Source organism: Dama dama, chromosome X, assembly GCF_033118175.1.
Source record: "Dama dama isolate Ldn47 chromosome X, ASM3311817v1, whole genome shotgun sequence".
NCBI classification, from domain to species: Eukaryota; Metazoa; Chordata; class Mammalia; order Artiodactyla; family Cervidae; genus Dama; species Dama dama.
In genome coordinates, this window is record NC_083714.1 from 92,958,711 (window position 1) to 93,029,821 (window position 71,111).

Here is a 71,111-nt window from a genome sequence, read left to right on the forward strand (position 1 = left end):
TGGATAACAACTAGCTATGGTTATACTTACTACATTCATTTTTTAACTTTTAAACTAGAGTTGTAAGAGAATTATTCACTACCATTACCAAATTACAGGATCTAACTTGGGATGTCCTATTCAAATAGAACTTGATAATAATCATCATTTTTAAGGTGAAAATTTAATGCTTTAATTTTAGGCCTTATAAAAACATCTGTGTCAAATCCATCCCATTAAAACAGTCAGAACAAAATATTCCTGGTGTCCAAATGAATTCATATAAGCAATCAGGTCAAGATGTTGTGTGTGTGTGTGTGTGTGTGTCTGAGTCTCTGAATGAGTATATGAGTGTCACTGGCTACATGTTCTTTTTGTGAACATTGGGCCAGTCCAGGCACCTGTAGGCTGGGGGCCTTGTTCAGTGTATGCAGTGTGTGTCCATGTGAAGAAAGGTGCCCATTGCTATTGCCTACAGCAATAGCCCATTAGAGTGTTTCCACACTTTACCAGGGTGTGGAACTGAGGTTAATCCATGGAAAGATGAGCTACTATTTGTACCTCCATCCTCACTGTTCAGCTAGCCTTCCCAAAATAATCCCTCTAGTGGGAGATCATAAAATGTTTCATAAAAGAGAAGGAAGCCTGGGGCCAGTTGTATTCATACTACAGATTCCATTAGGGAGAAATGGATTTGAGGACTGTGGGTGTTGTGGGAACCCAGTCTTTCAAGATTTTAAGATGGAGAGAAGCCAGAAACCCAACCTCCTCAACTGTCAGCACACTGGCATCCTAGGCAGTCTGGAGGAACTGAGGCTGGAAAGGTGGAGTAGGACTGGTCAGGGAGAGTACAGGCAGACTTGAAGTGGGCCTGGCTGACCATGAGGGCTCAGTCCTGGGCTGTGGGCAAGCTTCAGGGTGCATGGACTGGGCCCAATTCAAAGACGAGGCTGGCTCTGATGTCATGAACCATCCCTGCTGTACCTTTGCTATGAGTGGGACTCTTAATTCTCCTGCCTTCATGATTACAGCAATCTCCCCTGATCTCCCTGCAGCTCTTCTTGCCCTCTCATGTCCACAACCCACACAATCATCCAGAGTGAGCCTTCCAAAAAACAGGCCCAATCTTGTCACTCGCAACCTAAAACCCTCTGCTTGTTCCCTTGAGTCTATGGCAGCAGTCCCCAAATTATGTGGCTTGGGATGATCCTTGGAATCTGGAGACAAAAAGGGTTTCAAGGGCAAATATGTTAGGAAAATGCTTCATTCTTTATTATAGAGCAGATCAGTATCTGTACTATGCTAATATGTATGTCATCTATCCCGTATTTCTCATAGGACATAGCACTCAGCAGAATCCAGTTTGAGAAACACTGGCTCTGAATGCCATTTACAATCTGGTGCTTGCTTACACCTCCAGTTCCCTTGTCTTTACTCATGCTGTCCCCTCAACTGGAATGCCTTCCTTGGCCTTCCCATTGTCACCTAACTCATACTCACCTTTGAAGACATTTAGACTGTGCCTCCTCTATGAAACCTACTCTGGCTTTCCCCACCCACTCTTCATCCTTTACTCTCCAGGCTGTGCCTATGTCTGACTTGTGAGTTATTGCCATGTATTGAACAATTTCCATATTTGCCTCCTGCATGGGATTTTGAACTCCTTGTAGGCAGTCTGGGCTTTATTCAACTCTGGGCCCAGAGCCGTCTTGATGAATGCTAGATGGAGAGATGGGACAGAAAGAGCAATAGAGAAAGGAGAAAGAGAGCTTAAGAGGAGTAGAGAGAGGGAATGAGAGAGCAAAAGCAAGTATATGAAAGCTTTGGTCAGGAAGCCCTTGTAGTGCCCCAGTTTCTATGTGCCAAGCTAATGGATTTGAAATAGAAGAACAGAACATTATATAAGATGCTCTATGCAGCTTTTCTAGAAATGGTCGATGGCTCTTGGCTTATTGGCATCCAATAAGGCTGCAGCCCACACATGTTTCCACTCAAGCCAGCCCTCATGTGCCCTCCAGCACACCTGCTGCCCACGTAAGCCCTAAACCCAGCCCTGCTCTTGCCCGTGGTCTGCTCTGGCTTTTGGGCCCTCTTTGGCACCCCTTCCCTGGTTTTTTTCAGGACTTTGCCCTAGTGGCTATGAGTAGGTTTCTGTCCTTCTGGGGATGGGAGCAAGATGGAGGGGAGATAAGAAAAGGCTCAGTGAATGTTGGGAAAGGCAGTCTCCTGCAGCTGTCCACCCCCTACCCGCACTTGGTCTTGTGCCTGGAATGCTGTTCTCAGCTTACGGCCTTGTGAGGGACTCTCTCTCCATTCCAGGCTTTATGTACTTTCCTTTGTTCTGCTTAATCCCTGACATCAGTGACCGTCAAGTATGCCCCCAACTTTCTATATTTCAGCCCCTGGAGGCGGGGAGGGGAAGAATGGGGTTCTTCTGCTGCTCCATGAAGTGTAGCACCTGTAGTCATGCTTCAGAACAGATCCTCCAGCCCTGGGGGACCCACACTCTGCAAGGGACTGAATCTTGAGAACTCTCTCTCCTCTCTTGCTATAAGTAAAACCTGGCGTGCCTGTCCCCTGTTGTCAGCAACCTGGAATCATGCACTGGTCTCTTACCCTGGTGGCACTTATTTGCTTTTTAACCTTGGCTGCACAGCCTGAGCATCCCATGAACAATGACACGGAGAGACATCTCCATACATTGGTTGCTGGTTTTCACCCCCTGTGTGTAGGCAAACCAGGATAGCACAAGGCTGAGGTCTTGGCAAAAACCCCACTTGGAAAGAGACATCATCTCAGATGTTTACAAACTTCTTGGCCATGTTGTCAGGGCAACTCTGTGACACTTTCCTGGAGGCTGTCTAGGAGGAGGGCTGCAGTCCAAGAAAGGCTGACTGGAGGCCATGCTTCTGACTATACCCCACCTGAGAGCTGGGCTTCCTGCCTCAGCAACAGCCACCTGCTGCACCCCCTTGCTGAGGTTCACTTCCTTGCAGAAGTCTGGATAGCAGTAAGCTCACCCAGCTGCTTCTGAAACCATCCTGGGGCTAAGATCCTTGCTTTCTGTAAGTTCTTGATCCTATCCATTCTTCTCTTCACATTTGCTTGAGCCAGGAAACAAAGAGTCTGGACTGTGTGCACACATGAGTATGTGTGTGCAACACACATGTCCATAGACACATGTGTATATGCATAGGCCTATCCATACCCAGGAGAGGGCCAGGGGCTTCTTCTCAGGGAACAGGAGCCCAGAAGGCCCCACATCTACCCTCTGATGGCGAGTGTGAGGGCATACCCTGGTTCAGCCTCCTAGATCCTATGGGCTTAGAAAAAGAGCTGGTTGTGGAGGTCTTGCTCAGGGTCACATAGTTGAGAAGCAAAAGAGTTGAGTCGAGACCCCCCACAACTTCATGGCTCCTGACTCATGGAGTAGGGTTTTTTCTACTACCCCAGAGCAGACAGAAGCACCTTCATCCTGTCTATCGCTGAAGCACTGATGAGAACCACAGAAGCCAGTGAACAGAGCAATGCTGCTGCTGCTGCTAAGTCACTTCAGTCATGTCCGACTCTGTGCGACCCCACAGACGGCAGTCCACCAGGCTCCCCTGTCCCTGGGATTCTCCAGGCAAGAACACTGGAGGGGATTGCCATTTCCTTCTCCAATGCATGAAAGTGAAAAGTGAAAGTGAAGTCGCTCAGCTGTGTCCGACTCTTAGCGACCCCATGGACTACAGCCTACCAGGCTCCTCCGTCCATGGGATTTTCCAGGCAAGAGTATTGGAGTGGGGTGCCATTGCCTTCTCCAAGAGCAATGCATAGTTGGATGTAAAGGATTGTGTGGCTGTGAGAGATGACTCTTAGGTACTGTCCCTCCCTGGGTGTCTGGTGGAGAGTTGAGCTCCTAGAGGGCACCCAATCTTGTCTATTTGCTTGCCACTGCCAAGGCACCAGCTTGACAATTCTTTCCTTACATCCTGCTACTTCTCTCTGCACCCAGCTGCCCAAGCTGCAGTGGCTGTGCGGGCTGCTCCTTCAGAGCTCCGAGAGCAGGGCTATGTGGTACTGTCAGTTCCCTGTAGCCCTTCTTTTCTTCCCCCTTTACCTTCTCATTCTTGATCTCCAGACTTTGGTCTTGGCCAGTTAACCCCAATCACAGCCGGAAGGCTTTGGGTTAGACCAGGGGTTCTTAGCCCTGGCACTATAGATGTTTGGGGGTGGGGAAATTCTTTGTTATGGAGCCTGTCCTGTGTTCTAAGCAGCAGCATCCCTGGCCTCTCTGCCATTCCGTGTGCCACTAGCACATGCCCCTCCCTCCTGCCCCCTAGTTGTGACAATCAAAAGCATTTCCAGATATTGTCAAATGTCCCCTGGGAGGCAAGATTGCCTTCCATCGAGAAGAACTGGGTTAGACTGAAGGCAGCTACTGTGGTTCTGCTTCCCTTTCCTGGAAAGGCTGCCATGTGGTGGGCTAGTGCAGCTCCAAAGCTCTCTGATGGCTTTTCTCTACCACGTTCCTTTCCTGTTTCCACTAAAACCCGTAACTCCAGGGCTAACACTTGTTGGCTAGGCCTGGACACTCCCATCCACACAAGACCTCAGGACTCAGGTGGCCTGGGGTGAGAGCTGGTGGGAGGGAAGGGGACAGAGGCTGGCAGAGGACACTGGGACTCACCAGTATATCAGTAGTAAAACTGTAGATTTTCAATGCCAAGTCCTAGACCAATGCATCACTTACATTTTGTAGCCCAGCTGCATCTTTTTAAGACTTTGCCTGTCTTGCTAGGTGTTCACACCATGGCTGAGCCCTAAGCTCCTGGCTTTCTCCTCTCAAAATTTCTAAAGAATTAAATGAAAAATCTCCCTCTGGGCATGTAGGGGCAAGCCTCTGCTCCAGATCCATCCCTACATGCGTGCTATGTTGTTTCAGTCATGTCTGACTCTGTGCAACCCTATGGACTACAGTCTGCTAGGCCCCTGTGTCCATGGGATTATCCAGGCAAGAATAGTGGAGTGGGTTGCCGTGCCCTCCTCTGGGGGATTTTCCCAACCCAGGGATCAAACCCGGGTTTCCCTCATTGCAGGCAGATTCTCTACCATCTGAGCCACCAGAGGTTTTGTGAGTATCTAATGAGAAAATACATAGGCAAACTGTGTCAACTACACTGAAGAGGGGCTGGGTTTCATTTCTGTGACTCCCCCTCCTTGCCCTGGGCCCTGGGCCCTGTCTCCCTTCTCAGCACCCTGCTCCTTCATCCCCCATCTTTGTCTCCCCTCAACTCTGCTTCCCCTCCTCATAAAGCTGTCACAGGCCAGGACATGGCCATTTCCTCTGACTACACAATCAGTGCTTGTTTATGCTGATGTTTTTCTGTGACCTGGACAACATGTCCCACTCCAGGGACAAGCTGGAGCCACTGGTTCAGCTGAACTCCACCCCCTGGGGGAGCTTGTTGGAAGGAGGCCAGTCTTAGGCCAGGCTCAGTTCTTCCCCGGCCCCTCAGAGGAGAAGCTGGGAGCTGGGGGCCCTGCCTTCCATTCAGGAGCTTGGGGCCATAAATCACTGTCATCTGACAGCAAGGAGTTTGTCTAAGGTCGTAGAAACCAGTTAGAGGCCCTGATAGGAACTTGCTTGCCTCTCTGGACTAGGAAGTATAGCTGGGGCAGAGCTGGGAAATGATAAGGGGTGTCTACATTCTTGTTCAATGCGCCCAAAGGGAAATGTAGAAATGGACACCCAGCTGTGCAGGCCTCAGGACCTCTCTCCCCCTGAGCAGAGGTGTTTTTACTCATTTATAGCTTCTGTGTTACCCTCTGCCAGGTCCAGCTTATTATTAGTTTTGTAGGCCTAGCATCTAGGGCCCAAGAAAAAGATTTAACTTTATTTTATTATCAGAAGAGAAAAATGAATATAATGCCAATGGATATATTTATAATGATTAGTCCAGCCCAGACAATATTTATATCAATGCAATTTTAAAATATTGCTTAGGAAGGAAGGGCCTATGAAGACAAAAGTAGGCAGGGCCTTGAAAGTCCATATGCTGCCCCAGTCTCTGCTCAATCCCAGGCCTTTTCCATTAGCTTGAGATAACATCCACCTGTCTAGAGGCTGCAGCAGCCCAAGGCCACCCTATGGCCCTTCTCGGGCAGGGCAGGAATCCTAGGGGCAGGCAGACCAACCCCCAGCAGCCTGTGGAGGTGGCCTGGGGCAGAGGAAAGTAACTTCCAGGACTAGTGTGCAATCCCTGCAGCACTACCCCTCTGCCCTCCATTCTGGTTTCAGCTTTCCTCAAATGCTTTTCCCCCCTTGTTCAATAGCTCTCATGCTTGTGACCACTCCCGGGTCCCTCTCCACCATTCTAGCAGACACACTGACACTACCAGCAAGAGGTGGGAGCATCCTCTCACTTCACTCTCAGTGGGTAGTGGGAAGAAGACAACCTTGGGAGTCTGGACGGAAGTCCCAGCTGAGCCACTTGCTTGCTGTGCACTCCAGGGTAAGTCTCCTTGCCTCTCAGACTCTCAGATCTCCATCCAGGAAAATGGGATGATAACAATGCACAAGGGACTTTTGAAGTTAAAGGATATCCTGTGTGGGCCTGGTATAGAGTCAGCAATCAGTATCCATGTGCTTCCTCCTGGGTAGAGGAAGTTTGTTGCCATCCTTACTCAACCTTCCCCAGGTTCCTTCAAGCTCCAGGGCCCCTTCCCATTCCCACAACCCCAATTTCATGTTCTTTCATGTCTCCCTGCTCCTACACACAAACATTCAATTGCATTCAGCACACACTCGCTAAGCTCCCTGACGCTGGCTCTTCTAGACCAGACCCAGCGCTGGCCACTGGAACTACAGAGACACCTCTCACTTAGCCCCTGTCCTGGATGTCATAACCTAGATGAAGAGATGAGTTTGTACATTTGAGGTCAGTTTTATGTGATAAAACTTCACTCAAAAAATACTTCATGAGCTCAGAGGCAGGCTGGTTGGGGGAGGCTAGCTGAGCCTGGAAGGGTGTAAACAGAGAGGATAGAAGAGGGCAAACCAAGTTGCGGGGGATGGGACTTGGACAGCAAGGCCTTGGAGTAAAGGAGCCTACACAGAAAACACAGGGAAGTGGTCCCTTTCTGCCTAGGACTATACTGGGCACTGTACTGGATACGTGGGTTCCCTGCAACACCCTAGAGAGGTAGGCATTCTTGAACCCATTTTACAGATGAGGCTCAGACAGTCAAGTTCACACTGCTAACAAGTGGCAGAACCAGGACTTGATCCCACTTCTGTGTCTCCAGATGCCTTCCCTGGACCTCCCAGCTTCCTCAAGCTGGGCACTATGAAGGACTCAGAGATGAATCTCACCAGGATCTGGATCCCAGGTGCTCACAATCTAATGGGGATACTGGCAATGTGACTGGTGCCCAAAGAATCCTAAGATGAGGCATCAGCAAGATGGAGGTCTTAGATGCAAAGGGCAATGACAACTCAGAGGAGGGACAGAACAAACCTTGCTGAAGTTCTGGGAATGACTTTATTGTAGAGACATATTGGGCCTGAGTGTTGCCAGACTGGTGAGGTTGGAGGGTGAGAATACCTTGCAATAATCAACCTACCTTGCGAAGTAATTCACACATCTTTCTGAACCTCATTTTAGTTATGTATAGGGAAACTAGGGCCCTGAAAGATTAAATAATTTGTCCACAGCCCCCAGCTAAGAACTGGCAGAGATGAGACTTGAACCTGGGTCTACTGAGTCCAAGATAGTCCTACGTAAAGGAACTAAAGGAGCTTGTCCAGGACATGGCTGGAGAACAGAAGTGAAGGGGGAAGAAACTTGGTGGACAGATCAAGGCTGCATTGTGGGGTCCTGAATGCCATAGTTTAGTAGTCAACTGGAGAGGGAGGGAAAGTGGAAGCATTGACAGTTTTTGAGTCAGAAAGACACTCGACTTTAGAAAGATTAACCTGGTACTGGGTATAGGTAGAAAAGGGTGCAAGAGGAGAGACAGAGGTAAGGACCTCTGCTGAATATCCAGGTAGAAAGAAATGCACAGTGAACTGGGTTGTTGCAGACACTGGGGCAGGGGCTGGAAGGGGGAATGCCATGCAGCAAAACTCAACCAGATGTGGCTACTTCCTCATTAGGCCCACGTGACCTGGCCCTACGTCTTTGATCCCACCTTCACCCATTTTCCCCCACTCCCTGCACCCCTGCCACCCTGACCTGGAAATGTCAACTCTGTCTCCACCCTAAAGTCATGGTACTTGCTCAGTATTTCTTCTGCCCATAACTCTTTACCCTAAATCTTTGCATGGCCCATTCCTTCTCCTCAGGTCTTGGCTTCCATATCACCTGCTCAAAAAGGCCCTCTGTGACCACCCTATTGGAGTAAGTGCTCAGTCACTACTACCTCAGCAGGTTTTAATGCCTTCATCACCATTATCATAGCTGAAGTTAGCTTGTCCACCTCCCTCCACCCATCCATCTACTACAATGTGCACTAAAGGCAAGTGAGAATCTTATCAGTCTTGCTAACTGATGTATTCTGTGTGCTTCAGCAGAGTCTGGCAAAAAACTGACATTCCACAACTACATGTCGAATAGCAGAATGGATGAGAATTTGAATGGATGGATGGATGCATTGGTTGAGAAAGAAGGAGGGATCATGGCTGATGTGGGGATCCGAGCTGGGCAGCCAGAAAGAGACAGCACCACAAGTTGAGACACAGCAGGAAGCAGGGAACAGACTGTGTGTGGAAAGATGGTGAGTTTGGCTTGAGCCTGTTATGTTTCATGTGCAGGTGGGGCCTCCAGGTGGGAAGGTCCATTTATACAGTGGGAAATACTGGCCAGAGCCAAAAGAAGTGATGGAGCTCTCAGTCATGATGGTAGGGGCATCTGCACAGAGGTGTAAACTGAAACAATGGATGTTAGCGAGGTCCCTAATGAACAAGGTGATACAGAGAGAACAGGATAAGAAAGGAGGGCATGGAAGGATAAGCAAGAAGATCAGCCCATGGGGCCAAATTCTTCAGGAGGAAGTAGGGTGAAAACCAATCAGTGGTTAGGATACAAAGAGATCACCAGGATATTTAGAGCCTGGTGAAGAGATGGGTGTGCCCAGAATGGTGAAAGCCGAGGTTGTGGGGGTCTGAGAGTCAAAAGGGTAGGTGGGGTATTGGTGAAAGTCAGGAAATCATATGCATATGTAACCCACCCCCACCCAGCCACACACCCAGGCCCAAGCTCTCCACAGAGGCTGACTGGCAGGGAGGAGGCGGGGCAGGGGAGACTATGATTTATTTGTGTCTGCCATGTCCTAGGCACTGTGTAGCCATATTCACATTCATTGGTTTACTTAACTATGACAACAACCTTACAAGACACAAACAATCATTAGCCTTGTCTTCTGTGAGGAAAACAAAATCAGAAAGGTTTCATATGCCACTTAAAGTCACAGAACCTGGTGATGATAGATCTTGTCTGGGTTTGTCTACCATGTACCCTCAGCCACTCTGGCAACAGGGCACTGGAGACTATAGAAAATAACAAATTGATGCTCACAGATTGATTGTCTAGTTCCCATGTGGGATTCACCCACAGTCTGGTTTCATTGAAGTAGTGGGTCCGGGGAAGTATATGGGTTGGAAATTTGAAGATGAAAATTCTCTGACACCAGGGAAAGGCTAACTCAAGGTGGATCAAGATACAAGACTGAGGGTTACAAATGGCCATGGGTGGTGCCTGCCATGTGTGGGAGCAGCCTGGGTGACCCTCATCACCATGACATCTACTCCCATGTCTATAAGCTATGACAGTCCATTCACAGACTGCATGGTGGGCCAGGCAGAGATGCAGGGATGGAGGAATGAAAGCCTCTGCTTTACACAGGGGAATAACACTAAGGCCCAGAGAAGCTCCCCTGCTTGGTACTACCTCTCTCAGAAAGACAAACATGGAGGAGCCACACCAGGCAACTGGTCCAGGGCCTCAGAATCCAGAGCTGAAAGACTAGGAGAATTCTGTGGCCCTTCTAAGAGCCTCCTTTGTAACTCTTTTCTGTCTCCTAGTGGCCATCACCTGGGAGGTCAATTTCATGCCACCCATGAACAGCATGCTCAACCTCATTCTCTGTTACCATCACCATGGCCTCCTTCCATGACCAAGTGGGGCAGCACTGTGCCAGAAGGTCCCCTAGCTAGGGGAAAAGTACAGGTCCAGGGGACCTGCCTGGAAAAGTACTGGCTTGGGCTTCACACCAGTATTGCCTAACACCAGAGCTGCTTGAGTGATCTCCTATCCTACCATCATACATGGGTTGCCTTCATTGTTTTCCCAAAGTCAAGGGGCTAACAGGCCCTCTGCTCCACTCTCTTCCAGGTCTAGCCAAGACCCCCAGGCAGCAGCAGTGACGAAAGGCCAATGAAATGTATGTATGGCTGAACCCAGAAGAGACTGGAAGAAGGTGACAGAGAAAGGAACTTGACAAGTACCCTGATCTGTTCAAGCTGGGTAAAGGTACAGACTGGGATGGGCCATGTTGAACATTTACCAAGTCAGACTTGTGACGAGGTGATCACTGGCCTGTTTGGCCCAAGAGGAAGCCAAGGTTCTGAGAGAGAGAGAGAGAGAGAGAGAGAGAGGGAGAGAGGGACTTGTTTTCTCCAGGCTGCTCAACAGTATTCAAAGGGTGCAAATAGACTGGTTGGAAAGCCTATACTCTCTCCAGCTGCCCCTCAGAGCCTGGGAATTTTATGGCTACAGCAATGTGACCAAAAAAGTACTTCCTACAGTAAGTCAATATGAGGAGGCATCTCTTTGCAGGTCACTGGAGCCAAATCAGGGGCTGCCCTGAGGCACTGAGACATGTCTTGCGGGTAGAACAGGGTCCCCAAGCTTCCTGAGACTGGGTCATAACTCTTTATCCATCAGCTTGAGCTGTGCGCAACAGAGGAAGAAAGGACAACATAGCCAAAGGCATCCCTCCATAGGGCTATCATTAGCATGCATGAGGTCATGCTTGGGAGCTGCTCAGATAGGGGACCTGGTCAAGTCAGGGGATAGGGTTTGTGGCTTCTACTGAAGCCCTGGCTTCTTGGAATCCTACCTCCCCCCAGCCCAAATCAACTCCCAATGAGAAAGACTGAGGCCTTTCCCCATTTCTCCTGTGGCCTCCCCTGGTGTCCTCTGTTAATGTTCACAACATCTGAACCTGAGGTTGAACTGAACCTGCATCGTAACTTGTCCCTTGTCACTGGCCAATCATCTCTGCAAAGACAACCACACAGATAGAGTGCATCTCTAGGAATGCTTTATTGTTGCACTGGGGAGTATCACATGGACTATGCTCTCCACCTCCCCTGTCTCATCTTAAGTGCCCTGCCCCCCGAGGCTTTCTAGACCTCTGCCCCCACCCACAAATTATGGTACACTCATGATAGAATATGTGTGTGCGTGTATATATATAGATAGATGTGTCTGTATAATATATATATATTTAACTATATGTACATAAACACATTTTTAATATTGATAAAATACTGACTGTACAGTATTTATAGGTACAAATAAAATAGATAGGTTTAAACATTACAACTGGTTGGCTGGAACCCATCCCACTCCAGTTTATTCAGCCAAAGATAACAAAGCACCAGTTGGCGTTTGGCATTTGACTTTGCACGTGAACCAACACGACTGGTAGGTAGGATAGGTCAGGTTTGGATCAAGTCCCAGTGGACTGAGATGACACTAAGCCCTTCCATCTGACAGGCTGGCTGCTTGAACCAGGGGCCAGATCTCTGCTGCAGGAAGGGGCTGTCATATCAGCCTGCTACCACAGGCAAGAAGAGCAGGAAAAGTGATGCAAATGCAGAAAGTGTCTCCTCACCACCATCTGCTTTTATTCAGCCTGTGAGGTGTCTGTTTACTCGCTAGACATGGCATTGCATAGCCAGTGGCTATATGGGACCCTAGGGAGTTGCAGATAAACTATGGGGCCCAAGTCAGGGGAGACTGGTTCATTGGTCTCTTCAGATCTGAGAAAGGAAGGTTCTCCCTACTCTCACATCCCAAGCTATCCTAAATCGTCATGTCACCTACTGGGACCCATTGTTGCCCCCTCCTTAAATCAGCCTCATAAAAATCAGCATCTTATTTATACAAATCAAACAGTTCATGGTGGGTGGGACTGCACTTTGCTCTGCCCCTGTGCCTGTCTACTCCAGTCCAATTTCTCTGCAAAAGCCAGTTCAGGATCAATGCTGGGCCCAAAGGCAAGACCAGAACCTCCTGTCCAACCTCAAAGGGACCCTAGCAGCAAACAGGATGACTTAACCTCTCGGAATAGCAGAGAGCTGGGAGCACACACTGCTCTCTGTCTCCTCAACCCACAGGCAAGAAAGCTGGGAAGACTTTAGACTGACTGGTCGCTCCATGGACCCAGAGGGCAGTAGCTGTCTTCCTGCTCTGAAAATGACTCCTTTCTCTCAGAAGAGAACACAGGTTCAGGGGTGGAGATGGAATGGAGACTGGACACTGAAATTCTATTTTCCTCCCTTGTACATATGGAGGAACTTCAGGAAGTAAGGGGGACTGCATGGCCTTGCCTCTACCCTTAGGAGCAGCATCCATCTGGGGGTTCTCTGCTCTCATCCCCCCTCACTGCCTTTGTGCCAGGTGGCCTGGGCAGTGGCATTCTGGGATCAGGCTGAGGCTCACAACTTTGTCTCAGGGCCAGCTGTCTGCAGGGTTGGGAAGGAATCCCGGATCTTTGCCACCTCCATGGCGCACAGGTGTCCAAAGACTTTGTTGTACCAGTCAGGAGAACGGCCCCTGAGGAGGTAGAAGCAGGAAGGCATGAGTTGTGGGTTCTTCCCTTGAGCCCCTGCCAGGGACAAGGAAGATAGGACTTGCCTCCTAGGATCAGGAGCATGGGGCGGGGCGGTGGGGGGTACCAGGGCTGAGGGGGCTTTGTACCTGAGGTCAGCACGGCAGATGTGAGTGAGCCGGGAGCGGCCCAGGCCACAGGGTTCCATGAGGTACTGGGACGTGAGCATCAGAGCCCGCACCCCCGACTCCGGCACAGGTTGCTCAGGATCCAGGGACTGAGACACGAGGAGGCAACCTCCACGGGGCAGGTCAGAGCGCCACATCCTGTGGGGAAGGGATGCACACATTTAGCTTCCTGGCATCGGTTTCCTCCCAACCTCCCCAGTCCCCCAAGCACAGAAGGGTGACAGTTCAAGCCCCTCACCGGAGCACCACAAAGTCGCGGCAGGGATGAGGTGCCATGCTGTCAGTGACGTAGTGGTACAGCTCCACACCCGGCATCAGGGCTTCCAACACCTGGGCCCGCAGAAGATCCTCATCCCAGAGGGCCCTCTCCCGCAGGACACGGTGTAGCACCACAGCTGGAGGGGCCGCCACTTCTGTGGATGCCTTCCACACACGCAGTGGGTGCCCGTCTGGTGCCTGTGAGCCACAAGAGTGGGGACGGGGCAGCTGTCAGGGCTGGAGAACTCCCACTCCACCCCTGGGCACCAGCCTGCCCTCACTCCAGCCCCCAACAAGGGAAGGCTGCAGGGCTACTCTGCTAACCCCAGCCAGATCCAGACAGACCGGCCCTGTGTTTCCTGTCCTCTTTCTCCTTTCCAGATTACTGCTCCTCTGCCTGCTCAAGAGCACAAAAAGATGACAGGACTCATATTCTCCAAGGCCTACTAGGCTCTACCAAGCAATTGGGCACAGTGCTTGGAATTTCTGGAACCGAAGATGGTGGTCATCCTCAATGAACTCCCCCACCTAGCGTGGAAAGTGGAGCACGTGCAAAGCAACAAAAGCTGCCACTCTTGGTGCCTTTTGCATGTACCAGGCCCTGTACAAGCCTCTTACCCTGATCCTGTGAGGGGGTTTTTACTATGACCATGGCAAACCTCGGACTTGTGGCCTTACTTATAATCAGAATTGGAGAAAGAACATGGCTCATGTAAAGAAGGACAGAGAGAAGTCACCTCCAGCCTGGGGCATGACTGGAGCCTTTGAGTGGAGGAGGGGGCATATCAAATTGGGGCTGAAAAAGGCTGGGGAAATATAATGCTTGGGGCAGGTCCATCCTGGCAGAAGAACAGCAGCGGCAAGAAGCACAAAGGTGGAAATGTAAGGAGCTTGGCATGACTGCGGTGCAGGGAGGGATGGGAGTGAGGCTCTAAAAGTATACCTGTCTGAAGCAGGCCTTCGGGAAGGTAATGCCAGCAGGTGCTCCCCAAGACAGAGCCCTGGTCTCGTTTGATTCTCACTTCCTTACGGTGCTTGCTCTGCTGCCTGCCATTCTCCATTCTCCATGCAGAAGCACAGTGAGAGGCGGGGCAGCTCCTTCCTTGGGGATCCTTGCACACAGCCTGTGCTCTGCCCCCTCCTGGTCCCATGGCCAGCCTGGGCAGCAAGGTCCTCACCTTCTTGCAAGCCAGCTCTGTGTGCTGGGGCCCCGGCATGCTCATCCAGCCCTTGAAGCGCTCAGCAGCATTGTGCAGCAGCTCCTGGATGCTCTCTTCCATATAGAGGCTCAGGCTTACACCAGCAGCCCGGGCCTGCCGCAGTTCAGCCAGGGCTGGGCCCGGAGGGCTGAGTTCAGCTGCACTGTAGGAGCCACACAGTTGCAGCACCATGTCTTGGGGCACCTGGGAGGGCATACACAGGCTGGGTTGGGGGCCATGGAGAGTGGCAGAGGGTCAGGGACTCCCAGTCCTAGAGCCTGTGGGGTCTGCCAGGTTCATTTTAAGGGAGCAGAGGTCTGGCTGCTGCAGGGTGGTAGATGAAAAACTACAGGGGAAGAGCTGAAAGTAGGAGATTGAGGCATAGGTGGTCAAGATTGTCCCTATCCTTGATTTAGGGTGCAAAGGTCAGGTATGTTGGTTCTACTGGGTCTGGGAAGTAGGCACCATGGCCTAGAGTGACTCACCTGGAAAAGTTTCTTGCAGTCACTGATCATGTGTGATAGGCCCTGGGTGGCAGCCATGTTCTCATTCAAGTCCCTAGGGCCTGGCCGGCCAACTAGGCTGCGTTTGCTCTTGATCCTGGAGGGAAGGGCCACGAAGAGAGGATGGCACAAGGGCACAAGGCAAGCTCCCCAGAAGCCTGCTTGCCAGTCCTGAACACAAAACAATCTGTTGCCCTTTTCAAGCCCCTGCTTCACAGCATCCAACCAGCCTCAGGCCCCTGAAGAGTCAGACTGACCCCTTGTGGTGGTGCCTGGGAACTACAGTGCCAGCCAACCAGGGCCAAAAAGCCAATGAGCCCCAAACCCTCCCTGCCATGCCTTGCCCTGTTTCACCTGGGTGAGGGGTTATCCTTCTTGGAGACATTGAGGTGAAAGATAGAAGGTGCCAGGCACACTGCCAAGTTACCGGCTGTCATCTGGTTCTCCTCAGCAGAGGCAATGTCACTTAGGAAATAGAGCAGGGTCTGTAGTACCTCTCGGTTCTCATCGGGGAGCAGCAAGGTGGCGGCTTGTGTGGCTGCCAACCATTGATCCTTGGGGAGGACTGTGAGGAAGGCATGACAGATGGACTTCCTTACTCCCCAAGAGCCTCTGCATTCCAGGAATGTAGAAGGCACAGCAGTCCCAAAGTGAAATTGCTAAGGGGGAAGGTGGACTCTGGGGGGGGGGTGGGCCTCTGGGTGCTAGATCAAGCCCGGGTCTAATATGAAATGTACCCTTGTGGAAGTCCCTGCCTTTCTTCAGGGCCTCAGTCTATCCTTCCATATAATGGGTTTGGGGAATAGAATGTGGTCTTTAACAACCTTACAACTTGGCATTGAAAATCTTTCACTGAGCTCATGGGCATGGCTATACTTGCCTGCACAAGGTTTATCTTAGACAAACTCTAGGATTCAGGAAGGCTGAGAACCTGGCAAGTTACTGGGGATAGGTGGGTGACTCACGCTGGTAGATCTGCAGGAAAGTGGTAGTAAGCTTGCTGGTGAAGATGGGCTCGGGCAGGTCCCGGAAATACTGTTTCAGTAAGTCAGCCACATCATAGGCAGACTGGCCCTCATAGCAGACATTGTCAGGGGAGGTCTCATTCATTTGACGCAGGTTCTGGATCCTGGACTTCACCCCAGACTTGCGGAAGATGCCCACCTGGCCCATGCAGGGGAGGGAAGGAGACTGTGAGGCCAGCCATAGACTGGGTGTCAGGAGTGTAGGCCACCCCAGAGACCCCCAAGCCTGGCAAGCTTCCTGCTAGGCAGGGTAGGAGAGAAGTGGAAAAATCGGAGAGATAGGTTTTTATAGCTTTGGGTTCAAGGAGAGAGATGGCCTTAGGGGAGATGAGTAGGAAAACAAGGTCCTAGGCTAAGGCAGGCTCCTGGTAGATGGGGGCTACTGTACTCGGGTGAGAAAAAAAGCTGGCCCAAAGCCAGGTGAAAGGGAGCTTGAGTCCATCCTTCTTTGGCCTTCATGAGTATAGGAAAAGTCTCCGCTGGGCCAGCCCGACCCAGGGGAAAGGCCAGAGTGGCTCCCCTCCCCAGTCCCTCAGCCTTGGACTTCTTTCCCATTGCCATCTCTTCTCATGATCCCTGGAAGGCCTCACCTGGTCCAGGCACTGGCTACGCAGGTAGCGCATGGCTTGCTGAATGCTCTGGGGCAGTGGCTGGCCTGTGCGCTGCACGTGAATGAGGGGCGGCACCCCAAATACCTGCTGGCCCCGGTAGTCTGGTGTCTTGTTCCTCTTCATGAACTTGGGGACTGACCTATTTAAGGGAGAGATAAAAGATCAGGAATGGGGACAGGGTAGGCCCAGACACAGCTTGGAGACTATCTCCAGTCTTGGGGACTCAGGTTGGGTAAGAAACATGCCATCTGTCCAGAGTCAACATTCATCGAGCACCCACCCTAGGCCCAGTCCTAGGGAGTCCCAGAGGAACATGGGGAGCTCTCAGTCTGGTCAAGGAGATGACTGCATTGGCAGGCAGTGACAATACACATTACACATGGCCAGAAGTGAGCCAAGAACTTAAGGAAGACCCACAAGGGAGGGGAACTGTACCTAGCAGGTCAGGGAAGGCTTCAAAGGGAAGGCAGAAATTCAGCCAGTTCTTGAGGTATAGGTAATCATTGTCCCAGAGGAGAAATGGGGAAAAGAAGACATTCCAGGCAGAGAGAAGAGCATGGCCAAAGGTAAAGAGGCAGGAACCAGACTCTACATTCAGAGAAGGGTGACTGGTCTGCTGGCCTGAATGGTGGTGTTGTTTGGGTGTGGTAGGGTAAAGACCCTGACAGATGAGGCAGGGTTGAAACGTGAAACGATCATGATGGGAAAGAAACTGGACCTTATTCTTTGACAATAGAGAGCCACAGCAGGGTTTTGTCAGGAAAATGACCACCAAAGCTGCATTTCAGGACATTCTCCTTGGTGGCAGCATGGAAATTGGGATAGAAGAGGTACCCCCTTCACCCCCTCCTCATTCATGGCACACACTCATGTAAATCCCACGTGCATCTCCCACAGACATACATAAGGCACCCGGAGTCATGCTGGCCTCTCCAGTTTCCCAGCACATCCCACCCGTCCACTGACATAGGGGCTCTGCCTGCCTGACCCACCATCTGAGGGTGACCCTCACAGGACCATGGAGTGGGGCAGGGAGGGATCTAAGACCTGGATAAGCAGCTCAGTGCCCACTCTGGCCCAGGAGGACTCACCAGACCCAGCCCTGTTTATGGGGGATGGTGTACTTCTCCATGAAAGTGGTGAGCCGCAGCAGTGAGCCCTTGTGCAGGAGGTGTATCTGGCTGGCAAACTGCCGGTTGATCTCCAGTGACTCCGAGTTGAGGCTGGGCCGGTGAGAGTTCTGAAAGCTATGCCAACGGAGCTTCCTAGTGAGGGGCGAGGGGGTAGAGAAGGCTGGAGGAGCAGGTTTCAGCAAACCTTAGGAAAAGTTGTATTCTTCTGGTCCTTTTCCTCCCCCCGCCAAAGAAAAAATATACAAAGAGATGGGACCACTGTCAGCACTGCTGCAGGGCTCCAGGGTGGAGGAAGTTTAGTCTTGATTTCCAGGGCTGCCCAGAGGCCAAGATGTTGTCAGGGAGGTGGTACAGAGATCAGGCCCATCTAGTGCCAGCAAGCAGTATGAGCCCCTCTTCCATTCAAGACTGCAGGGGAGGGGCTGCTCTGAGAAACCCAGAATAGTGAAGCTGGGGATCAGTGACCATCTCCTGCAATGCCCTTGATTTACACATGGGCTAACTAAAACCCAAAAGGAGCTATAGTTTGCACAGGCTATAGCAGAGGCAGGTCCTAAAGCTTACATTTTAGATTCCTGAGTCCCGTACTCTTTCTCTTTTTCTTCTGGGACTGGCTGCTGGCAGGCAATCACTCAGCCCCTAAGAACTTTCCCCTGCGCCTTGTGACTAAAAAATTGGCAGCAGGAAGGGGGGATATGGAAGGGGGACAAGGAAGGGAGGGGAGAACAGGGGTAAGGGAAGAGATGAGAGGAGGGGGAGGGAAAGGGAGAAGGGAGAAAGAGAGAGACAACAGAAGCCCTGCCCCACCCTTACCCTGAACTCCCACCTGCAGGGTCTGGTAAGTGAGGCCCCGACACCTGAATCTCGTCGCTCACGGGGTACTGATGTCTGGAGTCCAGTCGGGGACCCTGTAGCCTCAGCCTCGTTCATGGAGTTCCCGCTACTATCCAGCTCACTGGAGGAGGCCACAGTGTCGGAAACGTGTCCTTCTTCCACAGACAGGCTGGAGGAAGAGGTTGGTTCCCCCCCTGAATGTGTTTCCTCTTCATGATCCTGGGCAAAGCCTGGGGTCCCAGCCTCTACCTGTGCCAGGAACTCAGCCTTGGCGGGGGTCTGAGGCTGAGCCAGGACTCCAAGTTGCACATCCATGTGGCCCAGGGCTAGGGACTCCCTGAGGGCTGGAGCCTCTCCCTGGGTCCGAGCCTCACTGGTCTGGCCTTCCACTCCATCGGTGGCTATTTCTACTGTTGAAGTGGCCTCCTCCTCTATTTCCTCCTCCTCTTCTTCTTCCTTATCTCCAGGCTCCAGGTCTGGGCACATGGCCTGAGACCAGAGCTCTACCCGCTGCTGCAACCCCCACACGTGCTGAAGGATGTCATCCAGGCGAGTGTAGCTGTCCCCACCTTCCTCCTCCTCCTCTTCAGCCTCAGCCCCAGCCAGTACAGGCTCAGCTGGATACAGCTCCGGCATGTTGTCATAGATGCTGGTGTGGCTGCCTGTGGAGCCACAGGAGCCCCGGCGCCCTTCATAGCCCCAGTGCCTACCTGGCTGCCAATCTGCCAGGCGGTGTCCATCCTCAGGGCACAGGCTCTCAATGGACAAGGAGCGAGGGAATGTGCCTGGTTTGTGGTCTCTGGGCACATGCACCAGGCAATCACCCCATTGTGCCCGTTGAGGATGCTGGAACATGGCCACAGGCCAGGCCTTCTTCCAGGCCCTCTGAGTCTCAGCGTCACTGCCACTGGCTGAGGTGGCCGCCCGGTTCTTGGCCCGATAGAGGAAGCCATGGAGACTTCGGAAAGAGGAGGCTTTGGCAACCTTCTCTGAGGTCACTGAGCTGTGCTCCAGATCTGCTTGCCGGCCTCCACCCTTTTCTTTCCGCCTCAGAGACTCAAGGTGCTTGAGGAAGCGCTGGGAACGGTGCTTCTTGGTTTTGTCCTGGGGGCCCTCCTGGCCCCGAGTGGGGCTGAGGAAGGGCCAATGACTTGGGCCGGAAGAACAGCCTAGCAAGGGCAGATCTGCTGGCTCAGGTGGTAGGCTCGCAGTGACGGCAGGCAGGGAGGTGGCACTAAGTTCAGTGAGGACGCCCTCACAGCCAGAGGTCACTGGCAGGCCAGGGCTTGGTGGGGCCGACAAGTCAGAGGAACCCACGCGAGACCACTGCTTACTTTCTCGCTCAAAGGTCCAGTGGTTGCTGATGGTACAGTGCTCTTCCTCCTCTGCGTCTTCATTCTGAGAAGGGCATCACAGGGTAGGGTCACAGGTGGCCAGTCCACAAGCCCTTTCTTGGGCTCCATTCTCTGCCTCCAAACTCTTTGGGGACTTGGGGGCAAAGGGCCCTGCTCTCTGACTGAGAACACATCCTCGGAGTGGGAGGCACTCCTCGGCACTCTGGGAGTGCCGGAAGAAGCCAGGAGTCATGGAGAAAGCCTGGATGCAGGGCAGTGGTCATCTGATCAATCAAATCCCTACACATTTTACAGACAAGGAAACCTAAACAAATGAGAAGCTGCTTGCCCAAGGTCATACAATGTCACAGGAAGATCCTCTAGAGAAGGGCGTGGCAACCCACTCCAGTATTCTTGCCTGGAGAATCCCATGGACAGAGGAGCCTGGAGGGCTATAGTCCATGGGGTTGCGAAGAGTCAGACATAACTGAGGGACTAACAATTTCACTTTCAAGTGAGTGACACAGCAGGGCTGGAATCCAAGCATCCTGACATCCTGTCCTCAGCAGCCTCCCAGCGAGTCTTGAGGCTATAGTCTTATATAAGAATCCCAGAATGCCAGAGCTAAAAAGGCTATTTTACATTTTCTAGTTTTCTGCTTTGCAAAGTGGGGAAGCTGAAGACCAGAGAGGGGAGGAGGCTTGTCTAAAGTCACTGAAAAGTCAGTGCAGAGCTAGGGCTAGGAGCCCAGGGTCTCCCGTTTCCCTGGCAACTTGTTGACGGCAGGACTTTGGTGGAAAAAGCTCCAGAGAAAACCCATAAAGTCTGACCTCAGGGAAGGAAAGATTCATTTCCCCACCTTCCAGGGCTACATGCAGACCCAGAGCCATCTTAGTTTCTGCAATCCCAGACTAGCAGAGTCAGAAAGGTTTTTGGAGGGTATTAATGCTGCCCTCAATTCATTGTAGAGCTGGAGAAAATGAGGCTTAGTGTGGTAAGACTTCAAGAAGTGAGATTGGACATCCTGACTTCTACGATCTTCTAAGATCATATGGGCCATGATTTTCCATCACATTATTCTGTCTCTGCCCCCTAGTCAAGGAATTTTTGCCATCACAGAGAAGGCATGTAGGCAGATAGACCTCCCTGAGGGATGGCCATCACTAGGTCAAGTTATTAGAAAATCCAGGAGGGAGTGGTGGGCTGATAAGGCTGAGTGATGCTATGGGTCAGGGTACTTTTTCTCATACCCCAACTTTGAAATCAGGCTAGCTGAAACCCAGCAGCTTCATAAAGCCCCCTACATTCTACTCCCAGGCTGGAGCAAGGCACCGCACCAGACAGCCCAGACTCCTAGGACACTGGAACTAGTTTCAAAAGTGGTTTGTGTATGTTGTGGGTTCCCCATGGTGCCACAAGACCACAGACCCTATCCTTGCCCTAACTCACCTGCTTGCATTGAAAATGAACCTCCAGTTTCATCGAGGCACAACTGTTCAAGGTCATCAGCCTCCTGCAAGTAATACAAAGCAGGGTTCACCCAAGGGTCACAAGCCACTGAGCCTGCAGGGACTAGCCTAGACACTAGGAAGATGCCGTCTACTGCTTCACATATTCAAGACATCAAAACATCTCCCAAGTCCCTGTGTTCATGAAGGTTTCAGTGCTAGACATGATGCTGTAGAGATTATGGGCTCTTGTCTTCTAGGAACTTATAGATATGAGACAAAAAAAAAAAAAAAACAACCGCTACAGAGATGGGACACATTCAAGAACAGAATAGACAGAAGGCATAGAGGGCACACAGAGGGTGGGATGAGCAACTTCCATGAAGCAGGGGGGTGCAGTCAGAGATAAGTCTTGCTGGAGAACAGAAATGGGATTTGGATCGAGAGAGAGATAGAGACTCCTATCCCAGTCATCAACCAAAGCCTGTGACAAGGTAGAGAGGGAAATGGTCAGTAAACAGACCAGTGCATGTGTGAGGGGAGGACTGAGGCTGATAAGGTTGGTCAGAACCATGTTGCAAAAGGCCTCAGGTGTCATACTAAAAATCTTTAGACTTCTTTCTGCAGACAGTGACATATTTCAAGCAGAGGAGCACTCACTGGGAAGCTGACTCTGGTGGCTCTTGTGGGATTGGATCAGAGCAAGGAGGGGAACGCAGAGATGGAAGACAGGAAGGCCAGTTAGAAGGATGGATCCAAGAAGTCGTGGTTTGGCCTCAAAAAGTAGAGGGGGACAAATTAGAAGAATGTTTGGAGGCTCTAACTGAAGGGAAAAAAGGCCAAAGACCTTGGCTTTCTAGTGCCTGGGGGTGGGCGGTGAGGATATCACAGGCACAGAGACAGAGTGAAGAGTGAAGAGCATGAGAGCAGCAGATGAGCTTTGTTAATAGGCAGGTTACTTTGTCAGGGGGGACAAGGATGGCTTTTTTCCCATGAGGAAGCCCCAAGCCAGGCCCATGACCTCCCAGGCCTAGCCCTTAGCACCCCTACCTGCACAGGGCCCCCAAAGAGTCCTCGTCCAGAAAACCGTGGTCCTTCTTCACAGAGCCAATATCCACGGGAAACAAACCTTCTGTATGGCAGAGAAAAGCAGAGATGAGTCGAGGGAAGCAGGTTAGAAACTCAGTGCCAGGGACCCTTCAGTGAGAAGAAGGGGGCCCAGGCAGCAGGGAGGCAGGCAGGCGAGAGCTGAGGAGGAAGAGAAAGGCTGCAGTGAAGGAGGGACCCAGGGAGCTCATGGTTGGCCACAGGGGGAAGATCAAGGAGAAGACAGAAAGGTCGAGCTGGACAAGAGGACCCATCAGTCAGTGAGGCAGGTCCATGCGGGAAGCTGCTCAAGACAGGGAACCTCCTCCCTGGCCCAAGGTGAACCAGGGGGACCAGAGAAAGAAGAAGGACACTGTGCAGTCAAACAATAGCTCCCTTTCCCTTCTGCTCAGAGCAAGAGCACCTGCTCCCTAGGGTTTGAGAAGGGAAAGGGAGAGAGGAAGGAGTGAAGGAAGAGGAGAGAATACCTGCAAAATCTCACAGTTCTCTGCCTACTAGTAAAACAAGCCCATGAACTCATTTACAAATGTTAATTGAGCACTAACTTTCTGCTAGGCACTGGACACAACAGCGAATGAGACAAAAATGATCCAAGCTTTCATGGAGTTTACGCTCTCACAGGGGCAACAGATGAACAGTATGTGAGAGAAACAAACTATGCTGTTGCAAATGCTAGCAAAGACATGAGCCAGGGTGACAGGGTAAAGAGAGGCCTTACTAAGGCAGTAACTTCTGAGCTGAGCCCTGAAGAGCAAGAAGGGGCCAACTGGGCAAAGAGTCTGGGAGAAAGTCTCCAGCAGGACCAAAACTAAGGCTCCAAGGAGGGCGAGAGTCTGGTGTGAGCAAGTGGTAGAAACAAGCCCAGAGAGTAGTGAGCAAAGTGGAGAGAAGCATGTGGAAACTGGGTGATGCAGTTTTGTTGGCTGGAACAAAGCACTGCCTCTCAGTTCATTTTGGGTGTGCCATGAAGCCCACAGAGGAGTGAGTAACAGAGTGGAGTGGGGTATACTGTGGTCAGGCCTGCACTCCCTGGGTCACTCTAGCTGCTGAACATCAGAGTAGAGGACGGAGTGTAGAAAGGAGGCTGTAGCACTAGGCTGGGCGAGGTCACACTAATGTGATAGTTAAGGTGGTATGAAGTGGACTGATTCAAGATATAGTCTGGAGGGAGCAGGGTCCTGCTAACGGGTTAGATACAGGCACAAAGGAAAAGAGAACCAGAGGATGATGCTGGGATGTGGGGCTTAAGTGGTGGTGGAGCCATCAGGTGGTAACATCTGAGCTGTCAGACAGCTGAGTGAAGATACTGAATTGAGAGTTGAAGAGATAAATATGGAGTTTGGGCCTAAGGTCTGGACAGAGAGAAACTGGGGAGTCATCAGAATATACATGGTGCTCAGAAAAGGATCTCCTCATAGATAAATGTCCAGAGAGAAGAAGGGCTAGGACAGAGCCCTGGGACACTCTAACAATGAGGAGCAGTTAGAGGAAGCTGAGCCAGCGAAGGAGACTGAGAGTGGCTGCCAGAAAGCTGGGAGAAGAGGGCAGTCCAGGAGCTGGAGTGGCCATCTGCACTGAACGCTATTGAGAGATTAAGTCAGGTTTGAGAAGTGACCACTGAATTTGACCACATGTAGGTCCCTGGTGAACGTGACAAGGACTGTTTTGTTAGCGAGGTGGGAATGAAGCCAAGGTACAGGTAGGGATGTGGGAAGAATGGAAACAGCAAGTATGAACAACTCTAGAGAAAAACAGAAAAACGAAGGAAAGCAGAGAAATAAGGCCATTGGGAGGGAAGGTGAAAGCAGGGTTGCTAGAGTGCACCCTCCATGTTACGTCTACATAAGTACCGTACTTGGGAACTGTGCAGTGCAGCGGCCCTGCTTGAGACAAGGCACTTTAACATGTTGGAGACCCCAGAACTTGTGAGAGCTGATGAGCAGGCAGGAGAAAAGACAGGACAGAGGCTGTAACTATGGGAGCAGGCCAGGATAAACAGCTTCTTGTGTGGTGGGAGAAAAAAATTCTTATGGGCCCCATGTTCCAACTGAAAAATGAGGGATAAGGCAACTCTGGGGTGGGGCAAGGGGAACCACTGAGTGACCTTACCTTCAAAAAGCTGAGCATACTTAGGGAATCCTGTTGCTCGGAGCCACCTGCATGCTTTTTTGGCCTCAGCTTCTAAAACAGATGAGAGGAAGAGAGATAAGCAGAGGAAGAAGGTTAGCAGGTGCTGGCGGCAAGCCACCCTGGGTATGCACCCTTGAACCTCCAGCAGGGAGGCACCTATAGCTCTAGTGACCTGGAAATGACAACAGAAGCACGAAGGGGCTAGCACATTCACTCCATGTCACAGCTAGAATTTCCCCTCTGCTCCCCAAACCCTACTCCCTGGATGTGATGGGACACCTCTCTCATACCGTATTCTCTGCCCAAGAAAAGGACCACCACCAGCAACAACCCCAAGGGACATCTGGGGTCAAGGAATACTGCCAGGGGAAGAAAACACCATTGTGTCTTCATCCCCTCCTTCCCCCACCACCAGGGAGGCACCCGCTTCCACAGCCCAGGTCCAGCTAGGGATACAAAATGTTCAACAGCATTATTCTGTTTTCCATCATCATACCTAATATTCCCCAGCATTCTGATAACAAATCTCATTAAACACACACCATAAGCTGTATGTTAATATGCTCATTGTACATATATCCAAACAAGTTCAGAAAGGAAGGGCTCATCTACAAGTCTCACACAATAAGGCAGTAGTGCAGAGGCCAGAGTCCAAGCTCAGTGTGACTCCTGCTCAAGGTTCTGACCCCTTCTAACAAGGCAGCTCTTCCTCTCCCATCACCAAGGTCCAGGTGGGGATGCCTCCATCCCCATGGGGCTTCCCTGGACTGCTCCAGCCCTCCCCCATGGCTTGGCCTCTTTGTGGCACAACACAATGCTGACTGTCCAGCTGACAGTGCTGGCTTATGGGAGTCTTGGAGGGCAATGGTTGGGTTAGCCTCCCAACTCTGCCCTGGGAGTGCCTGGCACAGGGTGGGGTACCCCTGCTAGCCTCAGTGGAGACTTGCAGGTGGACTAAAGCCACAGTGGAGGGCCTCCTGGCCATGGCAGGCTGAGTACCTACAGCAGAACCCTGGGACTGCCCAGTTCCCCACCCATGGTACCAGGCTGGGACCATGGGAGCTGTCATTGATGTTGGGGCCACAGAGAGGCTGCTGCCTCTGCAGAGCTGTTTGGCCCATGGAGTCCTGCCCCCACATTTCTTCCACTTCCTTAGAAACTATAACCAGGAGCCTCCAAGGAGACTGGTGGGGATTTTCCAAGACAGGAAGAGCTCTCTCACCAGTGCTCTCCCACAGGGAAATCCAAGATGAGATTCTGGCAGCCAGGAATCATAAGGTAAAGGACACAAACATATTTCAGAGATGCTAGGTGGGTAGACAAGGGAAGGAAGAATGTGGGAAGGTGGAAGTTGGTTGAAAAAAGATAGGCTCCCCAAGGGTCACTAATGAGGAGTTGTTGCAGAGAAGAAAAGGCTCTGTGGCTTCTGGAGCCCCTGAGGGCTTAATGGGCCAACAGGGAAGGGGTGGGGATGAACACTCTGCGTTTCTGAAAGCGTGTGCATTGGCTGCTGCCATCCCAGTATCTGTCTCCGCAAGTAACCGTAGCCACGTTTGCTCATGTCCGTGATCCACACAGATCAGTGTGGGACCATGCACCTGGATACACTCCCCCTCAGGCGCCTCAGTCTGTACCCACACCTGCGTCTGTGTGCACACGTGTTTTACATCACCATAACCTTCTAACCTACGACAGAGATCTAAGAATCATGAGGACCTCTAAGAGGTACTGGAAAGTGTTTGCTCCCACAGAGCCCAGATAGCAGTACCTCAGCCCCTCTGGCAGGGGGCAATGCAAGACCAGAAAAGGATCTGGATGTCTAGGTCAGTGGTGATCTGGGCACACAGTGAGAACAGCCCTAAGGAACTTCACTCCAGCCCAGGCTGCATTTGACGGACACGGTTTTGCTGGTAGGACAGCTGAGTCAGTTGCCACAGCCACTTCCCTGTCTCTTACTCCTACCAGTCCCTGGGGAAAAGGACACCCCAGGCAGGGGGACCACCCTTCAGGATCAGGTCTGCATGTCAGGAACACACACTCGAAGACCACTGTAGCCCCTGGTCACTCATGGCTAGAGGCAGAACAAGGAGGAGGTGGCAGAGGAAGATGCATCAGGATGCCCTTTCTGAGCTTGGAGGAGGTGGAAGACGGCAGGAATGAAGTCCTGATCTTACACATCTGCACCTTTCACCTGAGTCACAAGGGCCCATGGGAGAGGGGAAGGCTGACCACTCCCCTAATGCTTGGCAGTAGCCCTGGCCAGGGTTGGTGGGAAGGGAACCAGCTCACTCAGGTGGGTGCCAAGACTCTTCATTCGTATGTAGAGCCCTCTGTGCTGTGCTGTGCTTAGTCGCTCAGTCTCATCCGACTCTTTGCGATCCCATGAACTGTAGTCCGCCAGGCTCCTCTGTACATGGGGATTCTCCAGGCAAGAATACTGGAGTGGGTTGCCATCCTCCTGGGGATCTTCCCAACCCTGGGATTGAACCCAGGTCTCCCGCATTGGGAAGCCCAAGAATACTGGAGTGGGTAGCCTAGCCCTTCTCCAGAGGATCTTCCTGACTCAGGAATCAAACCAGGGTCTCCTGCATTGCAGGCAGATTCTTTACCAGCTGAGCTACCAAGGAAGCCCTTAGAACCCTCTAGCTTCCTGCTATTCAAAGTGTGATCATTGGACTAGCAGCATTGGCTTCACCTTGGAACTTGTTAGAAAGGCAGAATCCCAGACTTTCTGAAACAGAATCTACATTTAAGTCTGTCCTTGGGTGATCTGCATGCACATTAGAGTTTGGGAAGCACTGGCACAAATCACCTAGCTCAGGGATTTTCACCCTTGGATGCACATTAGAATCAACTAGGAAGCTTTGTAAAAATACCAATCCCTGGGAGCCCCACCCCCAGAGGCCAATTTAATTGATCTGTGGTTCAGTTCAGTTCAGTTGCTCAGTCGTGTCTGACTCTTTGTGACTCCATGAATCGCAGCACGCCAGGCCTCCCTGTCCATCACAAACTCCCAGAGTTTACTCAAACTCATGCCCATCAAGTCGGTGATGCCATCCAGCCATCTCATCCTCTGTCGTCCCCTTCTCCTCCTGCCCCTAATCCCTCCCAGCATCAGGGTCTTTTCCAATGAGTCAACTCTTCGCATCAGGTGGCCAAAGTATTGGAGTTTCAGCTTCAGCATCAGTCCTTCCAATGAACACCCAGGACTTATCTCCTTCAGGATAGACTGGTTGGACCTCCTTGTAGTCCAAGGGACTCTCAAGAGTCTTCTCCAACACCACAGTTTAAAAGCATCAATTTTTCGGTGCTCAGCTTTCTTCACAGTCCAACTCTCACATCCATACATGACCACTGGAAAAACCACAGCCTTGACCAGACAGACCTTTGTTGGCAAAGTAATGTCTCTGCTTTTTAATATGCTATCTAGGTTGGTCATCACTTTCCTTCCAAGGAGTAAGCGTCTTTTAATTTCATGGCTGCAGTCACCATCTGCAGTGATTTTGGAGACCAGAAAAATAAAGTCTGACACTGTTTCCACTGTCTCCCCATCTATTTCCCATGAGGTGATGGGACCAGATGCCATGATCTTAGTTTTCTGAATGTTGAGCTTTAAGCCAACTTTTTCACTCTCCTCTTTCACTTTCATCAAGAGGCTTTTTAGTTCCTCTTCACTTTCTGCCATAAGGGTGGTGTCATCTGCATATCTGAGGTTATTGATATTTCTCCCGGCAATATTGATTCCAGCTTGTGCTTCATCCAGCCCAGCGTTTCTCATGATGTACTCTGCATATAAGTTAAATAAGCAGGGTGACAATATACAGCCTTGATGTACTCCTTTTCCTATTTGGAACCAGTCTGTTGTTCCATGTCCGGTTCTAACTGTTGCTTCCTGAGCTGCATACAGGTTTCTCAAGAGGCAGGTCAGGTGGTCTGGTATTCCCATCTCCTTCAGAATTTTCCACAGTTTATTGTGATCCACACACTCAAAAGCTTTGGCGTAGTCAATAAAGCAGAAATAGATGTTTTTCTGGAACTCTCTTGCTTTTTTGATGATCCAACAGATGTTCGCAATTTGATCTCTGGTTCCTCTGCCTTTTCTGAAACCAGCTTGAACATCTGGAAGTTCATGGTTCACGTATTGCTGAAGCCTGGCTTGGAGAATTTTGAGCATTACTTTACTAGCGTGTGAGATGAGTGCAATTGTGCGGTAGTTTGAGCATTCTTTGGGATTGCCTTTCTTAGGGACTGGAATGAAAACTGACCTTGTCCAGTCCTGTGGCCACTGCTGAGTTTTCCAAATTTGCTGGCATATTGAGTGCAGCACTTTCATAGCATCATCTTAAGACTCTCCAAATCAGTACTTTTTAAAAGCTACAATGTGGACATACTGGCAATGGCCCAAGGGACTTTACCAAATCACACAGAATTAAGTGTCACAACTGAAATTACTACCATCTTTTAATTCCATGTCCTGTGCTCTTTCCATTGCATTATGGCACCTGCCTTCAGATGCCACATAAACAAAGGGCTTAGATTCAAAGGAACCAACTCCAGGTCCCCAAACTTTTTTCTGCCCTTCTGGTCTAGTGAAGTGACAAGTCTGAGTTCAAATCCTGGTCAGTCACTTGCTCTCTGACTAAGCAGTCTGACTAGCCAATTCTCTAACTTTGGCCAAGTTGTTTAACCTCTCTATGACTCAGTATTCTTTTCTGTAAAATGACAAAAATAGAATCCACCTCTAATAGCTACTGAGAACATTAAATAAAATACCAGGTATAAAAATCACTGGCACATTGTACCGAACATTCAGCAGAGAGTTCCTACCCAACACTGACAGAAGGGTCCCAAGGAAAAAGAGAAAATGGGAGAAAAAGACCCAAGTAGTATTCTTTTCTGGGCTTGGATAGTGGCTGCATATATATCCCAAGGAAAAAGAGAAAATGGGAGAAAAAGACCCAAGTAGTATTCTTTTCTGGGCCTGGATAGTGGCTGCATATATATCTGTCAGAATTGGAACTAGATGGCGCAAGGAAGTGAGATTAGGAGGAAGAATTATCAAAGAGGCCACAATGATTCCAAAAGACAAAGCAGCCAAGGAGTTAGAAGCAGGGTCTGAATGAATCCCCAGCAGCACCTCCTGGCAGGAATCTAGAGAATGTAATGGCTTATTACCTGGCAGGATGTCAGGGACATGGGCTCCTGACAATAGACCACCTCACAGAGGCTTGAGAGGCCCTGAGGCTCCCTCCCAAATGGAGTGGTCAGGGACTTTTGTCTTAGTGATTAAGGGCTGAGCCAAGGTGCTTTGCTTTGTCCTTCCCACCAATCCTAGTCTGTCCAGGCTGGGGCCAGGAGTGACCACCCATCCCCAGTAGTCAGTCTACCTGGGCTGGAGCCTAGGGAGCCCAGACCAAGGATTGCCTTATGTGCCTGGCAGGAAAAGTGACACTGGGCAGGCTGAGACGAGTAATGGAGGAATGTCTGTGGCCCCTGGTCCTGCCTGTGTCCAGATGTGCAAATTCCAACAGTTTTAACTACTACATTCTGCAGGTCATTTTGCTGGCCAAGACTGGGGTAATATGCCAGGACAGGTCAAGGACAGCATCCGGCTGGCACAAGCTGGATTCCACTAAGATTTAAGCCGAGATTCCCTGGGGAGGGGCCCAGCTGATCCCCTCAAGGGTTGGGGGAGAGGACATACTAGAATGCTCCAGAGTCAATCATCCCTCAGGGCCATGTTCACAGATCTCCCAGAGGGGAATGACAAAGAAGAAGTAGCCGAGCAGCAGTGTACTGTCTCGGGGTAAATGACAGTATCTACACCTACACTTCCACAGGCCACATCCAGGGATCCTCTTAGCACGGCACATTTTTCTATACAGAGAAGGATACAATGAAGAGAAAAGCAGGGCTTCTGTTTTAGAGAAACTCTACATGAACAAGGGAAGAGTTTATGTACTCAGGAAAAAGGCAGCACTATTTCCCACTGAGGAAATACAATAACACCCAGAGATGATAACTGAGTTGGAGAAAAAGCTTTGTCCAATCAAGCTGACTCTCCCACTTGCTGCCTAAATCATCATATGCAACTTGCTTTACTCTCTAAGCTTTGGTTTCCAAATCTACAATTTGGGGACTAACAACTTTACTGCCTACCTCTGAGGTTACTGTGTGCATCTGACTGAGTTCTGTCTGATTTTGAAAGAGGCTGTATGAAAGTTATCATCAGAGAGGGCTGCTTTTATTAAGACAACTTGAACTTTGTATCTACAGTGTTTTTAAAGTTCAGTTCAGATTGTGTCCTAGGTATAAAGAAGTGAGAAAGTGAGCTAGGAGAAGAAAAGACAATCAGCAACTAAGCTGCCAGAGCTCAGGTCTCATCCAGCCACTCTCTTCACTCACCAGTCGCCCCTCTTCACACCACTGTCGGGGAACTCAAGCCCTTTATGCCTTTGGTTACCTTGTGGGCTGTGAGATAGCTGCTGCCCAAGTCCTGGTTCAGCCTGCTCCCTCCCAACCCAAAAATCCAGCTCAGGCCTTGGGACTGGGCAAGATCCAGGGCCTAGGACAAGAAAGGGGTAGATGTCACAGAGGCCCAGATCAAAGTGTTCTTGTTACTACCAGAGCAGTCCCCTCTCGTTTTGGGCTACACATTATAATCTGGAGAACTTGAAAATGCCAGTGCCTGAGGCCCAATTAAATCATGACCAATTAAATCAGACTCTCTGGGGATAGAGTTAGTTGTGTTTTGTTTTGTTTTTGAGAGCTCTCCAGGTGATTTAAAAGCATATCCAGGATCGAGAACCACTGCCCAAAACAGACATAACCTGGTAAAAAGCCACAGCATAGGTGTTCAGAAAGATTCTATCCAGAGGCTACACTCGGGCCTGTTCTCATCACTGGCCCGTGCTCTCTTTGGGGCCAATGAACAGTGATGTGAATGCATGTGATAGACATCTGCGGGTGTCTGTGAAGGCAATTTATTCAGTTAGCTGACTTATTCCATGGGGCAGCTTTCAACAAACTTGGTTTCGTTTCTCTTACTTAGCTGCCTATTTGGAAGGGCATCTCCCGCTGTGGGCCTCAATGCAGGATGAGTGATAGTCAGTCAGTCATGTCCGACTCTTTGCGACCCCATAGACTGTAGCCCACCAGGCTCCTTTGTCCATGAAATTCTCCAGGCAAGAATACTGGAGTGGGTTGCCATTGCCTTCTCCAGGGTGAACACAGGATGGGTATCTCCAAAACAAGGTTTGTTTCAGCATGGTGTCTCCCACCTCCAGTAAGCCTAGGGGAAAGAGCCACTGTTCAGAGGGGTGAAGAAAGCCCTGGGAGGCTGCTGTCTATGTAACAACCCAAGTTCCCAGGTATCTATGTGACAACTCAAGTTTCCAGGGTGGACTCTGTGAGGCCAAGCTGGTCGCCAAGGTAGGCAGAGGGGCCACCGACCACTCGTTTTGCTGTTGCACCTGGGAAATGCCAAGTCCTGGCAAAGAGCTTCTCAGATCATTTCTCTTGGTTGATGCACCTCTCAGTTCTTCTGCCTACCTCTACTCCTAGAGAGGGACCTCACTTGAGGAGGAGGTGTTGGCCTTCCAGCAGAGGGCTCAGATCTCAGCTGACCCCAAGTGCTCGAGACCTGCTCCTTCCACTCTCCTATAAGATTACACTAAGGGGCCTTGACCACGAGAAGTGTGTACACTCAGCCCCGAGGCAGTACTTCATTTGAATTTGCACAAAGGGGTCTGTGGGATTTGCACTGACCCTGGTAAAGGTGCTGCAACAGGTGACCACCCAGATATGCACCTCTCTCTCTGGGAGACTGATGGAGAAGGGCCTTCACAAGGGCCAAGACCAAGAGTTGTCGTGGATGCCGTGACTGTCAAGATTTCCCCTCCTGACCTTGCAGCAGACATGCCGGGGTCTACCATGCTCTGTCCACTGGGAGGTCAGGTGTACTGGTTGTCTCTCCTGCTCTTAGCTGGAATCACAACTCTAACTAGATTCTTCCAGGGGAGGGGGAAAGAGAAACTGAGACCAAAATAGCTCTTATCCCACATTCCAACCGTTGCAGGAGGGCTGCCACAGCAAGGACTGCTGATGTCAAGCGGCTGAGCTTGATAGTGCTAGACACTGACTGGCCTCTGGTGGCAGGGCAGAACTTGGGGCCCCTGCTGCACCTGTTCGGATGTGAGCCCTGGTCTCAGCTAGAGCTACTGTGGGACTGGGTGGCAACAAAATGAAGCCATGAAATCTACTTGATGGCCAGTGGCAAGTTCACAGGTGCAGCCATCCTTCTCTAACACTCCATGTCCATGCCATGGCCACGGGGCCACAAGAATTCTCAACCAGAGACAATTTAACCCCCCACCCATTACCACCACAGGAGACCTTGCGCAATATTGGGAGACATTTTTGGTCATCACAACCGGGGAAGGATGCTGCTAATATCTACTGACTAGAGGCCAGGGATGCTACTAAACATCCTACAATGCACAGGACACTTCCCATAATAAAAGAAAGCTTGACTCCAGACCTGAAGTGTAACAGACCAGGAACAACAACTTCCTTCCACCTTACCTGGGGGCCTCAAGCACCTCCAGGCAGCCCCAACTCACCTTGGGGATGTCCTGAGAAGTGAGGTGAAGAATGAATGCAACATTCACTGTAGGTCCCTTATCTCTGGACACTGTGGACCCCTTTCAGGGTCAGCCGGGGGAGGTGACAGTTCTTATTTTTGTAGTTTTTATAAATATGGAAGTGATACAAGGAATTTCCAACTGTGCTCTGTCTCCACACACATACACAAAGCTGCACCCCAAGCTGCAGTATGCAGCTGTTAAGTGGAGGAAGACCATGAGGACCCTGTGGATAACCCAGATTTCTGGCCTGCTGGGGCTGCTTGAGAATTCGGGTTCAGAGTCAGCCTAGTCTGTGGTCTCCTAGGCAAGCACTTGATGCAGCAGAGCCAAAGCAGACAGCTGACATTTTGCCTGGCACAGGGCTTCCTTGTGAAAGTGAAGGTCAAAGCTATCACCTGCTCTGCCACAGAGGCTCCATTAGCTTTCTTGCCCTCAGGGGATCCTGTCCCCTACCCCATCCCAGGTGCTCTGACAAGGTCACGGGAGACAAGGAAAGACAGGTGTTTTAATAATCCACGTGCTACTCTATCACTTCCAGTTCCCAGCCTGGAGGCAAGAGATGCCAGCCTAACTGGTATGGGGCAGATGGAACTGCCCTCCACTGTGGTATGGGTGGAAAGAGTACTGGATCCAAAGTCAGGAGAACTACATTCTGATCTTAGCTCCACTAGGAACCTGTTGGATGACCTTGGGCAAGCCAGTACCTCCGTCTAAGTGGCAGTTTCCCTATCTTTCAATGTCCACTCACCAAAATCTAGACCCAGAACAGAAGTCTGTGTGATCAGTAGAGAGGGGAGCCTCCTCTTGCATGTTCTCTTCTGGGAGACTCAAGAGAGAACCCTCAATGGGGACCAAGAACAAACCCATCTTTCCCTTCCAATTCAGCTCTCCTGATTTCCAGCCTCCAAAGGCACCAAACAGTAAGGCTTAAACCTCCAGTCAGGCTGGTCTGTCCTCTTTCTGCTCATGTATTTAGCCACCAACTTCTATCCATTTTTCCATCCAACAGTCACGATTTCCCATGCCCAATCATGCTCCAGGTTCTTCTCATGCCTGGATTATTTCAGCCCTGCAAGTTCCCAGCCTCCAGGCTCTCCTTTCAACTGGTCATCCTGCCAGCTTCTTCTCCCAAGAGCCCGGCTCTGACCTGGCCACTCTCCTAGTCTGCAACCTAATGGGCTCCCCACTGCCCACAGCTGGGGCAGACATCAGACTGATTACCACCTCCACACTCAAGACCCAGCCAGACTTGAAGCTTCAAATTCCTATTATTTATCACAATGGAGGTCAGACACCCTATCCCATGAAGACTTTGTTCCCTGATTTCTCACCAACCCCCTACCACCCAATTAAATTAAGTGCCCCCCCCGGAATATTTCCATTACCTTTTCGACAGCACATAACTGTGTCCCCCATTCCACTGGAGCTCCAGCAACTGGGTGCTTTGTATCTCAGTCTCCCCAGTGCTATGTGGTGTGGGCTACTGCATGTTCTGGCAACACCTAGATAGGAAGTCCTGTTTCCCAACTAAACATTGTGCAGACCTTCGACTTCACCCCCTCCTCTGGCATCTCCACAGTGAGGACACAGAACTGAGCACGCATCTGCAACTCAGCAGACTGGCTGACTGGCAGCCCACTTTGCCCCAGGGCAGAAACCATACATTCAAGAACCAAGGCCCAAAGGTGTGAGAATACAAGATAAACTCTGCATGAGGGTGGAGGCATTCTGCCTCATGGAGCACTTAGCTTTCCCATCCCAAGCTCCTGTGAGCACACAAACTTACTTAAGAGAAGGGATATCCGCCATCTCCTGCTTCCCTCTCCTGTTCTGCAAAATGTTGGTGCTCACCTGTTTTGACCCTGTACCACCACTTCTACATCCCAACCCCCTTTCCTAAACCCAATTTCCCTTTCCTCTTGCTGAGGCCAAATATAAACTTCTGGGCAGGAAATGCCTTGAAGGAGCTTGGCCCCACCCTGAGATCCAGAGAAAATTGTCTCTGACAGAAAGGAAATGGGCCTGAAAGAAGTAGCCTCCTCAAGCCAGGTCTGCTCTCCTCTGGAAGCCAACAGACACAAGCCTGCCTTGGAGCCCAGCAGCGGCCAAAGGGAGGGCCGGGACAAGGAGCACAAAGGAGAAGGTAGGGATAGGGGTAATGATGGGTATGCTCAGGCCATGGTGAGGTGAAGGGAAGGAAAACCCCAAAGAGTGGCCTGATGGCCATGTTAGGACTCCAGAGCATACAGGTTCTGCAGTATGGTGAGTGGGAAGAGTAACAAGCTAGCGATCTTGAAGACCTGACTTTTAGTCCTAGTTCTGCTACTTCTCAGCTCTGGCTGTGATCATTATTGATAACAATTTTTATGATACTGAATGTAATTATGTTGTGTATTAAGAATAATTCATGATAGACACTAATATTTACTTACTATGTGCCAGACCCTGAGCTAAGGACTTTATATAGATCATACTGGATAAGACTTTATTTCTCTATGCCACAGTGTCCTAATCTGTCAAATAGCATTACAATCATAGTACTGACAACATGAGGTATTTGCAAATATAAAATGAGATAATAATCATAGCAGCCAAAGGGCAACAAGTCATCATTATTGTCCCAGGCATTAGATTAGGTACTTTTTATATGATTTATGTTATTGAGCCTTCATAACAACCCTGTGAGGTTGGTGCTCTGATAATATCTCTATTTGATTAATGAGAAAACTGAGGCCCACAGCTACAGAGTAATTTCCCAAGGTCATCAGTGAAGAAGTGGTGGTCCAAGATCCACATTGAGGCAGTCTGGCTCCAGAGTCAGAGCCACTACATTAGAATCCTCATTAAACAGGAGAAATAATCTTGGCCATAGACATAAAAAACATATACAAGTTTTTCTGCAGTATGAACCGTTAACCTGAAGTAAGTTATCAGTAGTGGAGAAGCACCTGATCATCCTGTATCTCTTTGGTCTCCACAACAGCCCTGTCCAAGGCAGGCCTGCTGCACAAAAGGGGAACCTAAGGCTATGAAACGTCAGTTCAGTTCAGTTGCTCAGTCGTGTCCAACTCTTTGTGACCCCATGAACTACAGCATGCCAGGCTCCCTTGAAAGGTCAAATAGCTTCTATTGGACTACAGATGAAACCAGGAAACTGAGTAAATGCCCACAGATCTCCTGTTGATCTGTTCTCACATCAGCATCCCCAGGCTCTCCCCTCCAAATTCACTCCCCCTTGGTTGTGTATTTATTCAACCAATATTACCCGAGCACCTACTCTGCACTGGGCCCTATGGTAGGCACCAAGGTCTGAAAACTGAACAAACATTGAACTCTCCTAGGGAACTTGGCCAGAGCTGGTACTAAGCCCTTCCTTCTCAGGGAGGCAGAGGCTAAGATTGACGGTCCTTGAAGCACCCCCTGGAGCTCATTTGGAGGCAAGTAACAGAATGAGCTTGAAAGTAATGGAGCTGACAGCTGGTACAACCTGAGGGAAGGAAGCTCGCAGCACCCGAGAGCCCTGAGGTGGGAACACTGGAGGGAGGACTAGAGCATCTAGACAAAAGCCCCTCACATACATACCCAATTTTAGCATGTGCCAGGCCAGCTAGAGGGCTCACAAAAGTGAATCCAGCCACTCATCTACCTGCCCCTAATCACCCACACCTTCTAAATAATACAACCTGGTTGTGAAGATAGCTCACTAAAATGTCTCTTCTCCTGATGCCACCTAGCAGCCTGCTCTCCACCCTCAGAGCTAGAAAGTGCTAATCAGGCAGGCCTGCCACCATCAGAACAATCCCCACTCCCTCCTGCACACCCTCCCCCACCTCAGTGCAGCTCTGCTTTAGAGCATGGATACCCAGCCCTCAGTGTTTGCTCTCCTCTCCATCTGTCAACCCTGGGGGGTCTGGAACATGCAAGGACCTGGGGACTGTATGTACAGGAGTCAGTGATTGCTGGTGGGTGTGGGGAACAGTCAAGCAAGGGTGGGAGACTCAAGATTTAGCTCTTGCCTCCCAGGCAGGCATCTGGGAAAGGGAAGGGGAAAGCATGACACAGTCGCTAAGGATGTGGGTGGTGGACTCAGACTGCCTGTGTCCTAATCCCAGCTCCATCACCCCCGAGCTGCGTGACCTTGGGGAAGTTCTTCTTTTAACCTCTGCCTGACTCAGTTTCTTCCTACTTAATATGGGGATGATTATAGCAGTATCCACCTTACTGAATTGTCATGGGAGCCAAGTAAATTCAAATGTGTCAAGAACTGAGAATTCACTATTGTTCTTGGTGTTATCATTGTTACTATGTCTCTTACAGAGTCATAAATGTCACTAAAGGAGCCTGGAGGAAGGGAGCCCTGGAGGCAGGCACAGTCAGGAAGAGCTTTCCAGGAGAAGGCAGAACCTGAAATGACAGAAAAGTCCAGACTTATGCCCGAGAGGTGGCAGGTTTGAGCACAGCATGTCTCCAAGTCAGTGAGAAACAGCAGTGACAAGATAGAAGAAAGTACTACTAAACAATAACAGTGGGAGTGCTATTTATACTATTGGATTTAATATTCAGCAACCCCTGAGGTAAGTACATACCTCCATCTCACAGTTGACAAAATGGAAGCTCACAGAGGTTACAGAATTTGCCTAAAGTCACCCAGTGCTGCATTATACCGGAGTCCCCACTCCTCACAGTGACACTCTCCTGCCCCAGGCATCATGTGTAGACTTCAGGGGGTGTTTTGCTTCAACTCCACTCTGGCCCCTTTCCCACATGACCCTTTCTGTTTGTCCCATTTAGAAGACACTACTCAGGTGGGGGCAGCTCAGACCAGATGTTTGGGGCAAGGTGCTTCCCAAGCTTGCTGCCCCTGCCTGCCTGACTTGACTTCAGCCTGGAGCAGAAAAGTTGGCTGCAAGTGCCTCTCTCGCACCTCAGACAGGCCTGCCTTTGGCCAGCCCAGATAAAGGACAGGAAATCCTCAGGCACCTCCCCTAGAGGTTCCTCCCTCTACCATGGGAACAGAACTACAGCCTGGGCAGAGGTTCCTCTGCAGTGGGGAAGCTGCCAAGTCAGCCCCAGCTGCCTTGGCTGCCGGGTGTGGTTTGGGGGAGACAGGGAAGGCTGAGGGTCAGAAGACATGGGTTCCAAATCCTCCCTCCCTGGAGACTGAGCGCTTCCTCTCTCTGGGCCTCAGGTGGGGATCAGCCAGGATCCTGCTGCAGGGATCACATGGTCTATCTGACTGGATTGCTTTGAGAACAGAATGGGATCATGGAACTGAAAGTCCCTTGGAAACTTTAAAGAAATGGTAGGACTCGTCACTGTCATCATCAACTGCTAGAGGCGTGGCTGAGCTGGCGTTTCTCCCCATCTGATTCACACTTCTAGGCCCCACTGTGGGCATGGCTCAGACTCATTTCCAGCTTTGATGCTCCTTAAAATATCCCTTTCCCACACCCCCCACCAGCTCAAGAGACAAAAGTAAGTGGCAGAAAAGCAGGCTATATGGTCAGCCCCCACACAGTACAATGCAATCAGCCCATCCCAGTGAGCACCTCCTCTCCTCAGGCTTGCCCTCAGCTGTGGGGACACCGAGAAGAAGGCTCTACCCTCCCAGGGCACCACAGTCATGGGAGCTGGCTGGACCAGAATGACCAACAAATCAGAGAGAATTGTATAAGGTGTTTGGACCCAGGACTCCTGAGGTTCAGAATTGACCTGCTGGAGTCACCATGAAAAAGTAATGGAGAAGTCTGGAAAAGTTGAGGGTACAAATAAATGGAAGTGAGTGAGGGGCTCCCCAGAGCCACAAATGGTAGAATGTGCGAAGGCCAGTAATGAGGCTGGAAAGTAGACTGGTCCCAGGTCCCCTGAGGAACATTTGGAGGATCTGAGGCTGTTTGGCCTGGGGAAAACACAGAAGGACTCAGGTACTGTCCTCAGACATCCATAGATCAGAGAGAACAGATACAGCCTAGGTGGTCCCAGGGGGCAGAGCTGGGACCCAGGGATACAAGCCATAGGGAGACAGAGATCAGCTCAACATCAGAAAAAAAAAAAAAAACTTTGGAGATTCCATGGATGTAAGCAATTGCCTTGAAACACTGTGCTCCTGCTTATTGAAAATGGGTGACAGGAACTGCTCGAATACTTGGAGGGGAAAACCCGAGCTACTGAAGGAGAGTTAGACTCAGTGCCCTCTAAAGGCCTTTCTTTCCTGAGCTCTGTCTGCTTCCCACTTCTAGTGTATGGCGGGAGAAGCATAAAGGTGACCAGAGCTGGTTAGGCCCTTGGCCGGTTCCCAAGAGACCTGGGATCTCAGGAGCACTGTGGGCTGGTACTACACAGCGGGGAGCAGGTCACTCATTAACTTGTGGCTGAATGGGTCGAGGGCGGCCACCTGGGGCAGATGCAAACATCAGGAGGGGCAAGAGAGCAAACTGCACAAAAGCCCATGCTCGAGGAAAACCCAAGCTGTGGTAGTTGAAGGCCCTGCCAACCCAAACTGACCAGCCAGCTGAGAGTATTTAGTGACTGGGCATAGCACAATTTGAAACCAGTTCACCTTTGCTTTGTGGATAAGAAAATGTTCTTGACTGGGAACGCATAGTTTCATGCCTAGAAGGAAGCCTGGGAGACCACCAAGTCTATGCCATGGACCCAAGCTAGGCCCAGAGAAAGCAAATTGTCTTTTCTGAAGTCACTCATGGAGAGGTAGCTAGAGAGAGGCACAACCAGAAGCCAGGTTTCCCGACCCTATCGCAGGCCCATGGAGTTTGCTAAATGTTGGTTCCTTCTTGTCTCACTGAAACTGCAGAAAACTTGTGGTCTAGAGCAGTGGTCCCCAACCTTTTTGGCACCAGGGACCAGTTTTGTGGAAGACAATTTTTCCACAGATGGGTGGGGGGTTGGGGTTGGTTTCAGGATGATTCAAGTTCATTACATTTATTGTGTACCATATTGCCATTATTATTACACTGTGATATATAATGATATAATTATATGACCCACAATAACACAGAATCAGTGAGAGCCCTGAGATTGTTTTCCTGCAACTAGACAGGCCCATCTGGGGGTGATGGGAGAGTGATGGGGAGCAGCTGTAAAGACAGATGAAGCTTTGCTCGCTCACCCACCACTCACCTCCTGCTGTGTGGCCTGGTTACTAATAGGCCACAGAATGCTCCCGATCTGTGGCCTAAAGGTTGGGAACCCCTGGTCTAGAGCTATCTATATTGGACATGGGTCCTAGCTTGATCCTTCCCAATTCCCACTGCTTGTCAAGATATAGGCTCTCTGAGGAATGCCTCCTCCTCCACTATGGAGGCCTCAGGTCTTATGTTTCAGTCTGGTGTGAAGGGACCCACAACTGGACTGAAAACAGACACACACAGCCCCACCCCACCCCCAGTAATGGCAAACCCTTTGAGTGGGCATTTCTTGCTCTTTTAGACTTTCAAATTGAGATCAGGGATTCAACTGCTCCTGGAAACACCCCTACTCCCTCTGACTCTGATGCCTAAAAACAAACAAACAAACAAACAAAAAACAAAAAAACCCTAACCCCACTGTCCATCTGAATTCCTATTAATTCAACTCCCTGCCTGTCTCTATAATACCATCCAAGATGCGTATGTATCCTTCAAGCAATGTGAATGACTATTTCTGTTTCCCCGTGTGAAAACACAGGGGCAGAAGCTTAATTGGCCCCAGAAGTTCTCATGCCTGAATGTTCATTAATGTCCCCTTGGGGGAAGGTAAGGGCTCAAAATGGGGTCCCTTTAAGGCCTGGGGCAGACAAAGAGTTAGTTAATGGCCATCCCTAGAGGTGACTTTCCAAGGTGGTTATTACGTGGCTCAATCATTAACCACGCAGTGGCAGGACCCTGGGTTTGTTGGAAAGGAGCCACTCCTTTCCCAAGGACAGCCCAAGAGCAGGAGGCTCTGGGGTAGCAAGGCGTGGATGAGGGAAACTCTCCCTCAGTTACACAAGGGGGTGGAGGAGGGCTGGCCCGGATATGGAGGAAGTCAGCACACCCTTACTGGGGTGGGAGGGAAAAGCGAGACAGTGAGGGTTTTTATCATGAATGAGAGAGGAAGCTCCAAGCTGGGTCATGGTGATTAGATGACAAGCTGGGAAAGACGCTCATCCTGAATGCATCCTGTTTTGCTCTGAACTGGAACTGGCCTTGGGGGCCAGCAGCAGGAGAAGGCCAGGAGGAGAGAAGCCTCCCAAGAATTCTCCCAGGCCTGCCGACCTCAAGCTCCTGGGTGGCCCTGGAACTGGGGAGGCCAGCAAGAAAGTCAGAACTCTTATTTACCCCTACAGAACTAAGGCACGCACATACTTTCCACAAGAAGCATCCACAAGTCAACCTTGGGAGCCCGAGCCCCAGAGCTGAAGCCTCAGAGACAGCGGCAGGCACTTTAAAACAAGGGGGCTAGGGCGCCATAATCCCTCCAACTCAGACCATTCCTAGGCCTCTCTTTCAAGGTTCAGCTCAAATGTCATTGCCTCTGTCAGTCACCTTCCCATCGGTCAAAACTCACTGTTCCCCAGGTCAGTCTTCCCAGGGCAAAACATTCTCAACAACGGGAAATACGAACTGCTAGAATATTTGATGATATTAAGGAACTGTTTTCAGGTGAGATAGTGGTGCAGTATCTATCATTTGAATCTCTATCATTCATACATATATATGTAATATGACTATTTATAAATTGATAAGGTGTCTGAGATTCATGCCAAAATAACAAGAGAGTGAAGTATAAATAGGGAAGGATTGGCCATGTGTGGCTAATGGGACTTTACTCCATCAATCATCTCTACTTTTATGTATGTTCGAAATTCTTCATGATAATTTTTAAAAGCCCTCACCAAGGTAAAGACTTGGTGTGTCATGTATCATCCATGCCACTAACTCCCATCTACTAGATGGCAGATTTCCAGAAGGTGGGGGTTACACTTTGTGTCCTTCACAAGAACTAGTACCAAGAACTTAATGACTAATAATTTATATAGCACTTGGTAGTTTACCAAGCACTTAGCCATGGATCTTCTCAGTTAATCTACTGAAGTGGAAAAAGCAGGGAGAAACCATGAATCTAAGAGATTGAATGGAACAGCAGAGACTGAATTAGAACCTCCATGTGTCCTGCTCCCAATCCCCTGTTCTTCGCCCGACACCACGCTAGAGTCCTGAGGAACTTTACCTCCAGTTCTGCAGTTCCAGCAAGGTCAGGGTAAACAGGGACAGCAACAGTGGGGCATGCAAGTTCCAAAGTGGAAGGCTGGGCAGGAGGAGGCTCAACACACACAGCACTTCAGATTGGTGACAAGGGCCCAGACTGGGGCCTCCTGTCCAATGACTCAAATTTACTAGGACCTGTTCCCCCTTCATACACACACATAAACCAAGGCCCCAAGTCACAGATGAACAAAGCTGCAGTAAACACTTGACACCAACAACTATGTGCCAAGCCCTGTGCTCAACTCCTCTGTTAACAGTTGCAGGGTGGAGGAGTTCACACATCCCATCCTAAAGCCCTTGCATCTTTCACATCCCCTCTTTACTTTATCTGATAACAGCCTCCCAAAGGCCATGGCACTGGATCCTACCCAAACTGGGAGCCCAAGAAAAAAGTTATCTTTAATCTATTCAAGCCAGAGACAACTCCTCCTTCTAGTGAGAGACCCCATGGCTCACCTTCCCCAAGAAGGTAGAGGCACACCCTGCCTTTGTTAAACCTGTCACCTGCTGAACCTTGACATCTGCCACAGCATCCCCATTATAGACTCCATCCTCTCCTCCTTTGGGGACTTTCTGGCTTTTAAGGAACAGAAATTCCAAATCTCAAATCCAGAACATAGTTGGACAAAGGTCAAATCCTGAAAATGAGGACCAGCCCAGAATGTCTAGCAATATGGTAGCTATAGCCTTCGGGTGAGAGTCCCCCACTCCCCAAAATCATCATTCCCATCACACTCTTCTGGGTCACTCTATCAACCACTCAGAAAGCATCTGCAGATGCCACCTCCTCTACTTCCCTACACTCTTGTGCTGCCTCCTCTCATCCCCAGACAAGAATTGTCTTTTATTCCAGGAGGATGAAAGTGAAGGGAAAATTCAGAGAGCAGTAAGACAGACGATGGGTGGGGACATCAACCCCTAGAGTGAGGGCAGGAACAGATCCACAGTAGGAGTCAGGGTTTGAAAATAGCCCTTGGTATGATTCATCACTGTCTCCTCCAGCGCCCCCCGACATGGGTGCTCTGAGTGAGATGGCGACAAGCCAGGGCCCTCCAGCCCAATCTCTGGGGCCCAGGGCTCAGGGTTGGCCCCACTACTCTCCACTTTCAGTCTGGCTGCTGTCTTGGTTGCCTTTTCCAGCACCAATAGTTTTCCAGCTGGCTTAGCTGCATAATCACGACAAGGTTCTCCATCTGCATAGCTCCTGTCACCCCAAGCATCTCAGAAACAGCACTTTACCAGCCAGCTTAAGAGCCTGGGCCCACGCAGCAAGTCACCAGATGTCAGGGTGGAAGAGACTGGCCCCTTATATACTGAAATCCAGCCCACTAACCAAGATGCAGTTGAAAACACTGGCCCACAGAAGTAGCATGACTCGCCTAAGGTCACATGAACTAGTGGCTGAACTTTGGTTTTCTGAGTTGTAACTCAGTACTTTAAAAAGTCTTGGGAGAACAGAAATGGAGGAGAGAACCTCATACTATCTAAATGGGGAAATCCCCAAAACTTCCACTAAAAGGCTCAAAGGCTCTCTAATCCAAAACCATCTTAGACTTCATGGGGTAACGAAGCCCTGAAAGACGCGACTTATCCAAAAGATTTCGCTTGATCCCCACCGCTGTCTTAATATCGGGCGTTTCTCGGAAGGGAAGGCAGTGGCCTGAGGGGAAAGCCCAGGCCTCCCAACCAGGGGCTTCCTGGAAATGCGCTCAACAGAAGAGGAAGGAGAACAGGAGAGGAAAAGCGGCATGACTCGACCACAGAGCCCAAGCCCCGCTCAGTTTCAGCCCGCCTCCGAAGCCCCAGAGCCGCGGCTCTGGGCTCCAACCAGGCCCGGGGGTAATGCGCGGACAGCTGCCTTCCACCACCCGACTCACGGGGCTTTCTCGGGAGAATCGCGGCCGGCGGGCTCCGGGAGTCCCCCAATTTCGGCGACTCGGGCCTCAAATCCCGGGGACGCAAGTGGCTCGGTTCGTTCCTCTTGCGCCTCCGGTGGACGCTGCGCAGCCGAACCGCTAAGAGCGGGGCCGGAGCGCGCTGGAGAGGCGAGGCGAGGGACCCCTGGCGCTCCCGGCGCCTCGCCGGCCCCGACCTCCTCCAGCCGTTGCCCTAACTCCCACCTGAAGGTCGCGTCCGTCGCTTTGGGTTCGAGACTCGACGAAGCTGCCAGCGGGCGGGAGGCACGCGCGGAGCCTGGGGTCGGGCGCGGGTAACGGTGCCAACCAGAGGAGCAGCTGCTGCGGCCGCTTAGCTGTTGTCAACCCGGAGCCACTCTCGGCGCAGGTGGGGACGGAGCAGCGGCGAGTCCGGCGGCGGGGACGCCCCGCCCACCTACGGGACCTTCAACCAATGAGGGCGCAGTCCGGCCCACCGAGCTCCCCAGAAAGCGGCCCAAATTGTGGTGGGTGGGGCTCTGCCATAAAGTTGTTCCAATCCCCGGGCAGCTGCCTCCACCTCCGGTCACACCGCTGAGGGGGAGCGGAGGTGGGGGGGCATTGAGGGCAGGTACAAACCCTGGGCCAGCAACTAAGGGTGAAGAAGCGGGGTGGCTGGCGCGCAGACTAATATCTATTGAGCTCTGTGTCTGGCACTCCTGTCGGGGATTTAAATACTTAGACCATGTGCTCGGGAAGGTTCAGTTGTTTGCTAGGGATAACTTACAGGGAGTTCGGAACACACAACTTTGGTGAGATCCCTGATTAGTTGGGGCAACCAAAAAGAACATTAGGTATTTGGGAAGGAAGTTGCCATTCCCACCTTGTTCAGGCCTCAGCATTCTGCAGCTCCCCCACGATTCCCAGCTCTCTGCCCCGTGTCCAAACTCTATTTGTGCAGAGAAATGTAGGGAAAACTTGGGGTATCTGCATTAATCATGTTAAAAATCCCTCATAGCTCAGTTGGTGAAGAATCTGCCTGCAATGCAGGAGACCCCTGTTCGATTCCTGGGTCGGGAAGATCTGCTGGAAAAGGGATAGGCTACCCACTCCAGTATTCTTGGGCTTCCCTTGTGGCTCAGCTGGTAAAGAATCCTCCCACAATGCGGGAGACCTGGGTTTGATCCCTGGGTTGGGAAGATGCATTAATCATGAAATGAGAAGGCTCCCAAGAGTTGTGACAAGTACCACCAGAAAGCCTGTTTAAATTCAGTAAGAAACAGAATGTAAAGTTTTGATTTCTCTCTTGCCTTTCCTCACAAGGGTCCAATACAATTTCACACTTTGATTTCATGGTTGAATCAGGGACTCCTATTAGCCAGGGATGGGAGTACCCAAGACCCCATGCCATCCAATCACTATCCTCCACATTTACAAAATAGAAACTAAGAAGAAATGACTCACTCAGGTTTTCCCAACAAATCCATGGCAGGAATAATACCTGCACACTAGTTATTTTCTCCTGATAGATGGGAGATTTCATACCTAACAAATGGGAGAAATGAAGCTGAAGTTTTTAGAAAGCAAGGACTGCATCCAACTTGTTGCCCAGAGTACACAACACAGAGGAGAGCAAAATTTAATGTTTTTTAGCCCTGCAACTTTCTTAAAGTCGTCTGAGGCAATGGCAGAGCTAGACCTAGCCCCAGGTGCCCCCCCTTTTGCCTGGCCTTCAGTACGCTAGGCCAAATTGGGATTCTTCCACCTTCCTTCCCTGCCAGCCCTGATGAGAATGAGGGGAGAAATGGTGAAGCAAGGTGTGTACATCTCTGTTCCTCTCAATGGCAAGACTGCACACAGCTGGCACTTTGTTCAAGACAAGCCATGTCCTCTTGGGTCTTGGGTGTGGATGAAGCCTGAATGCCACAACTTTGGTGAGATCCCTGATTAGTTGGGGTAACCAAAAAGAACATTAACTGAATCAGATATGGTGGGTTCTGAGACACCCAATTCTTTAAAAAGAAAAAGAAAGAAAAGGTTATCAAACCAGAAAACTACAAAATGGAAAACTACAGGAAGTGAAAAACTACAAAAAGTAGAAAAACTACAAAAGGAGCAATTACTATAAATAATTAGAACAAGAGCTTCACAATGCCTATCATAGACTAGGTAATCAATAAAAACCTCTGGTCATAAGTGAACACAACAGTCAACAAAAGCTACAATCCTAATATTTGCGATGCACATTGTGACATTCTGAAATGGCCCAAGCAGATGTTTAGGCTATTTCTGTGGGTCTTTTTTTTTTTAAAAAAAATCTCTTTCCCATGAGCTTCAGAAAAGCAAGGAAAGTTCGGTTTCTTCAGAAAAACAAAGATAACTCATCTCCTTCAATCACCAGCATCCCTTGCTTCCCAAGATCCCCAACCTAAGCCAGAGTCTTGCATGAACAGATATTCAGCAATGGTTCCTGGAAGATGAGAACATAGTATCTTTTCACAGGTCCCTTTCTGGGCAGCATCTTGGATGACTCTGGAGATAATGGGAACCTCCAGATTCTTGCCATCCCTTTTCCTATAACCCCTGCCCCCATTTCCTGTGTGTCCTATAGTGCTGCTGCTGCCTTAGATGCCAGCTGAACCATCAGGCAGAGAAGTGTGGTCTTCGTGAGGGTAGACTGAGGGCAGGTGACTAAGTCTCAGGGTGCATGCATGTGTTTCTATGCCTGAGGCATGGGGCTGCCCTCATTCTATCACTACCATAGCCCACTGTGTTGTACAAAAGGCAGGACAGTGGATTCTGGAGTCAGACAGCCTGGGTACAGAAATGCAACTCTCCTACTTACTAGCTGTGTACCTTGGGCAAATTTACTTTCCAGCTTTCTGTGCCTCAGTCTCCTTATCTGTAAAGTGTGGACGATAATCACAATCCTGACCTTATATTGTTGCTAAGCAGATCCACTAGACTAAATTACCTAGAACAGTGACTGGCACCTAGAATGTGATTCTAAGTCAGATATGATGATAGAGGCACTGAGCAATGGTGGAGTGAGTCCTGGATCAGGAAATAGGAGAGTTGGGTGCTAATATCTATGGCTTTCTGTCTGTGTCACCCAGGAAAAGTCATTGTGCCACTCCAACTGTCAGTTTCCTCATCTGTAAAATGAGTGGAGAGCACAATCTCTAGTGGGCAAAGTTGAGACAATGGATGTGAGTACTGTAAAGGGTGACAGGATGGCACTGAAGGTGTTGCAGAGCCAAGCTTTTGCCAGAGCCAATCAACCCTTTCCTTCTAGGCAGTGGTAGAGAGAAACTCCATACGCTGTTACCCTGAGTCTTACTTTGAGACACTTGTGTCTCAATAAGTGCCTATCTGAGAAATTAACAACAGTCCCTACACCCCTCCCTGTCCAGATGGGACTTCTTCGGGCTATTGCCGTCAGACCCATAGTCCCACTCCAGAATGGTCCAGGGTAACATCAGGAAAGAACCCAAAAAGCTCTTCCACTACTCTTTCCCATGCAGCTAAAGGAGCAGCAGCAAATAATTCCAGGGAACTCAGTAGGGAAGAAAATAAGGGGAGGAGGAGCTGTGAGGGAAAAATAAATTAGACCAGCCCCACCCAGTACATGACCATGGGTGCCTTGACACATGCACTCACACTTACACACACATTCAAACAGGCCTCATGGAAAGCCCACCAGTCAGGCCTGGGAGGGTAAAGGCCTGCTCCCTGGAGGTTTAGGGCCCCCCAGCCTCATGAAAGGGGGTTTTTGATCAGGTTGCCACAATGTGGGATTGTTACAGCTTGTTAAAAAAAATTCCTGAGGAGCCATGGCCACATCAGGGGGATTTGCACTCAGAGGGGCAGCTGGAGTAAGGCCAGATGTAGGGAGGTGGGAATGTAGTAGGGGGAGTGGCTTCCAAAGGTGAGGGGCACACAGGCACCTCACTGAGCACTGCCAAGTAGAGGTGGGGGACAGAGAGCTATGTCCTTGGAAGAGCACAAAGACCCCCCTGTCAGCCCACAACCCAGGGGACCACCATGGCTATGCTCACCCTGCATGCCAGAGCACCCTGCAAGGGGGAGCTCTGTGCTGGGCTGGGGCCCCTGGGCTGGCTGCAAGGGGAGCTTGAGCACTGGCTGAGCCAAGCACAGGCTAGGGGAGTTTCAAGGGTCACTTGCCTTCTCTGAGCTAGGATACAGAGGCGGAGAGTGTTGGGGCAGCTCATGACTGCCTCCGGACACATGAACTAGGGAACTGGAGGCAGAAAATTCAGGCCCACTTAGTCTCTGTCCTCAGCTCTTCCCCATACATCCAAGGGCCTGCCCCATCCCAACCCTCAACACCTCCAAACACCAGATAAAAGTGTCAGCTTGAAGGCCTGCAGCATGTACACAACAGACCTAGCAATGAACCCATTTCACATCCAGGCTGGGGCTCTGGTCTGGCTTTACAGGGCTGTCTCAAAGGAGCTAGAGGTTTTCTGCTGCAAGCCCCCATCCCTGGCCCACAATACCCCCCCACAATCAGTTCCCTTGGGGAGGTCTGCCTGCCTTGGGTCAAAAAAAATAGGTGGGTTCACACTGGGCACACACTCCCAGAGCAGGATGTCCACCCCCAGCCCCCACGGCCCACGCCATTCCTGTCCTTCAGAGGAAGGTCACAGTGTGCTGAAGGGAAATAAGCAAAAGAAAGCTCACTTCCAGCTAGAGACTGTCACCTTGCCCTGCACCTTCCCCATGCACACAAACAAGCAGTTGAGGTCAGAGGAACCTCCCTCTACCTTCCCCAACAGCCACCTCTGTCCAATCTAGCTTCAGTCCTCAAACTTGCTCCTTCCTGTCTAGGCTCAGTTTCCTCATCTGAAAAAACAGGATTGGGTCCTGGTTTCTATGGTCCCTTCTTTCCAGATTATTCTCTACTCCTGTGAGTCTCTCTGTGTGTTCCTGTGGGAGTAGGACTCCCAGAAAATTACATGCATGGAGCTTCTGTAAAGGAAGGGATGGTGGAGTGTGAGGGTCCTGAGGGCAGGGATTAGCAGGGGCCCAGGCAAGAAAGAGCAGATGAAAGTGTGAAAAAAGAATGGGGGGCTGAGATGAAATTCAGAGCAAGGGAGGGGCTGAGGCCAAGCTGGCCCAGAGGACTGGAGACTCGGCCTCTGCCTCCAGTGCTGTCCTCAGCTCATCCTGCGGCAGTGGACACCCAGAGCCTCTGAACTAAGCTCAAGATCCTGCCTCCTTGCCAGGGCCCTTCCACATGTCCCTCCTGGGAGGTAGCTCCAAAGACAAACTCTGGGAGTGTGAGGAGGAGATGAAGGAGGAGGGGTTCTTCTTTTCCACCCACAGTCTCCATCATCAGCCCACCACAGCCTGACCTCATGATGCAGCCCACAAAGTTGGAGAGCTGCTGGGGCGAGGGGGTGAAAGGGGACAGAGAGCAGCTTTTACAGTTCCTGCCCACAGCCTGGCCCAGACCAACCCTGTGATTATGGGTCTCTGGGGTTTGGTAATCTCAACTCAGGCAGACAGTGCCAGACGTGTGGCCACCTATCCACCCTGTCTCCTTCCCTTGAAGGATATCCCTCAGAGGTCCCAGGATGGCATCAGAGAGGGCATGGGATGTGTGATGTGGCTCCAAGGTCACTCAGCAATGGCTTGGATTTTTGGCTTTGGACTCCTGTTTTCATCTCAGTGTGCCCTTCAGCAAGCACAGCTCTCCCCCTTCCCCAGTATCCCTACACACACACACACACACACACACACACACACACACACGTTCTGATTCGACCCTAAGCCAGGGCCAGAGCTCCCCTACACATACACAACAACCTGTCAGTCAACATGGTAGGCATCCAGGCACCCTTAGGGGCTTGGGTAGGGAACAGGGTAGATAGGCCCAACAAGGGTCCCTGTATTCCTGGAACTACCACGCCAGTGCAGAAGGCAACAGCACCCCTAGATGGAGAATGCTCAACCCAGGCAGGCAGGCAGCCAGGTAAGGTCTTGAAGGACAGGGAGAGAAGAAAAGACAGCAAGGTTGGACACCTGATGTGTCTGAATCAAGCAGCCCCCCCCCGCCAAGAAACACCAGGAAAGCTGCTCCTGGGTTCCAATGCCACCAAGACTCCTGGATCAGGGGCCAGGACACTGCAACTCTGGCTTCTACCCTGCTTCTACCACAAGGATACTGTGTGACTAGGCTTAGAATCTTGCCCTCTCTGGTCTTCAGTGCCCGCATAATAAGATGGTCTGATCTGAGGATCTCCACAGCCCCCATCCTTCAATGCATTCACACATTCCATGACAAATCTAAACCTGGTTTGCTATTCCTTATGTGGCATTTGAGTGGGAGCAAGGGGGGAAATTACCAGGGGAAAAGAACGGGCAGAACCTGAAAGGTTTTTTTCAGTGCTCAAAGAAATATATATATTTTTTCCGTTTTAAAAAAGACAAAGTGCCAGGCACTCTTGGAGACTTTCCGGAGTGGAAAGAGACCATGGGGATGGAGTTTTAGGCTTTTCTAGCTGACTAAAAAGGTGCTGCCAGGGTGGCTGGGCTGTGTCACACAACTATGGGACAGAGTGGGGAAGGAAAGTGCCCTTGGAGTGATAGAGTGTGTAGGGAGCTACGGGTTCGATAGTAAGACACGGAGACAAAACATGGGATAGGATGGACAGACATTCGAATGAAGAGGTAAAAATACATATATTGGAACAGGAAGACATACAGGAGGGTGCAAATGCCATGCCAGAGGCAGGGACAAAGTGCTAGAGAAATAGGGAGCCGGGAACATACTGTTTATTAAAACTGCCTACTATGTGTTAATAACCATAGTAGGCAGTTTTTGCTCTTTCTGAGAGTAGGATGCCCGCCCAAGGAGAGGTGGGGAGGGAGGAAGCCAGACGGACTATAGAGATCAAAGTATGGTGTACCCAGGGACAGAGCTAGAGATGGCTAGGAATTATAAGCAAGCGGACTGCAGGGGTGAAAGGTCTGAAACGGGGGTGGCGGGGGGAGGGGGCTGCCAGTCAGGCGCGGGGTTGAGATAGGACAGACGAGATGGGAGGCGGCGAGGAGACCGGGAGTGCGGAGCCGGTGGCGGGCGGCAGTGCAGCCGAGCCCTGACTTCCCGCAGGGTCCGCTCGGCTCTGATCACCTGGTTTCCAGCTCTGCGGTCTCAGCGGGTGCCCTTCTTATCCCGCGGCGTCCAACTCCGGAGCTTCAGGATCCGCAAGTCCCGCCCCCAGCCCAGAGCTTCGGCCGTGAGTTCGCGGTGGCGCTAGCGCCTCCGGTGGCGGCCGGGGACTCAGCGCTCGGTTGGCGCCACCGAGGGTGGGAGGAGCCAAGCGAGCTCCGCCCTTCCAGGGGCGACTAAAAAGTTCCACGTCTCCACCTTGAGCAGAAACTCCCGCTTCGCCGTCTCACACCGACTTCAAGTCATTTGGCTCCACTACGCTGCCTCGCCAACCGGCCATGTTGTAGTCCCCCTCTGGCCTTCTCCACCGGACCCCCTATTTGAGAAGTGTCTCACTACCACCACTTCTTCCACTCCAGTTCGAGATAGTGAAAGTCTTCTTGGTCAGCATGTCAGCCCCTCCACCTCCTGCCTACCCCAGATCTCACATGTGGCATGTGGTATGACAGAGACCTTGTGCAACAGCCAGATGGTCAGGGAAACAATGGCTCCCGCCTTCTTGGCTGACTGACTGACTCACTCCTCGGCCTACTCCACTCCCACACTTCTCACCACCCCTGTTTTCTGTCTGACAAGAGCAGCTGGACCCTGGGTTCCAAAAGGTACCCACTTGAAACTCTCCTAGTGCCAAGAATACCTTGGACCTTATGAGCAGGAGCATTCCTTAAAGACTGTTTTGTGTTACAGTCTCAAAACTGAGATCCAAGAATACAAATGACTCGGCCATCACCTAAGAAAGGAATGATAATCTCTATGTTGCAGGACAGTTATGAGAATCTAAAGGGCTGATCATTGTACCTGGCGCATAGTACAGTCTCCATAAAAAAAATTTGCTTTTATTCTCAAAGATATCAGCACTGGGCATCTAACTACCAAAAAACGCCTGGACCCAGGACCCTAAGTTACATAACCCATTCCCTTACCTTTAACTTCTACCTACACAAGCAAACTTACATTACCTGATTGGGGATTGTGGGCAGTTCTATCAGCCTTTGTTTACAATGGAGGAAAGGCAGTAAGATGCCAACTCACAGACCTGGCCGTTTCTATTCCACTCTGGTGGTATCTAGTAAAGGGGTAGAGATTTTACCCTAACTGTGGCATCACCTGGGCCATTTTTCCTCTCTGAGCTTCAGTTTCCTCATCTGTAACATGAGGATAATAGATCCAACATGAAGATAATAATTCCAACATGAGGACAGGTGATAATAAGGATAAGATACAGACGTGAAGTTCACAGCCCCTCCCTCTCCTGTCTCTTTCCTTTGTGCCACAAGATGAGAGCTTAGCAAACCCATTTGTGAGGGACAGGCTGGGAAAAGGAGGAGGTTTGTGAATTGATTTGTGCTTATTTGTCTGAAATTTGCACCCATTTTTCGCAGCATCAGTGGCAGAGTTGGAAGGATTGAAAGATTAACATGTTGATGATCATCATGTCATTTGCCCTTTGCCAGGACAGAGCTGGCACAACAGTAGGTGTTCACAAATATTTATTGAATGAATATATTCTTCACATGGGGAAGAGAACTTGCCCAAGGTCACACAGTGAATTCGTTTCAGAATTGAAACATCTCCTGTCTACTTTTACTAGGCCATTCTGCCTTGTGGAGTTTTTGTTTATCCCTTGTATGATCACAAATCAGTAAGGAGCCCACTTTTTTCTCCCAGCACCCACTGGCCTATTAGGAGTCCCTGTTCTGGAAAAACAGCCATCAGGAGGGCCCTGTCTGTGGCTAGCTTGGTGCTGCCAAGCCTTTGACTTTTGAGTTTCTGCAGCCCGTACACAGAGCCTGCCACAAGGGCAAGTTCTCTTCTGAGGAAAAGGAGGCCTTGGTCAGCTTCATCCAAGGACAGGAGTTTCCCTTTTGCTCTCTGGTGGGGTTGGCGTGCAGGCAATAGTCCCTTGCAGCAGCAGCCTAGAAGGAAGGATGGCAGCAGTCATTTCCTACCCTGCTAAGGCATCTCTCTCCCTGGCCAGTCCTTGCCCTATTTCCTGAGTTCCATTGCTTGGGCTCTGGCGAGAACAGTAATATGAAAGGGCTTCAAAGTTTAACTTGAATCACAGGACCTAGGAACTGGAAAGGAGCCCCAGAGATCATTTATTCCCATCTACATCCCATTGCAGGAATGCCCTCTGTTAATAAATAGGAGGGGGCATCTGACTTAACCTCTTACAGCTTGAACTTCCTGTCTCGACAAATGGACAGGATGACCCTACTTGACAGTGTTGTTGTGGGAGGAAATGTGAGAATGGATTTAATAAAAGCTAGTGTGGGGCATCCCTGGGTTGCTCAGTGGTGAAGAGTCCACCTACCAATGCAGGAGGCATGGCTTCGATCCTTGGTCCAGGAGGATCCCACATGCAGGGGGGCAATGAAGCCCATCTGCCACAACTATTGAACCTGTGCTCTAGAGCCTGGACAACTAGAGAAAAGCCTGCACAACAGTGAAGACCCATCACAACCAAAAATAAATAAATAAATAAAATTTTAAAAAAATAAATAGAAGCTAATGTGTATTAAGCACTAACTATAGGATTGGTCAAAACGTTCTTTCAGTTTTTCTGTAACGTCTTATGAAGAGAGTGAACTTTTTGGCCAGCTCGATATATGCCTGGCATTGTTCTAAGTACTTTTTGCGTATGAATCTATTTTCTTACCATAACCAATAAAGCATTTAATTATTATCACCATCCCATTTTATAGATGAGGAAAGTGAGGGCCAACAAAGATAATGTAACTTGCTACGTTCACACAACTAAAAAGTGATGATGGCAGAATGTGAACCCTGAATCTCAGTTTTCACCCATGTGGTGTGGAGATCACCCTTACCCCAGAGAATGATCCACTGTAAAAGTCCCATGAACTCACTTTTGTTTGGCTGGAACTTCTGTACCCAAGGACCTGTAAGGCTGAGAGGGAAGAATGTGTAGAACTCCCAGGGGCTGAAGCTGTAACCCGAAGCTTTGTATCCAAGCAGGGAATGTCTTTAAAATCCCTGCTCTTAAACATCTTGAATTTTCCAGTTAATTCCGATGTACATCCATATTGTTTTCATATAGAAATGGTGCTTTAATCCTTTAAGCCTTTGAGGAAAGTTGATACTCCAGGAAGATGAGCCACATTGGTCCTATGCATCCATACGCCTCTAAGCCCCTGCCTTAGACCCCAGGGATACCAAACGCCTGGCACATGGAAGGCCCTCAGTCACTGAGAATAGACAATATCATTTATGAAGCACTTGTTATATGAGTCAAAGTTATAAACACTTTCCATGTATGATCACACTTTAGGCATTGCAATAGCTCGGTGAGGAGGTCAAATTATTATCATTGCCCTCATTTTTGGTGGGAAAATTGCAGCACAGAGAGATTAAGTAATTTGCCCAAGGCTGCACAGTTGGGAAGTGACCACTGGGCTTTAAACCCAGACAAATCTTTCAGCTTTGGTTAGTAATCACTATACACACTGCCTCTCCAGCCACGACAGAATCTTTCACCCATGCATTGCCACAACTTCAAACCAGGAAAATTGAGTTGGCAGAAGCAGACCTTATTCCAATGAGATGAGAAGCTCCTTGAGGGCAGAGATGTAGCATCTTCTCCCCACAACCCAGCCAGGAGCTGGTTCTCCATTCATGTGTGGCAACTGACAGTTTCCTGGCTCCAGCAATCTCTTGGACCCAGCACCTGTTGGGCTGGTGAAAGAGCACTAGCATTTCACACAGGAGTGCTCTGCCAACCTCCATAGCAAAGATCCAGATTCATAAAGGGCTATCCATCACCTACAGGGACAAGTCCACACATCTAAGTTTGACATTTATAGTTCCACACAAGCTCACTAAGCCAAAGCAGCTGGCATTCCCAGAACACACTAAACTTCATTAACTATTCTAATGTGTTACATGTGTTCTTCTCTCAACACACACACACACACACACACACACACAGTGCTTATCCTTATTTCCTTCACTAATTTCACATTTACTTAGTGCTTTCAATGTACCTGGCACTACTGTAAGCTTTTTGTAAATTTTAACTCATACAGTCATCACACTAACCCTGTAGGTATTATTATTATCCCATTTTACAGTTGAGGAAACTGAGGCATAAAGAGGTTAAGGTATTTGCCCTATCTCCTTCACTGGGCAAAGTCCCACAGACCCTGTAGCCCCTCTTATGAATAGAATAAGCCATTCCCTTTCCAGTCACTCCTTCAGGTCAGTTTCATCAGCAATAATTCTATATTGAATTATCTGTATGTCTTCCTTGTCCAATTAGAGTTTGAATCCTCTGAGGCCTGGGACTGTGTTTTTATTATTTATGGCATATACATTGATCAGGAAGGAGCTTGGCACAGAGTTGGTATTTAGGGAATATTTGTTCAAGGGCTGAATGAATGACTCAGAAGCAGCCTTGCCCAAACTCACTGGTGGCAGAAAGATTTGGGGTCTTCTCTCCCCAACATCACTAGGGTAGAGGAACATCAAGATGGCTTGGTGACCAAACATGAAATGCAGCCACCTTTGGTGAGAGGAGAAGACAGAGAAGGCCTCTGCTTCCCTTCCTGCCCTTTGTGTGGTTAACTCAAACCTGGCACCCTGACCACAGAGCCATTTGAGCTGATGGGGCATCTACATTTAGCAAGTCATGAAAGCTGACAGCTCTGGGTTCTGCTCCAGAGAACTGACCTCACTGGTTTCTGTGTTTCCCTCCCAAGGGCCCCACAACTGTCTGCAATTCAGAGGTTCATATGGAAAAGAGTTTAAATGTCATTCCCCCAGGGAGTTGGGGTTTGCTGCTTTAAGGCTCAAATGTTATGCTTCAGTCAACTTGCTCTATCCTTCCCACACTGGCCAAATGCACTCTGTGGACAAGTAGAGGGCAGTTTGGGCACAACTCTGGCCTCAAGTCCTGGTTCCACCATTCAGTAGCTGTGTAACCTTTGGCTAGTTACTGAACCCCAGTTTCTTCATCTAGAAAATGGAAATAATATTTTCCATAATGGATCTCAGATAATGGATCTGAGAGCACTTTTAAATGGAAATGACCAGACATAGAATTGTGGTGGAGTACTTCTTGGATCAGTGTTCTGCCTCCAACTGAAGGCAGAAAGGTGAAAGATGGAAACTGTCTTTCCTGTCTCCTCTTGGCTGTGTCTGACTATGGCCCAATCATTAGCCTTTTCTGGGCCTTAGTAAAATAGAAAGGAGCATTCCTAGGTCCTGGAAGCCTAGTCTTATAAGAGTTACTGGATGGGCAGCAACAGTGTATAAGTTGCACAGATTTATCAGCTCCAGAGAAGAGGTCCCTAAGAACTGCAACTCTCAAAGCAGCCTGGACTTTGAACATCAGCATCAATACTACTTACTAGATGACATGTCATATCACTTTTCTGGGCTTTGGTTTCATCACTATTAAAGGGAGATGGTAACACCTACTTGGACTGCAAGGAGATCAAGCCAGTCAATCCTAAAGGAAATCAGTCCTGAATATTCACTGGAAGGACTGATGCTGAAACTGAAGCTCCAATACTTTGGCCACCTGATGTGACTCATTGGTAAAGACCCTGATGATGGAAAAGACTGAAGGCAGGAGGAGAAGGAGACAACAGAGGATGAGATGGTTGGATGGCATCACCAACTCGATGGACACGAGTTTGAGCAAGCTCTGGGAGTTGGTGATGGACAGGAGGCCTGGCATGCTGCAGTCCATGGGGTCACAAAGAGTCGGACACAACTGAGCTACTGAACTGAACTGAACTCAACTCCTACTTTCCCAAACTGTCATGTGACCCAAATGAGATATCATCAATAAGATAAGCTTGTCAGTGGCAAATCCACCCCTTAGCCCTTCACCTGCCTCCTTGCTTCCTTCCTGTACTTCCTTCCTTGTCAGCCTGTGTCATGCAGGCTGATCAGTTTAGTGTCCACTAATTCTTTCCGCTTTGTGTGGGAAGTAGCCATAGCACCTACCCACAGTTGCACCCACTCCCACTCCCCAACTTTATCACACACAATTTCACCCCGATGGAACTTGCAGACGCCCCTCCTCCACTCCCCATTACCTGGCAAGATTCAGTACCACCAAACAGGAACAGGGACCCTGCAGTCTGGCTCAGGAGTCCAGGACTCAGTCCATTTAAGCAGCTGGCCTTGCCATGAACGGCTTTTGTGTCAGGGAAAGAGTTTGCAGTTTGGCAGGGATGGGGAAGTCAGTCATCTACACCCTCACCTTTATGTGACTAGCCAGGAGGACTGGCAAGTCATGGCAGTAAACAGACTCTGTTTGCATCCGTCACTAGGTGTGTTCTTTTGGGATTCCAGGCCAGTACGTGAAAGAGCACCCAATGGGCCAGGGCCTTCAGTGAAGCCCAGCATGGATTTGGTGTGCCCTCAGAAAGCATCTGCTCCACCCCCTCATTATACAGATGGAGATTCTAGGCCCATCCAGGGAGGGGCAAGCAACTCAGGGCCCTGTACCCAGGCTTTGTCCTTCAGTATTTGCCCTTGCCTTGCCCTGCCCTGCAGATTCTGTCATCCTCCTGAAGTCTTATGGGTCTGAGTGGTTCAAATGATCAGGTCAGAAGGGATCCAGAGAAGTCCCACATTTCTCTGAGGGGTTGTTGAGTCACTAAACCATATCTGACTCTTTGTGACCACATGGACTGCAGCATGCCAGGCTTCCCTGTCCTATATCTCCCAGAGTTTGCTCAAACTCGTGTCCATTGTGTCAATGAGGCCATCCAACCATCTCATCCTCTGTCTCCCCTACTCCTCCTGCTCTCAGTCTTTCCCAGAATCAGGGTCTTTTCCAGTGAGTCAGCTGTTCACATCAGGTGGCCAAAGTATTGGAGCTTCAGCATCAATCCTTCCAGTGATTATTCAGGACTGATTTTCTTTAGGATTGACTGGTTTGCTCTCCTTGAAGTCTAAGGGACTCTCAAGAGTCTTCTCCAGCACCACAATTTGAAATCAATTTTTCAGTGCTCAACCTTCTTTATGGTCCAACTCTCACATCCATACATGACTGCTGGAAAAACCATAGCTTTGACTGTATGGACTTTTGTCAGCAAAGTGATGTCTCCACTTTTTAATACTTTGTCTAGGTTTGTCAGAGCTTTCCTTCCAAGGAGCAAGCATCTTTTAATTTCGTCGCTGCAGTCACTGTCTGCAATGGTTTTGAAACCCCCCAAAATAAAATTTGTCACTGTTTCCACTTTTTCCCCATCTATTTGCCATGAAGTGATGGGACTGGATGCCACTATCTTAGTTTTTGAATGTTGAGTTTTAATTCAGCTTTTTCACTCTCCTCTTTCACCCTCATCAAGAGGCTCTTCAGTTCCTCTTTGCTTTCTGCCATTAGAGTGGTATCATCTGCATATCTGAGGATGTTCATATTTCTCCCAGCAATCTTTATTTAAGCTTGTGAGTCATCCAGCCCGGCATTTTGCATGATGTATTCTGCATATAAATTAAATAAGCAGGATGACAATATACAGCCTTGACATACTCCTTTCCCAATTTTGAACCAGTCCATTTTTCCATGTCTGGTTCTAACTGTTGCTTCTTGGCCTGCATACGGGTTTCTCAGGAGGCAGGTAAGGTGGTCTGGTATTCCCATCTCTTTAAGAATTTCCCAGTTTGTCATGATCCACACAGTCAAAGGCTTTAGTGTTGTCAGTGATGCAGAAGTATATGTTTTTTTCTGGAATTCTCTTGCTTTTTCTATGATCCAATGGATGTTGGCAATTTGATCTCTGGATCCTCTGCCTTTTCTAAATCCAGCTTGTATATCTGGAACTCCTCGGTTCACATACTGCCAAAGCTTAGTTTGAAGGATTTTGAGCATTATCTTCCTAGCATGTGAAAGTGAAAGTTGCTCAGTCGTGTCTAACTCTTTGTGACCTCATAGAATTCTCCATGGAATTCTCTAGGCCAGAATACTAGAGTGGGTAACCTTTCCCTTCTCAGGGGATCTTCCCAACCCAGGGATCAAATCCAGGTCTCTTGCATTGCAGACAGATTCTTTACCAACTGAGCTATCAGGGAAGCCCCTCCTAGCATGTGAAATGAGCACAATTGCATGATAGTTTGAAAATTCTTTGGCACGGCCCTTCTTTGAGATTGGAATGAAAACTGACATTTTCCAGTCCTGTGGCCACTACTGAGTTTTCCTTATTTGCTGACATATTGAGTGCAGCACTTTAACAGCATCATCTTTTAGGATTTTAAATAGCTGAGCTGGAATTCTATCACTAGGCGGGAACACCTCTAAGGGGAACATCTGTAATTTCTCCTCTGTGTGATATCCTCAGTTAACCCACGCCAAAGTCTGCAAACAAAAGCTGACAAGGTGCAGGTTGTCAGACAAACAGTAGTGAGCCTTGAACACCACTTGCAACACAAGTGTAGCAGTGAAAGGAGTGGGGAGCCAGGCTGTCCCTTTGTACTTCCCCAACAACAGTGAGTTGGAAACCAGGCTGCTGTCCCACAACCCTGAAGGAGGAGTCTCATGAAAATGTTCTCTCATGCCAAGAGTTCAGTCAGAAGGGCTAAATGGCAGGATTTAGCTCCCATGTCTGCTACATCTCCCCAGACTGGAGAGCTCAGGGACAAGGACCACATCCCTTGTCAGAACAAAACCCCAAACCCTGTGTAGTTAGAGGCTCTGTGAGGACAGGGCCTTGTCTTGTTGTCTTAAAGTCTGGGGTGGGCCCAGCCAGATATGAGGGTCCAGAGGGGCTGTTCATACTCAGGGCCCAGAGACAGGGTCTCTGGGTCAGCCTCCCCTCCCCTCCTACTCACTCCTCCTTTCCTGGCTCTTCTCCATCCAAGCCTGGATGGTCTATGTTCTAGTTTAACCAAGGAGGTTGTTCTCTTTGGCCAAGTTACTATCCTTCAAGCCTGGTGTTGCCATCTGTGTTCCCTTCAGCCTTTGACCTGCTATATAACCTTTGGGCAGGTTACTTGCCCTTTCAGGTCTAATGATACCTTCATCTGATCATAAAAAGGTTAGATGGACTAGATCAGCAGGCTTGCAAACTATGCCTCACAGCGGCTAGGAAGGAGCCTTAAGGCCTATTGTGGGGATGTTGGGGGAAGGGAAAACAAAGGAAGGTTGAGCTTATCCCACCTTGCTTCAATCACAGTCATGCTGCTTTTTGTTTTATACTTTGAGCTTCCACGTAAGATTTAGTTTACACCTAAGAAAAAGCAAATGGACTAGACATGTCCTCACACTTGGGCCTCAGTGCCCTTCTGAGTGATCATTACAGGCCATAACACAAGTCAAACGTTTAGAGCAGTGCCCAGCATGTAACAATGGTGACAATGATAGCTGTTATTTATTAAGCACTGAGTGCCAGGCATTGTTTAAAGGTTGTACTGGAGTCAACTCATTTGCTCCTTCCAAATCTTCTCAAGAGGGCGCAATTGTTATCTTCATTTTACACATAGGACACTGAGGCACTGAGAAGTTAAGCAACTTATCCAAGATTGCACAGCTAATGGATAGTGCAACTGGGGTTTGAATATAGGCATTTTGACTCTAGGGCCCTCCTTGATCAGTCCTACTATTGGTTCTCAATACATATTTAGTTATTTTTGCTGTTCTTGTGGTTGTTTCCATTGTCATGTTCTCTCATCCTTCATCTGCAAAATGGGCTGAGTTCCACCTCTCAGTGTGACTGTGTGCCTGAAACCAGACCATGGCTGTAGAGCAGGTACATTCCTGCTCTGGCAGCCAGGCCAGGCTTCAGTATGCCCTCAAGCTAAATCTGCAGAGGTAAAGCCTATGGTTTGAGGCCGCTTCCCCAAAAAGTACACAAAGGGAAAAGGGTGAGTTTGCTAAGAAAATAAATACTGGCTCACATGCTCAGAGCCTAGAGGAAACCAGAGAGCAGACCAGCGGAAACTTGTAAGGTGGCTGGATGTTCCACAGGCGACGAGGCTCTGCTGACATGCTCAGTTCAGCCCTTACTGACTCAGCACTCTAATTGCCCTCCATTTGCCCAGGTCAGCCTTCCTTCTTCCATTTCATCTCCTTTTCTGGCTCCCTCTGTTTTTCTCTTCCTCTCTCCACCTTCTCCTTGCTCAGCAAGGCTCATAATAACTTGCCAAACCAGAACTCTCATATTTCTTATATCGCTGCTTGCCAGGGGAATTTCACAGCTGATCCTAACTTCTTCTCCTAAATGATCCCATTCTGGCCATATTCATCTCTTCTCGGGGCTCACTAACCTTCCCCAGCTGGTTCCCTCAACTAGAACTCAAAGCCCAAAGCTTTGTCCCTCTGCCTACCTTTGCTTGACTGTCAGAGCCACTAACTCCCTGGGTGCATCCCTTCTCTTTTCTGGGTCTCAGTTTCTCCATCTGACAAAGGTTGAAGGGGATGTGGTGATTTGACTAAATGATATCTGAGGAGTTTTCTAGCTCTAATTTACAACCATTTTATATCTGATCCATTTAGAAAATTGAATTTTCTTGACCACTTCTCTCTCTCTCTCATTTGTATCTATGTATATGTCTACACACACACACACACACACACACACACACACACACACGTGTGTGTGTGTGTGTGTGCTGAGAACCCTGAAAACAGGACTTTGGGCCAGTATCTGAGGAACTGAGAGCTTTACAAAGTGAATCAGCCTGTTAAAAGCCAAGTGACTTTAGAAAAATGGTTTCCTTGTTTGAGTTTGAGTTTGATTCCAGAGGAAGCTCAGGGAAGTGTGTGTCAGAACCTGGGCAGGAGCAAAGCACCAACTCTTCTAGTTGTAGCACAGCCCCTGGGCTTGAGCTCCATGCCTGACCCCCGTCCCCTCCAAGAGTGACCCCCTGCTTGTTCCAGACAAGTCATCAGAACTAGGGGCAATGGGGACCCAACCCTGGATGGGCCAAGATTTCTGATCTCAATGTGCTGACAGAGACAAACACGGAGATAAATAGAGCATCCTTTATAGTTGTCCAAACACTTTTATTTCTTTTGTCTCATTTGGTCCTTACAACAATGCTGTGAGATAGCAGGAGAGAAACTGTTATCCCATTTTACAGAGCAAAGGACTGAGAGTCAAAGATAGGAGAGAATTCACCCTAGCTGAGTGGAGAGCTGAGAGACAAACCCAGGTGTTTAATCTTCAGAGCCAGTGCTCCCTCCAAAGCCTCATGCTCTCTCACATTTTCAATAACCTTGATAATAGAACCTTTCTGGGAAGCTACTAGAACAACTTCTTAATGGTGGCTAACTTGGAAAATGGGAGTGAAGATTAATGGGACTTTGGCTCTCTATTTTATATCCAGATATTCATTAAGGTTTTTCCTTTGAGAATGATTCCTGATCAGTATGTGAAGGAAATGGGCTTCCCTGATAGCTCAGCTGATAAAGACTCTGCCTGCAATGCAGGAGACCCCAGTTCTATTCCTGGGTTGGGAAGATCCCCTGGAGAAGGGATAGGCTTCCCATTCCAGTATTCTTGGGCTTCCCTGGTGGCTCAGAAGGTAAAGAATCCACCTGCAATGCTGAAGGAGGGCATGGCAACCCACTCCAGTGTTCTTCCCTAAAGAATCCCCATGGACAGAGGAGCCTGGTGGGCTATAGTCCATGGGGTCGCAAAGAGTTGGACGTGACTGAGTGACTAAGCACAGCACAGCATGTGAAACAAATACTCCAGTACAAGGCAGAACATGATCCGTTCTCTAAGACAGATATACACAGTATGCAAGAGACTTAAAGGTTGGAGGACATACTATTTGAATTGAGTTTCAAAGAATGGCAAAGATCTGAACAGACTGAGATGGAAGTCTCTGAATCCCAGGGACTCCAGCAGCACTCCAGCTCAGCAGCTGTCAGTAACTTCTGAGACAACGATGCTGACTAGAAGGAATTCTTCCTGAACAATTAGGTACATAAAATGGGCAGGATTTCCTGTTTTCTTTCCTTTCTTCATTTTCTATTGTGAGGTACCTAGTCCTGAGTCCCAGCCTTGGGAAACACCTGCTTCACCCACTTGCCCCTCACCTGGAACATGATCACGAATGGCTCTGGGGGTGGGCCAGTCCAGCCAGACCTGAGCAGAAGGAGCCATGGGTACCAGGAGGCTTTACATATAGAAGGGGGCCCAGCCAGGCCTCCCACACTGCTTTTCCCTAAGGTCCAGGATCAGTGTCAAACCTTCAGATGATCAGATTGCTCACATTTTTGGAAAAACAAGGTCAAACACCTATTCAATTAAGTGTCAAACCATAGTGTGTAGGAGATGGAAAGGCTTAGTGGCCACTCTATCCAATTCCTTTATTTTAATGATTGGGAAGTCAGGGCCGAGAAGAAAATAGTTGCCCAAGGTCACAGAGCTGTTAGCCACCAAGCCATCATGCCTGACTGCAACTTTCACCCTACTGACAAATGACCCTTGTGAACCAGGCCTCCAAGGGGCTCATTGGCCAGTATGAGAAAGTGAGCACATCTGGTCTTTGAAGACGGGGAGGTGAATAGAAGCACATCTGATACTTCCATCACTTCGCCCAAAGTTGCCCTTTGGCCTCTACACACTGGCTTCTTGGAGTGGGGGTGGGGCTCCACAGCAAAGAGTTAACCTCGGCCTTCCCAATCCCAGAGGCTCAGGGGCTCATTCCTGAGGTCTCAGCTCCTGCCTTCTTAATCTCAAATCAGACTTCTGGACTGGAGAAAACATCTCTCCCTTCCCCTACTCTCTTTCTTGGATTGGTCATGGTGGTAATTTTCATAATCATTTAATAACTATTATTTGTGTATTGCCTGAGAGCGATCCCTGGGTCCAGAAAATCCCCTGGAAAAGGGAATGGCTACTCACTCCAGTATTCTTTCCTGGAGAATCCCATAGACAGAGGAGCCTGGCAGGCTATACAGTTTATGGGGTCACAAAGAATCAGACACGACTGAGCGACTAACACTTTCACTTTGGGAGCTTATTGGGCTGTCTTACTCCCACTATCACACTTAGTTTCCACAACAAACCAAGAATTGGGTATTTGGATCTTTACTTTCAAACGGAGAAAACTGAGGCTCAGAGATGTGATCACATAGCTGATAAGTGACAGAGTCAGACATCAGACCCAGAGATGTCCAAATTCCTCAAAAACCAAGCCCTTTTCATCAACCTTAAACTACCTTCTTCACTGGCATCTTAGAAAGGATGCATAAGTGGATGGGTGGATGGAAGGATGAAGCAAGTAGCTCTTGAACACTGTCTCTGTGGCTGGCTATGTATTCAGTTAAGTTCAGTTCAGTCGCTCAGTCATGTCCGACTCTTTGCGACCCCACGGACTCCAGCACGCCAGGCCTTCCTGTCCATCACCAACTCCCGGAGCCTACTCAAACTCACATCCATTGAGTCAGTGATGCCATCCAACCATCTCATCCTCTCTTGTCCCCTTCTCCTCCCACCTTCAATCTTTCCCAGCATCAGGGTCTTTGCAAATGAATCAGTTCTTCGCATCAGGTGGCCAAAGTGTTGGAGCTTTGGCTTCAGCATCAGTCCTTCCAATGAATATTCAGGACTGATTTCCTTTAGGATGGGCTGGTTGGATCTCCTTGCTGACCAAGGGACTCTCAAGAGTCTTCTCCAACACCACAGTTCAAAAGCATCTGTTCTTTGGTGTTCAGCTTTCTTTATAGTCCAATTCTCACATCCATACATGACTACTGGAAAAAACCATAGCTTTGACTAGATGGACCTTTGTTGTCAAAGTAATGTCTCTGCTTTTTAGTAAGGTGTCTAGGTTGGTCATAACTTTTCTTCCAAGGAGCAAGCGTCTTTTAATTTCATGGCTGCAGTTAACATTTGCAGTGATTTTGGAGCCCCCCAAAAATAAAGTCTGTCACTGTTTCCACTGTTTCCCCATCTATGTGCCATGAAGTGATGGGACCAGATGCCATGATCTTAGTTTTCTGAATGTTGAGTTTTAAGCCAACTTTTTCACTCTCCTCTTTCACTTTCATCAAGAGGCTCTTTAGTTCTTCTTTACTTTCTGCTATAAGGGTGGTGTCGTCTGCACATCTGAGGTTATTTATATTTGATATGATATGATATTAATATGATATCTGATATGATATCAGATATGATATACATATCTGAGGCTATGTATTAGGCATGAGGATACAGAGGGGAATGAGACAAAGTTTCTACCCTCAGGGAACCTACCTGCTTAGTGAGTGCTTCTCAGACTTTTGCACCATAGTACCTCCAAACAACTGAACAGGATGAACTCATTCCCTGCACAGCCCCGAGGAGCCATGGAAGCCCGTGTAGCCAGTCACAAGTGAGAAATTTCCTGGACGTCTCTATATTTATCTTAAAAATTCATGTGAATTTTGCATGCTATTCCATTACCTACATTACCTTGTTTTAATTTAAAAATGATGTTTCCCTCCCATCAGATCTTTTAGGAATGAGCTATTCCAAGCAGATGCTCTTGGAAACATCTTCTGGGAAAAGCTTCTGCTTACCTCTAGCCCAGGGGGACAGAGACACCATTGAAAAGCAACAGTCAGTAGTAGGCTTTTGTGTGGTGAAGGTCAAGATTTTGGTAAAGAGGTCATGTGTGTGCCTGCATTCACACACATGACACATACAGAAGCTCTGTAGCCAGAACTGTTTGCTTTGCAGGACCATGTTTCTTTGGCACCGAGGTGATCCACACTTCAACCCTGCCCAACTAGCTGTGAACTAGGCATGTTCCTCAGCCCGGAAACCAAAACTGGAAAGGACACCAGGGATTCTCAAAGGTTTTTTACTTCCTAAAACACCTTTTGGTGACTGTGATTGGGAAACAAGATGGCATCCACATCCCAGGAACAGAGAGCTGAAAGGGGAGAAAATCAGGCAAGCTTACAGCTGCTTATGTAAGTTGATGAAGTAGTTATCCTGTGAGAGATATTTAGGGACTGGCAAAGTGCTTCCCTGTTTTTGATGGCTTTCTCAAGACAAGAAGCATGTATTTCATAAAGTTTGAATGTTATTCTGCAATTTGCATGTTCTGTTAATGGATTAATGAACTCATTATTCATTCTGCTTTTTTTTTCTTTGTTTTAGAGAAAGGTTCTGAGTGCCAGCCTACTTTGATAATCCTCCGGGAAACAAGAAAAGGTGCTTTGACTTTCTCTGGGGCCATAGGTTAAAGGGAGCAGGGCATCTCTGGGGCCCAGATGTGCTGATAACAGCAGTGAGGTCAAAGTATAACAGCGCCAAGTTGCAGATGGGGTTGGGGGGAGTGTTGGATATTCTGAAACGATTTCTCCTCTACTCCTTAAGAGTCTCCTTTGGCCTTTTTCTTTTTCCAAACCTTGAAGGGCTTTGTGTTTTGTTTTCAGTAAGGAGGCCATTCCCTTTGCTGGTGGAATGTATTCCCTGAAACATCCTGCTCCAGGGGTACATGGACACAGAGTTGGAAGCCTCTGTTCTCAGGAGCCCTACTTCCTATGTTTTCATTTTTCCTCTTGAAACATAAACCAAACCAACTCTTCCTGTTTCTGGTTTGGGGATGTGGAGAGTCACACAGCAGGGACCCTCTAGCAAACAGGTCAGAAGGGGCCTCTGAAACCTGTCCCTTGGCTGCCCTGCCATGGGAGGAGGGCTGTTGGGATGGAATTTTAGTCCCATGGGAAGAGGAGAACAGCATCCAGGCTGTGATGAGGAAGCAGCCAACTCTGGTTCTGATGCCTGTTTGTTCTTCTTTGCCTTTGCCCTTACCCCAGGCTGACCAAAACCAGGTTCCCATGGAGGTTTAATCAGCTGAGCTACTGATCTTCAGCCCTTGGGTACTGTCAATCTGGAGCAAGTTTAGGGGAGAATCATCAGGACTGTGAGAAATTGGGAGCTGGCGCTGTTCACTCTCTGGAAAGACAGATTCTAGTAGGACATTATACAAGAGTGGGGACTTGGGTTCTAGTCTCGGTTTTACTACTAAGTACTGTCTTCTGTTTTGCAGATGACCTACCTACTCTGAGCTTCAGTTTCACCAATTGCAGTGGGAGCATTGGACTGTATGAGCTACAAGGTTCCTTCCATCTCAGACTTTGGGAAATTCTAAGTGCCAGCAGATTGGTCATAGAGAGGAGGAATATAACAAATTCCATGAGACTGCAGGGGGTGAAAGCAAGACCACTGGGTGGAAGTTGTGAGGAAGATTCTTGTTTCACATAAAGAAGGACTTTCAACTGAGTACAGAATGTAAAGGAATGCTTGACCATACCTGGAGTTTGGACTGAGCCTGAGTGGATACATAGCAGGAATGGTAAAAAGAGAGCCTGTTAGCAATCGACCACTGGACTAGAGCAGTGGTCACCAATATTTACTTTTATGTGACCTTCAGTCTCCAAATGAAACCTTTATGGAACCTCCAAGAGGTGAAGTAGATTTGGTTGAGTGAAGCAACCCTGCAGCTCTGTCCTCCCCTCATATCTCCCAGTCAATCTTTGGGAACTCTAGAGTTCCTCAGAACTTGGTTTGTAAGCCACCAATTAATATAAATATGGTCTTTAAGTGCCCTTCTTGCCTTGAGATATAGGCAACCTCCAAGTTTCAAGGGTTTGGTGGAAATGTGTTTTACATGGATCTATATCATTGACTGCAACTCTTAACCCCTCAAAACCCTGTCTCAAGACAGTTTGTCATCTGGAGCCAGTGGGGGCTCTGTGTTAATCTGTAATAGCTAGTTCAGAGCTGAAAAGATAGGGAAGAATGTCTGCTGAGAAAGAAGTCACTAGTCTAATTACCAGCAGTTTCTTTCACTATGCCATCAAAAATAAATGGCAGTCCTTGCAGATTCATTGTTTATGTGAGGCCCTGTGCTTACTTAGTTCTGGGAATATAGAGGTCAGTCAGATGTAGCTCTTGTACACCAACAACTCATGATCCATGGGAGATACAGAAAAGAAAAGAAGCAAATGCTGAACAGCATGTTGTGTTATAATAGAGAGATGGTCAAGATGGGCTTGTCCAGAGAACCAGAAGATGGCTTGACAAGCCATGTAGGGGGCTGGCAAAGATACATGCAGTGGAGAGTCCAATATGAGAGTTCATTGTATGCATAGGAAATACTGTCCCATGGGGCTCAGAAATGTGGGGCTATGGGGGGAGATGAAGAAAGAAAGATAGGTTATTAAGTTGTGAAGAACCTTAGTTGCCAATGCAAAAAAAATCTGGATTTTTGACCAAAGGTAGGGAACAATAAAAGGTTTTTGAGCATGACCAAATTTTTCTTTTAAAGAGAGAACTCTGACAGCAGTATGGGAGGTGGACTGGAAGGGAAAGCAAGCTGTCAGGGAGACCAGTTAGGAACCATAGAAACCATCCATGACAGAGCTCCTAAGGGCCAAAATGGAGGACTATGACAGTGTGGGTGCAAAAGAAGAGACAGATTTGAGAAACATTACAGAGAAGTTTCGTGGGCATGGTTTGGTGACTGGATGGTAGCCAGTAAGTGAGGGAGGAGCCCAGGCGATTTCCATGATTCTTGCTTGAGTTACAGGGTGGATGATAGTACATTAACCAAGAAAAAGAATCCTAGAGAAGGAGAAGGTTTCCAGGAGAATGATGAAGAACTATGACTTTTAGTGTTGAGTTTGAAGGATTCATGTGACTTCCTGGTGGAAGTTTCCAATAACACTTCTCAGGTCCTTTCCAGATCTGTCATTCCATTTGCAATTCCCATTCCTCCACCCAGCCTGTGGGTAGCTGTCCTGTGCCACACAGCCCTTATTCTGATCTTCCTGATTGGCCCAGGCTGCAAAAATGGTCAACTAAGCTGTGCCTCAGGACATTTGCCTGGCCCATCTGTAAGCCTGGCTTTCTATTTTGCATTCCTGAAAGCAAGCACTGGGGACCTGGAATTCTCATCCCCTTTTGACCCCAAAAGAAGCTATTAGACTCTCCTCTATGGGCCTGGAAATCCTTTCCTTATCCCAAAGAACATCTTGAAATTGCCCTTTCCTCTGACCCTGTCCCCGCCTCTCCCTCCTTTCAGTCTGACTCTGGCAGGGACAAGGGGTGGAGGATGACACAGAGTAGAGTACAGATGATCTTGAGACCTTCTAGTTCAACTCTCTTATTTTTCATACATGGAAATTGTGGCTCAGGAAGGGGAGACAACTAACTCAGGGTCACAGAAGGAGCTAATGTCAGATTTGGGATTAGATCTTGGAATTTTCAACCCACAGTCCAGTGTTTTTCACCTTGGCTGAATTCACTGTAGACTACAGATGAAAGATTTCCTGTCTCAAATGATAATCAATTCCAGGAAACCGCTAACTCAGTCTTTATACTACTCCAAGTTGCTCGGTAAAATATCTGTCAATTGCTAGATAAGCTATGGCCTGCGAATGTTCTTTATCAAAAGGCAAAGGTTAAATGGCCAGATCTGTCAAGAATTAGTTACAATAATAATTTGGTCATTTTCAAAAGAGAGGAAGCTAATTATTATTATTATGATAATTTTCATAGGCTCAATGTTTCGGTATACTCTCCTCTTGAGCCTTAGAAGTGATGTTTAATAGCAACTTAAATAAATGCCTTTGTTTCTATTTTCTCCCTTTTAAACTAGTCTCTCTGCTCTCCCAGAGCTGGAGGGAAGGACCTGGGGCAGCTGATGGATGAAGTCTCGTGTGGCCAAACCTGCAGGCCAAACCTGCAGCCAGGCTGAAGCCAGGTGGGTTGGGGTGCCAGGACTCTTGTTACAGGTCAACTATTACCCCCATCCCCTCACCAGGTCACCTCAGCCACTTCAACAGGAGCTTGGAGAGAAGTCCTGAATGGCTACAGGCAACAAAAGAAGTCTTATGCACTGGGAAAAAGGGGCCTCAGGGAGGATTTGGTGTAGGGCAGTGGGAGGGAAGGTCAGCAGGCTTCTCACCTCTGTGGGCTGCTGGGAAGGGGAGCTAATGGGTTAAACAGAAGTATAGGCTCTGTAAGTCAAGAAGTCATTGAATTTCATTCAGAGCAGCAAGATACCTTAGAGGTCATTTGGACCAAGCACTTCACTTTATAATTGGAAACACTAGGGCCAAGAGAGGGGAAGGGACAGACCCATGGTCACACAACTGGTCAAAAACAGAGACAAAATGGGAACCTAGAACTTCTGGTATTCTGGTCAAGTGTTCTCACTTCAGTACTTTTGAGGCAGTTCAGAATGGTTCAGGTCAGAATTTGTTTGGAGGAAAGGGGCTCCTTTTAGGCTCCAGAACTTATTTCCATCTCAGGAGCAATTCATTCTTAAGTAACAGGAATAAGGAGTATGGAGTGCCATAGGGAGCCCGGGAGCATTCAGCAAGTCTTGGAGTGAGCCACAGAGGCCTAAAGGCCCGTTTGACCTGCCAGTTTGTGTAACCACTACCTGTGGTTTCCAATGCTTGGTATATATATGCACGGGGTGATTTGGAGTGATACATCAATGTTTTGAATTATGATAGATATATGTGAATTCATTATGTATTAGGAAAGCTGTAACCAGTACCTCAATCCCTCATTTCATAGGTATTTACAGCTTGGTGGTGGTTTAGTCACTAAGTCATGTCCAACTCTTTTGTGACCTTGTGGACTGTAG

At 49.2% G+C, this 71,111-nt stretch overlaps 1 protein-coding gene across 2 annotated transcripts; it reads right to left on the reverse strand.

The window, feature by feature from the left end:
- Positions 1–11,367: 11,367 nt before the first annotated feature.
- STARD8 (StAR related lipid transfer domain containing 8) lies at positions 11,368–44,746 on the reverse strand. Of its 2 annotated transcripts, XM_061136350.1 has the most exons (14): positions 44,582–44,746; positions 24,551–24,622; positions 22,385–22,466; positions 21,336–21,399; positions 18,545–19,950; positions 17,677–17,850; positions 16,565–16,724; positions 15,915–16,113; positions 15,304–15,514; positions 14,932–15,046; positions 14,426–14,650; positions 13,228–13,445; positions 12,951–13,127; positions 11,368–12,806 (listed from the first exon to the last, which is right to left on the reverse strand). In XM_061136350.1, exons 4-14 carry the CDS (start codon positions 21,390–21,392, stop codon positions 12,689–12,691), a joined length of 3,060 nt encoding a protein of 1,019 aa, XP_060992333.1. In that variant the 5' UTR covers positions 21,393–21,399; positions 22,385–22,466; positions 24,551–24,622; positions 44,582–44,746; the 3' UTR covers positions 11,368–12,688. The 2 variants fall into 2 exon arrangements, with proteins under 2 accessions (XP_060992333.1, XP_060992334.1); XM_061136351.1 differs by lacking the exon at positions 22,385–22,466.
- Positions 44,747–71,111: the final 26,365 nt, after the last annotated feature.

What these genes read in the sequence shown, in the direction of transcription:
- STARD8 (XM_061136351.1), bottom strand. Translation starts at nt 21,392, where the DNA reads ATGACCTTGAACAGTTGTGCCTCGATGAAACTGGAGGTTCATTTTCAA. An exon ending in AAGGATAACCCCTCACCCAG is followed by an intron (nt 15,047 to 15,303) that starts GTGAAACAGGGC and finishes CCTTCCCTCCAG; the next exon opens with GATCAAGAGCAAACGCAGCC. An exon ending in ACTGCAAGAAACTTTTCCAG is followed by an intron (nt 14,651 to 14,931) that starts GTGAGTCACTCT and finishes ATGCCCTCCCAG; the next exon opens with GTGCCCCAAGACATGGTGCT.